The 72,089-nt window shown below is 39.7% G+C and overlaps 1 protein-coding gene across 1 annotated transcript; it reads right to left on the bottom strand.

Moving 5' to 3' along the window:
• Positions 1–15,028: 15,028 nt before the first annotated feature.
• Positions 15,029–70,071, bottom strand: SLC6A2 (solute carrier family 6 member 2). The gene is given in 16 exon segments (XM_066194247.1): positions 15,029–17,051; positions 18,649–18,720; positions 20,438–20,605; positions 22,637–22,737; positions 25,976–26,075; positions 27,164–27,292; positions 29,831–29,943; positions 30,689–30,813; positions 31,525–31,628; positions 35,611–35,745; positions 36,474–36,612; positions 44,206–44,443; positions 48,246–48,377; positions 69,629–69,967; positions 69,970–70,020; positions 70,023–70,071. Coding segments are annotated over 16 exon segments (2,019 nt in total). The 3' UTR covers positions 15,029–17,027.
• Between the last annotated feature and the right edge of the window lie 2,018 nt (positions 70,072–72,089).

Genomic DNA, 72,089 nt, shown 5'->3' with positions numbered 1-72,089 from the left:
ATAATCTTGTGTAAACTGATGTATAGGTGACCATCAGAGCTGGCAGAAAAGGCATAGTGAAGAACTGGAAGGTAGGAGTTAAAGCTTGTAAAAAAACTTCGTATATTTGAACACAAAATTATCTGCTGAATTGCAAGGGGCATTTAAATTGTGAGAACTGATGGGAGCTCTGACACCTACTTATTTTTTAGCAGCTCTGACAGTGAGGTTTGTGGGGATATATTCTGAGGCCCTGCTAAGGCCAGGAGAGCTGTTACCACAGTTTAAGTTAGGACATATCTTCTTCTTGACCCAGTCCTCCTGTTCAGCTCCACACTGGCAGATAAGCTTCAGTATAAGAGGGGTTGAGAACCTCGTTAAACAGAGGCAAATTCATCCATGAGGTGACTTCATTGAAGTCACTGAGTTGCAACAGCCCACAGGAACATTCAGCACGAAATTAATTTCTGTGTAACTAATGAGTTTTATTAAAGAGGTAGATTGATGTGACTCTACTTTTTAAATCCAGTGGTCTATTATCTTCTTGTCTTCTCAGCTCTGTTTACTTCAACAGGAGCTGTCATTCTGGTCAACAGTAAGCAGTGTGTCTCTATGGCAACTTTCAATAAAAGAATTTTTTATTTGTGCACACACACCCTTTTTGTAACTCATTTATACTTTAAGTGAGATGTCTGAATCACTGGAAAAAACGACTTAAAGTTCTATCTTTTTATATAAATTCAACTTTGCCGTTTCAGGCTCTCCAGGGGTCCATACTAAGAAATTGAGGCTTGTCCACACAGGAGGAAGCTGTGCTGCAGGAATGTTAGATCTGGGTGGGGTGATATAAACTGATTCTTTATTAAACACCTCTAAGTTCAGAGACGTCTAGTGTGAACATCCTTTTCCTTTTTAATCTTTGGAATTTGAATGAGCTTAATAAACTTATTATAGGTTAATATATTTGTAAATATATGGAAAATATTAAATTTTTCATCTCCAATTGCATGTGAGAGAAGAGCAGAGATACCCAAGTAGAAGGCTGCAGCTGAAATGAATCAAGAATAGCAGTTATTTACCACATATCAATCAGAAAAGCTAAGAAGTTGTACTAAATTCACTGTTTTTCTTTCTTTGGAGATTTCAAAGAACTTCTATGAATATGCTGTTTTCTGTTAGGGAATTAAATGCCAGAGCATTTTCTTTATAGGTGAGGAACAAGACGTGGCAGGATTACCCAAAGCTATACACCATGAGCCTGAATATTCCTTCTAGTAACATTTTGGACTGTGCTGATGTGGACTAAAAATTGCATAATTTTTACACCATGTTAAAAAAAAATTAAAAAAAAAATCTTTGTACTGTTAAGTGTTTCAGAGTTTTATTTACCACCAAATTTTGGTATGGCTGGGATATGTTAGAAAGGAGTGCTTCCTGAGGAGAAAAGTACTTATTTTTTTATTGCTCAAAAACTCTTTGCCTCTAGATATTGTTGTCTAAATAGTTTTCGTAATAAAAAGCCCCAGTAGGTCATGTCAGGCTTGTTTATTATCATTACTCCTAAAGTGTTATTTTCATGAAAGCCAGCCAGTGTCACAAAAAGCTGTGGAGCCCTATGGTGCTTAGAAACCTTGAAAATGAGTCAGCCTTAAATAATTTGTAACAGACAACCAATGCTCTATTTTCCAAATATGTGAAAACTATTAGCAGTTGCTGCACGAGTTAATTTGACATTTAATTGCATGGTATTTGTCTGTGAGCCAGAAAATATATAGAGCAGGCTTTGTTTATTGTCATATCATGCACCAAAAGCATGTCCCTAACAGCTTACCCCTAGCACAAACACCAACTTTCCAGCAATGATTTTTCTTTTGGGAATCCTACTCTGTGGTGCAGCTGTAACTTTCTAAAATATTTTGCTGCCTAAGGAATAACACGTGGCCCGGCTTACGTATAGTTGGCAGAACTGGGAGAAAAAGATGTATGAGCTCCAGTAAATTTGTCTCTGGTGTTATTTTTGCCATGTGCATGTTTCTTACACAGCTGGGATGCTGTGTCTGAGGAGGCAGAAGTCACAATGGCTGTGTGCCTTGCACATGAAGATAAAGTGATGAAGAGGTGTTGTGAGGCTGGTTTTAGTAGCAGCCCTAAGTCACTGCTTTTCTTCCTTCTTGACGCGCCAGCTGTGCCCCACAAGAGCTTGTGACAGCATCTGATATCAAAGACAGGATTACTGCCAGTGCTCCTTTTTGGGGCAGTAAAACCATTCTGCAGCTCAGTGCAGCCCTCAGTAGTCCAGTTGTCTTCATGTCTGTGTACAAGTTTTATTTATCCCGAAGAGATTGGTAACTTTTACAGGTTTTACCTGTTCTTGTGCTTCAGATTTGCTTGCCAGGTCAGAGGCTTGAAATTCTTTGCCCATGTATAGCAGGAGTACATTTTATTTCTGTTTCTAAACCCTTTAAACATTTTAATCTGCTGACTTGGGAACAATTAATAATGTTTTGGTAATAAATTTTGATACATATTTGATAAGAAAAGCACTATTTATAGAAAATATATTGCATTGTCCATCATAAACCTTATTTATAAGTGGTTGAGGCTTTTTTCTTAGAGAATGCAGTCTAATATTACTAAGATGGGGAGTTCCCTTTTAGAATTCTAATAGTTCTGTTCCAGATTAAATAAAAAGGGAAAAAAACCCCACAAAAAACCCCCACTCTAGCAAAAGCAAATAAAAACCTTTCATCTGCTTGTTACCATGATTACATATCAATAACCTGGTACTTGGATAGACCAGGAGACATTTTTTGGGAGTTGATACGGGCTTTTTCTTTGGTGGTCCTAAATTATTCTGTAGGACTGTAACATATGCCATTGGTAGAAAGGGAATTCTACCAATTCTACCTCATTTGGACCTTAAGTGAGATGTCTGAATCACTGGGAAAAATGATTTACAGTTCTATCTTTTTAAATAAATTAAACTTTCCTGTGTTTCAGGCCTACCAAGGGACCGTACTAAGCAATTGAAGCCTGTGCAAAGGCCTCAGGGCCTTTTTGCAGTCTTTGAACCAAAACCTCCCAGATTTCATGTTTGCAGAAGTTTGTAAGTCCAAAATTTCTTGTTGAATTCCAATGGATATTCATGCCAGATGTTTCCCTGCGTTTCCTATGCCCCCCTATTCATGCCCTCGTTCCCCTGTGTGATCACTTCAGGGGAGAGTGACTATCTGGGGAATGGCTAAACCGAGAACTTTCTCCAGATCCTCTGAATGCCTTCATTAGATAAATCCAGGTATGCTCACACAGTTGAATCTGGGCATATTCCTGTGCTGATAGTAAATGAAATTATCGCTGCTGTGGAAACTGTTGGAAATGATGGAAGTGCCCTCTCCAGGGATTATACAAACTATGATCAATGGATTTGGGTTTATAGTTTATTAGAGCCAGGTTTAATACAAGAGTCTTCCCTTGGCAGAAACATGCATCAATCTAGTTGGCACTGGTTGGGCACAGAAAGTAAATAAACAAGAAATAAGGGGCATGTATTACTCTACACACTTGAATCACAGTAGAGATAGAATTGGAATAAAGCGTCTTTCGAGAGCTGGAGAAAGCTGGGGCAGCAGCTGAGATTGTTTCCAAAGTTATTTTTTATGCAAGTCCTCTCATAAAGAAATTTCCTATAAATCAGCACATTGCATTGCTTGACATCAGGCTAATGTTGTTTTTTGGTATGTTCTATGCATAGCTATAAGCTCTATTAATAATAATATATAGGACAAACACAGTAGGAACTTTAGCATCAGGAGTCACTTTTCCTGCTTGAATATTTCTTAACTGCCTTAAATTTGGTGTGGTATTTAATGTTTAATATTCATAAATCATGGAAGGGACTTGTACAAGGATCAAAATAGTGTGATTGATTATACTTTTTCCTGCTGGAAAATGTTTGACATGTTTTTATACATCTTGAAAACATTCAACCGAGAGCAGATGGAAGTTTTTGAGAATGGTAGCTTTTAGATCAGGAACCAGACAGATTAATGTTTTGTGAATTAGATTAGAGTCCAAATTGTCTGAATGAGTTTGTTACCAGACATCTAACCAAAGTGTGTTTTTTGCCTCTTGAATTGGATTAAACTGTCATAGTCACAGCAATTATGCTGTGGTTTATGGGAAGTTTACTGACTTTCATTTTTGAAATAAATTTTAAGGAATTTTGTAAGTTTGACCCTTTGTCACACCAGATAGCAGCAGGTGTTTGGAAGGAAATCAGCTGGCTAAAGAACTGTTGAAAAGCCAGATGTGCTCAAGTATATGATCATTTTTGAGAATGGATTATACTAAAACTCCAGAGGACCTCTTGAATAATTCTAAGGGATATTTTTCTAATTTTTTGTGTTTAGTTCACTTCAGTTTTTTTTTTAAGTGTCTGTGTTGGAAATGAAGTCTTGGAAATTAAGAAATACTGGGTGGTATTTGTTACCACCCTGCTGCATTTTTTCTAGCCAGGTTATATTAGCTTTTTCTGCTTGCATTAAAAAAAGTATTAAGTATCAGAAATACAGGAAAGAATATACCAGAAATAAAGGAAGAAAATCCCTGGGAATGTCTGACAATCTCTTTGGTATTCTTATCTCAAAATGTAAGTATAGCAGATAGAGATTTAAATGAGGATTATGCACACCTACATCATGAGTACAGAATTGTTTCAAGCCCAATACAAGTAGCAGAAAAATCAACAGCAATAACTTTCTACTGATATTGTGCATGGAACAGTGTTTTGTATGTGCAATTTTATAAACATCCTCATGGGTTATAATTTTGTATTTGGGTCACAAAGGGGAATATAGCATGAACTAAAGGAACTCAGGATCCAGTCAAAATTGTCTAACTTTCTCTATCATCTGTATTTATTCTTTAAAACTTATTTTGGTCTTAGCAAATAGCTGAGTAAAAGTTGGCTATTCAATAGACATAAAAGGTTTATATTTTTCTGAAACTGTAGCAAAGTGTTATGAAGAGCAAAGCAGTAAATAATATCTGTCCTGCTTTGTAAAAATAAATTTTCTGAAACAAAATATTTGAAGAGTTAGCTTAGGTTTTTTGACAGAAGTTCTAACTTCTTGCCTAAAAATACAGCCTGTTTTAAAAAATATCTCATAAGCTTTCTGTTAGATTGAGATCTTCATTTGGTCAATTCTAATATTCATCTTATGAAGACTGAAGTTGCTAAAAAATAGTCAAAAAAGTCTATTCTGGTGTAGGCATAGCATCTGTAGGGGGTTGAAGATATTCCTGGAAATCAGGCTGGTGTTGCTGATAGGTGCTTATGATGACAAATGAAAAATCACAGTGAACACTTGTCTGTCATGGACCAGAACATAATTCAGAGGAAAATGAATAATGTCTCTTGAGTACAGGAAACTGAAATGTTTCCAGAATTCTTTAGGTCAGGTCCTGCACAGTGCCTAAAAAGGTCTTTCAGGGGCAATTACTTGGATCAAAACATCTGCAAGAGGTGGTGAGGTGTCTTGTCTTTGAAGTTTTGTCATACATGGGACTCCTGTGTCTGAATCAACCCCCCTAAAAATGCCAAATAGAAGAAAAACCCACACAGCATGAAGCCTGAACTGAACCCTTCCTGACCTGAATTTATCTGTCACCTTCATTTGTACTGTGAGGAATGTCAGAGCTGATGTATCTCCAAGTGGCCTCTGCATGGAAAGGGTGAATGTGAACAAAAATGGTTGATCATTATTTTTCTTTTTAGTTGCTTAATTGTATCTTTGCTTTGTATACAGGGACTTTTCTGTGCTACCTCTTTCTTGATGACAACAACCTCATGTACTTAAAGGGCAATGTCATTTTGGCTTCAGAAAGCATTGAAAAGTCAATGGAAAATGTGAACTAATGAACTGGCATATTACAAGAACAAAAACATCAAATCAGATAAGTAGAAAACAGGTAATTTTGTTCTTGAATAACAAAGAGTATTCTATATGCCTAGGAGGGAGATATATATTTCAAATTTAATTTTTAAATAAAACAGATTTAAAAACAAAGAACAAAATAGTTCAGGGGTTTCAGGGTCAGTTCAGTAGGTAAATGCAACATGTTTAAGAAATGGCAAAAGAGCAAAATAGTAATTTATAAAGATATTTTGAAATTCCTAGGCTGCCTAAGTATTTCAAACCAGAGCAAGGCTAATGTGGGCTTCTGTTCTTTCTAGGTGATTTCACTGGCACTCAATCAGCACCCAAGCTTTTCTTGCCATTGTTTTGGATAGGGCAGCTATAAATTTAAAACCAGTTTGTTCTTTCCCGAAAATCAAAGCTCTTAGACAGTTAATTCTCAGCCTTATTTGCTATCCCAAAGTGGGGTCATTGAAGCCTAGTGAAACCGGAAGCAAAATGTTGCATCTGCAAAATAAATAATATAAAATCAGCTCTGTCTAACATTAAAATTTCACAGTCTTCAGCTACAGACACTTAGCTATGTATTCTTAGATTATAGAATGTTTTATGGAAAACTTCATGCTTCATTCTGTTCTTTTAGAAGGATTGTGCATTTCCTATTTCTTGTATAGCTCCTGGATTTCAATTACTTGGCCTATACCAAATAAGCAGCAGATGGCTTCAGTGCCATAGCTGACTGGAATTGTTTTGAGTAAAGAGGACCAGGAAACCCATGCACCGGCTGCACAGGTGGCAAACCTGTGGCAAGGCAGAAAGTGGAGCAGTGCAGCTTGGGGGCAGCATTAGTGTCACCTGGCAGAGCTGGTGCCAATCCATGTGTGCCGTGGCCTTAGTGCATTAATGCTGAATGTTCCTTTAGAGGGCTCTCCTTTTACTTTGTGAAACTCCTGGTGATCTCTGCTTTTCACCACGCAGCCCAACAATGCCTTCGTCCCCTTCAGATTTGTCATTACTGATGGTGAAAGCTACGTGTTAGAAGAATTCAAAATTGGCTTTAAAGTTCAATCTATATACTCATTACAATCAGGCTTCATTTACTTTTGAGTTTGAAAGCAGAAGCTTAAGGGAAGCTGTCAGTGACCTCAGCAGAACATGGAAGACTGAATGTTGCTCAACTCAGGACCAGAGCTGTAATGGAGACAGTAGGTGGCAGAAAAATAAATCAGTTCTAGGAACTAAAACCAGGACAAGATCCATTATCAGGCAGTCAGTGTCTGTTTCACCTCAGGCTCAAAATTCTGGTCTGTGGTTCCTTTAATGTGTGTTCTGGAAAGGAGTCAGGAAATAGTTTAGATAAATGTGCATTTGGTTGCAAGCAAATCACCCATATTTACCCTAAAGTGTGATTTAGGATAAACTTCCCTTCTTGGGGAGGGAGGAATAGCCTTAGTTGTCTTGGGAGGTGACTGAGGGGAACCTCCTGAATGTCTGTCAGGGCATGGAGCAGACTCTGCTTGGTGGGGTCAAGCAAGAGGACAAGAAGAAATGAGGAGAAAGTGAGGAACAGGAAGTTCCACCTGAACACTGCTGGATGACCCCCGGTGGTCCCTTTCCACCATTCTTCTGAGTCAGCAGAATGTTTCCTGTCTATGAATTTTTTTCACTTTTTAAAATTAAAGAAATGGGTAAAAATACAGAATATTGATTATGATACTTTCAATTTTGCAACTGAATAGCTGTAACTGGTAATTTCTGATCATATTCAATGTAAAATGATCAAATTTCTTGAAAGATTTGCTTTCATGTGCACCACAGAGTAAAGCATTAAAAATCTATTCTTTGAAAGATGGTAGAACTTTTTCTCTGCTAGAAGTGACAACTTCTTTTTTTTTTTTTTTTTTTTTTTCTTTTTTGCTGCCGACATGCGCTTTATTTTTGCTGCAGTGGTTTGTGTAGGTTTTGTTAAAAGGTAATGAGTGAAACCACTTGACAATTTTGTTCTCTGTTTGTGAACTGTCATGCTCACATTGGGTAATATTGTTGCAAAGTGCTGCTTGCAGAAATTTATCTAGGAACAATAATGTTCATGTTGATATTTGTGGGAAGAAAGTGATTTTCTTTTTTTGATAAAACTGAACACCCAATTCTAAACATTAATCTCATGAATTTATCAGAGATCACACTGTGTGCCAATTAGTTAAGACAACTTGAACTTCAAGTGTTTCCCAAGCCTGTCTTTGGAAAATTTGTGATCCGGGATTAAGAAGAACAGTATTGACCAGCAGTATTCCCTGCTTGATTGTTTTCTGGCTTTGGCAGAGAGAAAGGAAATTAAAAAATGGATTTTCATTTTAAAATGTTTCAGTGGTATGTAAGTATCTTAAATTATGTTGTTTTTTCTGAGTCTTAGTGCCTAGGTGTAATAAACCCCCAACGCCAACACCGGTGCCTTCTGAAAATGTATGCACTGTCATATATTTTGGTTAAAGTCGATTTCTGTCTGTGTGAGTTGAGAACTAAATCTTTGCTGAAAGAGAAATCAATGGTTTGATCATACATTTTTGCTTGAAATGACAGTAAATTTCACAATTTGATTTTAACATGACCCTGCAGAAAAAGAATTAATGGGTGGCTGAACTTTGGGTCTGCTTGTGTGCATAAGGAGAAACTAAGACCAGTAGACGTTGAACTTTCCAGTTTGGTTCAATGTGGATTTATGTAATGTGGAACAGCTTTCATTAAAATGTGTAAATGTTTCCACACACACTTCGTAGAAGAAAATTATTGTCTTATTTTAGTCTTTTTTGCAAACTACAGGAAAGGGGAGAAGCTGTTTTAGTGTGTCCTTTAAAGATGGTTTTAAAAATTGTAGGAGTGAAGGGTTCTAATATCTGGCTTGTGTGATGCCATTGCTCTGGTCTGTCCCAGATAATTCAAAACTTTGTGAAGACTAGCAGCATTATCACTGTTTTTACAGCTGAGGAAGGAGAGGGCCTTTCTGTTCTCTAGGAATTGCTTTTGATTTATTGCTGGAATTACACATTGGTGGATTATGCAAGGAGGCATTTCTGGATCTCTTTCAATTCCAGCAGTTCGCTCTTAGTTTTTAAAACAAGTTTCTTGTGGAACTCTTAAAAATAGGTCCTTGTTACTTTAGTTACTACTTTTAAACATGCCATATCAATTTTCTCTTCGTTCTCTTTGCTTGTACAAGAATGTAATATTTCAGCTTTTTGGCAACATTGTTGATTTGTCTTATAGTGAAAAAGAATCAGATGTTTTCTGGCTTTTCCAAGCCTTCAATTTTCTTTTCAAAGATAATTTTTGATGTGCTTCTTCATTTTAAATTATCTTAGGTCATAAATATTAGCTTAGGTAAGAAAGTAAATTGAAATTTCATATTTACTTGTATGAATCTGAGATGCTGAAGAATCAGGGATGCTGACACAGTGGTTGAATCTACTGGCAGCATCCAGTACCTCATCTGCCTCTTCTGCTTTGGCTGTTGATATATGGTGCTACTTAAATTCCTGCCTTTAGAGTAAATTAGGGAGATATCAGAAGAGGTAACATATCGAAAAACAGATAGAAAAATTGGTTTCAATGATACTTCCAGGAGGACTGAATAATTCTGTTATTTTAAATAATCCCTATCTAGTTTTATTTCCATAATAATCTGTTAGTACTGAGTCTTAAAAGTTTGCCAATTGACTGAAGCTTGGTTAAAGCAGTTGATGGGAGAATGAAGAATAGTGATAAAATGAAAATTCTGTAAACAGGCTGTTGTTGAACAGTAGAATAGATTCGGTATTTCACAAAAATTTGTTTTGAAGTATCTTGAAATTATTCAACTTTTAATTGTTTTAATACTAATTAGTGGATTTGAGTGTTTGACATGATTAAAAAATGGCATACAAATATTTTGTTATTCAGTCTTTCAGATGTATTAAAATCATTTAAGCCATGCATTTCTTACTTGAAGGCAGTAGAGAAGTATAAACAATTGAAGGCTGTACCTTGATAATATTGAGATCTGCTTAAAGATAAAAGCACCAAGGAAGGTCATTAGGTTCTGTATGCTCCAAGTACAAAATTTGTATGGAGACAAGTGAGATGGTCTAACAAAATGTTACTTTGGAAATAATGCTTTTCATGACTGATGTGGAAATGTAAGAAAAATATTTTAGTTATAGTAAAAAAGTTAAATCAAATCATTGTTGCCTGTTCTATATCTATGCTGAGTTAAGAATCACCTTTTCCTGCCTGATCTGTAAACAAAGAATAATGTGCTTATGGCTATCCCTACTTATGGCGAAATTAACAAGGCAAAAGGAATTTCTTGTAAAAAGGAGAACAATGTAGCCTTGGAGAATTAAGGTGTCTGTGCTTATGCATCTTGATTCACATTCCTAGAAGGTCTTGATTATTTCCTTTCAAAGTGTGGTTGTGAAAGCTTCGTTGCATTACTGTAATTATTTTGCTGAAAGGAGTTCAAATATAGAAATTATTCTGCCCATTGCATCCACTGGACACTGAAAGGATGTGAACAATCTCCTGAAGGTTGAGAGCTATGTAGGTTTCCAGCTTTTGGGATTCTGTTTTCAGCTGCCCCTGCAAAGCTTTAGCTCAAATAGTATTGACAAAACCCCAAAATTTCATTTCAGCTTTTAATTGACAGAAGTAAATTCTTGGTACATAATCCTTTTCTTTATATTCTTTTTATGTGCATATTTGTCAGATTTTATTTAAATAATTTTATACACAATATTGGGATAATCTGTTACATTAATGCACAGCTTAAAACAGTTCTTATTTACACTGATCACAGAAAGACAGAGGTATGAGGACAGATACTTTACATTCACCATCTTTATCAGCATTTTAAGTATAGTTAACCAGCACACATCACACACATCCATATCCATATTTATAAGAAATGTAGTTGTTTCTAATTACACACATGGGCATGTAGGTGTCTCCCTTTGAAAACACCAAAAATTTAGTGAAAAAAATTTGAAATGCCATTTCCCCCAGATAACCAAAGACTTTAAAAAGAAAAAAAAAGAAAAGGCAAAATTGACCTGCAGATCGCACAATTAATGGAATCAGGCATGGAAACGTGGTGGCTGTGTTTTGGACACTCTTGGTCACTGGGGCACTTTGGAGAGTATTTTTCCTAGTGGCAAGTTTTGAGCTCCTATGAAGACTTATTCCTGAAAACTACAATGTATTCTCTTGCTTTGGAAGTAGATCTACTGGACACTAACACATTTGGTTTAATGTTGAGTCATCTAACAACACAAAATTGCAGCCAAAGGATACTCTGGATTTTTTGGTGTTTTTTTTTTTTTTTTTTCAGAATATAAATTAAAAACACATGACTTCATTCTATGAGATTAAGGCAGCAATGGAGAATATTGTGCTACAATGTGCATTAGCTGTAGGTAATGTTCTATTCTCCTGTATCACATTTTTACATTTATAATCAAAGGCCAACATATTACTGAACTAGACTGGCTGACTACAAAATCTTATAATGGAGAGATAGGTCTTGTGTGATAACCTTGTTACATCAAAATTGAATTTCTCGCCTTACAATATACATATATTCTATGAAAATTAAAAAAAAAACTGGTAAAAATATTAAAATATTTCCTATACAGAGGTACCCTTATCTAAGTTAAATTCTAGTCACTGCTATAAAAAGGCATTACAAATTAAGTAAAACAGTGGTGTAAACCAAGTAAATGCTCACTGTAAAGCTTTTATTTGTAAGGCAAATCTTCATCAGACCTATTAGGATTTATTTTCAAAATGTACTGTTTGGAGGTTCTCCCCTTGTAACTGATATTGCCCATAGCAAAGGAGAGCTAAGTCTTGCAGAAAGGTTCACAGAGAGTGCAAGGTAAATTACAAATGCGGGTCACCTGCAAGCTTGATGCCTCTTGGCAGTGACCAAGGAACAACATGACACTTCCAAAAGAAAGCCAGCTTAAGGCTTAGTAATTCTCTTAATTCACTGAATTTATTCTGTTTACTTATAATGAAATTAGGCAACTCATGTTTAGTACAGCAGCAAAAGGAACACCTTAAGAAAGGAGGAAAGCAAAGCACACAGGTGACTCAATCTTGCTGTCAGTGCTGGGGCAGGAAAGGCCCAGGAAATCGATTCTTATGGAAATTAATGCAGTCATGGGTAATGTACACGAGGGCTGCACAGCTGGACTGAGACTTAAACCTCTCCATTCATCCCCTGCTCTTCCCAGCCACTCAGATCTAGAGACCTCCATGTCCTTCTATAAGCCCAGTTTCACTGAGCACAATCATATCTGTGTCTTTAATAGTCTTCTGGTGTCTTCAGTTTCTTGGTCTGCTTCTGCTTATCAGTCACACAGTGACTGCAATCTGTCTAAGCACATTCTGGTTTTTAATGGTGAAGGAAAACCAGTCAAATGCTGCACTTGTAAGTGACCTGTTATGTTCTTTCACTGATTGAATGTTTTTATTGCCCATGTAGCTCTCTGTACTAGTCTCTGATGAATTTAGAGGCACCTAAATTTGGTCTAAATTTGACCAGTACCACTCTACAAATGAATCACTTTCCACTGATTAGCTAGGTAAGCCCACAGTCACCAACAGGAACATGGATATGAGTGAGAGGAAGGTAGCTGAGAAAGTCTCCCAAGTTGTTCAGGGGTCTAATCTGAAACATCATGTTAGCCTTTGCATTAAGAAAATCTGATTCTTACATGAGGTGCTCTGTGGACCACAAATATTCCTAGTACTGAGAAAATAAAGTGTGTAAGAACAAAAAAGTCCTAGTTTACTGCTCCAAGAGGCTCAGAGTTCACACAGTTTCTTCAGGTAGGGTTGTATATTGTCATTTGTTGAACTGTGGTTGCTTTCTAATATGAGTCCTTCAGGCTCGTTTTAACATGGCACTGCAGATAAAATATTTTTAAGTCTCACCTCTTTTGAAATTGTTGAACTACAGTTTTAATTCGGTTCTTAGGAAAGAAATTCTTAAACATTTGCCAATTCCTCATGAAACTTAGCAAAGCAGTCCGGGATATGAATGAAAGCTATCTACTCCCATAAAAGCAAATTAATTAACGCTGTATGAATTGGAAGAACTGCAAAAGAGACATTAACAGCAAAAGAACTTTTGATGTGGCCTCCTACAACCTAGTAGTACAAAATAAACTTAATTCGTATCAAGACAATAGCATAAGAAGTGACTGTATATACAGAATGTTCGGGCTCGACCCTTTTAAATAATAACACTTAAATGGTATTTTGCTGAGAAGAAATAACCAAGTACAGGAAATTTCCTCTGGGAAAAGTACATACAACACACATTGCACGTGCAGTTAGGGACATGCACAGTAGTTACAGCCAAGTAATTCTCCTACATTCTATATTTAAAATACCATGTTTGATCCTGGATATCCTGCAGAATCCCTCACTATGTTTCAAGTGTTGCCAGGGTGTATGTCTCAGGACATGGTAGAACACAAGAAGGACTGACAAAAAAGGTATAGGTCAAACAGGGGCCCAATAATAAGTAGCACTAGTGCTTTTTGGACTATTGCTTTGAAAGGCCCACTGTTTCTTCCAGAAATCCCTATCTGTGGACTTTTAGTAATGTAGCTTTAGAATAGTCCCAAGGATGTGAAGAATTATCTGGCTGAATGATGGCAGGGAGGGGTACAAAGAGAGAATGGAGGCTCTCTTTCCTTGGTGCTAACTAATTTTCTGTGGATTGATGAAACATTATGGATCACAGACAGGTCTTTTTCACTGGTCAAAAGAAAGGTCAGAAGAGAGATACTGATATATGACAGCTGCTTCCTTTATCAGATTAAGAAAAGGCTTTCGAGGAAATATTTTCTAGAACTGTCAAATGAGCTCTTTAATTGCTTCACTGAATTCTTCCCACGGGCTTGTTACCCAAACAGCCAACATAATTAGCAAGCAGATGATTCTGCAGCTTGTACAAAAATTTTCTTCTTTGAAAAGTGGGTTGCCTACTCAGTCAGCATATATATGAAATTCCACAGGGATTCCTGGGATAGTGGCATTCCCCAGATAGGGTCTGTTCTTGAAATAGGTGCAGCTCAGGGAAAGGGTGAGCCGCTGGGCTGATAAGTCAAGATAGAGTTAGGGAAACACTTGCACTTAAGTGATGACATGGATGATATCGTCTGAGACATGGATGATGAAGACCTGACTGGTGTCTTTGGTCTTTTGTTTCTTAACTACAAGTGTTTTAACTGAAGGGAGATGAGTATCTTTGTGGCATTTGATGTTTTCCATATTGAAAATGTATTTGGGAGCCCAAAGCAGGTGACTAAGAGGAAGTGGGTGCCCGTGCTATGGCTTCTTATTGGACTGTCTGTACCACTATCACTGAGTGGAAGAAATGAACATAACCTGGTCTTCACAGAAGTACTTGTCATTTGTATAGATGAGAGTTTGTGTCCAATGGCATCATTCATCATCCAAGAGGCATGAGGTAGTTCATCATCTTATTCTGTGGAGAATTGAAGACATTTGTCTCCAGGACAGAAGTCATTTTATTTGGGGGGAGACTTTCTTTGGGCAACATCTTGAATTTAAAGTCTTCCTATGCAGTCATGCACTGTGTATTGTCTTTTTCATTCAGGCTAATTCTGGTAATAAGATTCCTACTTCCTTTGATAAGACTTTTGTCTTCTGTATAGATTGCAAGTTCTTTACCTAGAAAACCTCAGAACAAGGTGGCAGTAGTGCAATGTAGTCCTGAGCTATAAATACTACACTTAACCCACAAAGTTATACAGTATCAGAAATAAAAATAATGCAGTAGGTAATTGCCTTGGAAGTTGGTATTAAAAATACAATCCAACCCAAACACACTAGCTAAAGCTGATTTCACTCCCAGGTATGGTAGATTTGCTCCTGTGTCAGAGCAGAGTGGTGAGGAAATGCCAATTTTCCCGTGTGGGTTGTGCTGTAGGGGTGGTGCTGATGGACTGTGTCATAAGTGAACATTGGTGCATTGGTTTTTAGCATTTCCAATCATGAGCCAACCAAACAATGTGTAAAGTGACAACCTATTAAAGCTCCACGTTAAACAGCCCCTAGAATTTTCAAAACTTGGTAATTACATCTGTGCTAAGAAGCTTTTGAGGCATGCCAAGACAGTGACTGAAGCAGCTGTATTGTTGAAAATAGGCTTTAAAACAATGGAAAGATTCTCATGTAGTTTGGCAAACAATAAAAATGAGATTAACTGGGAAGTTGGCGGGATGACTTTTTTGAAACCTTCAACGTATTTTCACTATTTAGCCTCCTGTGTAATTACAGCCTTAGAACTGCAACATTTCAAATTCCTTTATTATTGAAATATATTTAATAACAGGGTTTAAGCAGCTGTTGGCCATCAGCTGGGCCAGAAAATAAGACTTCCTTTCTAATTAGAAGAAAGTATTCTTTGGGTTTAAATCCCTGTTTAAATAAAACTACTGTTTGTCACAGAGACTCTTCAAGAGGACAACACTTGATTCGTTCTGAAGTATTGAATATGTTGGAGGAAAAGAATGAATACGGAGAGAAATTTCCCTTTCATTATATTGAACAGAAATCAATGTTAAATAGAAAAAGCCCAAAAGCACTTGGCACTTTAAAACTTGGCTATTTTATAAAAGAAACCAACTCAACAAAAATAGTTTTATAAATAAAAAGGCCTGTCCACTGAAAAGGTCTTTTTAAAAAAAAGAGGAAGCACTACATACATTTAAAAGACAAGCTCAATTGAATGTATAGAGACAAAAAAAAATCAGAGGTAATGTCCAGAGGTAAACTCTGGGTTGGATCCAGCTGAGAAGCTACTGCCTCTGAGAATTACTGTAGACCTAGTGATAAATAATTACAAGAACTAACTCAAAGCTACTGAATGTAGTGATCACTTGAAAGGTACTACAGTGACAAGTGACCACAGAATAAGAACAGCACCCAAATGCAGAGTTTGTTCTGTATCTTCTACTTTGCATAATACTACTAGAGAACAGAGCTGGAATAGATTTAGAGAGGTGACTGTGCCTAAAATATACTTTTAAATTATTCAACAAAATTTTACTACGTTTTGGTAGGTGAATCCTAGTTAAATTATAATAACATGTTCACAGCAGGGGAATAGTCAGTTTGGTTTTTTGTGCCACTTCGTAATTATATCATTCTAACAATTATCTCTTCTTCTGTATTTTACATTCTTTATTTGGAACAAAATAAAACAAAAAAAGATGAGAATCTATCTATTTGGATGTAACTCTCATGTTTAGCTGGAAAATATGCAGAGTGTGAATCATATGATAAAGCCATTTCAATTGTTGATTTAAGGGAATATCTCTTTCATGAAGTACACTGTGATATTAATCTGTGTTCTGCACTAGTAACTGTAACAGGAATTCTCTTCCTGCTGCTCTTCAGCTTCAGTGGGATGAAACAGGTCAGAAAATGGCATGGACATGTACAGCAAAGAAAATGTTCTTCACCAAGAGAAGGAAGAAATAACACATCACTGAAAATGAAGCACTGAATCTTCACTTCAGAAGGATGCAAACTCACATCCCAAAGGACAGTATGGCAAGAAAGCTAATGACATGAACACAGAGTTAAAATTGCTCTTTTGTCATAACTGAGGTGTACTCTTTCCTTAGATCTAAGAGCGCTCAGGCGTTGGTTTAAAATAGGTTGTGGCATGAATATCTGAAGAAGTTTTTACTGTCAGAAAAGTTTAATTCACTTCTTCACAATTAAAAAAGCACTTAACTTATGCTGATTGCTCTTTTCCTCTTCTCCCCCCTCCTCTACTTCAGCCCATAGCAAAACTCACAAGTTTTGGTCATGTAGGGATCTCATGGCACCAAAGGATGCAAGAAAAATTAAATGGAGTCTTTAAAGATCATTTGAAGCCAAGTAATAGAAGGGAGGCATTGACAACAGAGAGCAGATGTCTTCCCTCAAAGAGTCAGTAGATAAGCTCTGGGCCAGCCTGGTCCAAGCACAAGTGAGGGAGCTTTGAACTTGACTATTCTGTATTCTCAGTTTAGCTGAACGTGGGCTTTTTCCTTGATCTGTTGGTTGTCATATTGTTAGCCAGTGTTGGAGCTGCAAGGAAACAGAAGTGATTATTAAATTGCATCATTGATTCAAATGATGATGCTGACAGATAAGTTATTTGACAAATCTTGAGTTACAAAGAAGTTTCAAAATACTGGATAGATTATCCACTCTGTAACTGAATTTCTGTGCAGTCCAGTTTGCAGTGAGAAATGTGCTGAATGTAAAGGCTACTTAGTCAGTTCTCAATTCAGTTCTAAAATTCAGAACTGCCAGACATATAAGGGAATAAAATATTTGTATTTGTTTGATTGCAGTAAGGCAGTGTTGTGTTTACAATCTTAAACATTGTGAACAAAACACTAAATATGCTTTAGCACTAGCAAAGCCATTCCTAGCTGTTCACTGAAGATGCCAGCAAATTAGAATGCTCTCATATTTGGCATGGTTTGAGGTAACTTTAGTAGTTTGCTTCTGAGGACAGCCTTTTCTAATTTATATGAAATTAATTTGCCACCTTTTTGTCATAGATTTGTGTTCAGAAGACCAGCACTGTGCAATGGCTGTTTATAGCCCTTTCACACAGGAACATCTGCCCCTGGAAACACTGAGTTACCACAGGAACAGTAAATCATCTGACAACTGAGGGCAAAAACAGAAGAAAGAGAAGGCAGGAAGAGGTGCTGTGATATTTCATATTCTTGGCCACATCAAATAAATTGTGGTCATGAAACAGGAAGCCTATTTGTGCTTTCATTCTGCATCCCATAAATCTACAGAGATTATTTCCTTTTAAAGCCAAAACTTACTTCAAACAAAATCTTTCAGAATAAGGAAAAGCCAGATTTATTTTTCAGTATCAACATACAAACCAGCACTATAAAATCTGGGTCATGTTTTGTGGAGGTGTGCATAATTCTAGTTGCTTTCAACTTTGAAGACAGAAAGTGGTCCAGAATGAATGCTGATAAGTGTAACAAGCTTCACATTTGCATCCTTTTTATCTTCTACATAAAGGAGGTTTTTTTTTTTTTCAATAAGGTCATTTTATTTGCTAAAAGCAAAGCAGTATTTGGAAATCCATAGCATATTTTTCAAGGCTTATGAAGTCTCCAGCAGTGTTTTCAATCAAATCTAGTCCTGTGGGGAAAGCCAATTCCATGTAACCTGGTTCATCATTTCATGACATTATAGGTAAGCTCTAGGTAAGCGCTAACAGTTGGGTTTTTTGGTTTGTTTTTTTTTTTTTCCCTCTCTTTACCATGTGTTGTGGAACCGAATCGCAGTTTTGGAAACATGACTTAAGGTTGATGTGCAGTAACTGAGTGAGAGGCCATGACCTCTTCAAATGCACGTGATAGTTTGGAAATACCCTCGTTTCTTGGTGAGATCTCACTGTATTCAAACACAACCTAAAATACCAGATTCAGGTGATCTGTTAAAATTGAGGGCTCTCATTAATCAAAGAAGGAAGGTCCCAAAAATCTTCCAAAAGGGTTGATGCATGTTGTCAGGCTGGCAGAAATAAAGAACTACAGACCTGCAAGGGCATTCACCATGAGGAGATTGATGCAAACCTGTAGCTTTTGCTAAAGACAGGAAAGGGTTGATATCAGGAGAAGAAGCATGTGAAAGGTGTACAAACCTTAAACTGCCTGACATTTCCTTGGGCCACGAGTTGGTGCTCATTTTCGGGTGTGATGCAGTAAGCTAGTCTCTAAACCAGACAGGAAAAAGAGGAAAAAGTCAGCCATATGAAGTGGGATTATGTATATAATCCCCAATCTATAGTGGAGAAAATAGCATGAACTTTATTTAAAATGGTGAATTAAATCTTTAATATCACTGCATCATGTGCATTTACTCAGTCACTGAGAGAATAAGCCTATTATAAGCCCATGGGTGTTAGCCTTTAATATAAGAAGCAACAGTAGAAAGTGTATGCAAATACTAAGTCCAAATATTTAGCAAGTGCATATAGGAAAGAACATCAGGAACAAGTTGGTATTACAGGCCTTAGATCCCCTAAATTCATGCTTTTCTGTTAGTGCTGTTGGCCAGTCCCAGAGTGGGAGAGGAAGGAGGTACTGGTATCTCCAAGCTCATCTCCCTTGTCTACCCTGTGCTGTGCCCTTTGAGACCACATGTAGATTTTGGTTTATTAGGAACTTTCAACCAACTTAAGGAGTTCCCATTAGATTAGGTTCATACCTTTCCCCACCCTTTTAAGAGCCTCAGTTTGGGGCATCATATCTTGAGCTGGTTACTTGGATGCCATATACTAGCCTTTTGCCATAATGCTCCTGGGGAAACTGGGGAGTTGCTCTTTGCAGGAGCAGTAACAGATAACCCAGAACTTGCTAACAGGACAGATGGATGAGGGAATGTGGTTTTGGCCAAAGGCTTCTACATCACCATATCAGTAAACTTGAGCAAGACGGTAAAAGCCTGATGGGCCAGTGCAAATTATTTTTTGAGACGTAAATGCTTGAAGGAAATAGGTTTTTAACCCACCTAGGATGGAACAAAAGGCTTACAGAATTGCTGGAAATGAGATCTAAATTTGTGCACAACACTGAGATGTGGGATCTGATGAAAACAGGGCAGCTGAAGATTCCCACTTTGGCGTGCCTTTCTGAGATGAACATTACATGAGATCACTGTAATGTTTCAGAAACAAGACCTTTGTTCCTGTGGGTTTGCTGGATCAGTGTGAGGGGGATGTGACCTATCTATGTAAAGGTTGAGATCCTATTTTCTGCTTAATTCTGGTGTGGTGTTGGTTCAGTGATTTGCCTAAGAGCATCAAAAATCTTGCTGCACCATTGTGTAAGTGTATCTGTAGGAAAGGAGAGCAGTAGAACTAGGTGTAAGTCAGTGGGTCTAGATAAGGTTATAAAATTATGATGTGATGGGAAAAAAATTGGTGCTGTATAATGGTGAGGAGGCTTCTGAGCACCATTAGAGATTTTAAGACTATGGATAATAGTGATGGTATATAGACAGTGAAGGTTAAGTTAATATGATGGTTAAAATTATATGGTTAGGGAGCGTAATCCTGTGCCATTTTGAACTGACAAATAAAGAAAAGTACAGAACAGTTTCAAGACCATATCTCATAGCTGAATAAGAAGATACCACAATTTGTAACACTCTTTGTTAATAACAAAAATCTAATCTAATCAACTGGATCAATTACATGCACAAAAAATAAATTTTCACAATTATTTTGTGCTGTCTGGAAAGCTAATTTCTGTCTAGAAACTCAAACAGAATGCAGTAATCCTACCTCAAACCACCGATCCACCTGACAGATGGATTCAAAAGGTCACTCATAAGTAATAAGTTTTGGGAGAGAAATAAACTGCCAACTTAGACCCAGCCATTTCATTTCACAGCAACATTTCATGACATTTGACTCGTGTTCCACTTACCTCTTTAAAGGTCCCACGCACATTCATAAATTTATAGATGATATAGGCAGGCACCAGGATCATGGAGGACAAAGCTATTCCCCAGCCAATGCGGTTTGCCCACAGAGGGAAGGTGTAGTCGTCATAGGTCAGAGGCTTGAAATTTATTATGCTGACTATCACGACAAACTAGAGAAGAAAATATAAAATGAACTACAGTTTTAAGATGAAGAACCTTACTGGAAAACTGATTCCTGGTGTTCTATTAGGCAGCCACCCTAAAGCATATTTCAAACCAGCTTTACGATTTACCTTCGGCCTATTTACTTTGTGCCTCTTACTGCTTAAGCTGTTGAAGTTCTTGATGTGTTTGCTGGTATTAACAGTCCATTTTAGCTGCTGTGGACACAGATTATTTTAAATTTTGATGGGAAGATCAGGTGATTGTCCACTATGCCTCATTTAAACTAGTGTTTTAGAAAAGAGATTTGGTAATCAAGAAAAACTATGCAGGATCTATTGTTTTACTTTGTTTTCCAGGAATATTTGACTTCCTTTAGAAGCTTTGTACCCATTTCTCAGTGAGAGGCATAATACAAACTCCAGCATGATACATGTATTGAGGAAAGGTAGAGCAGCCTTATGGCCTTGAAAACAAAGTTGTTTATTTCTTCCTGTGCTTCTCTGTCGAATGCTAGATACAAGAAGAAAAAAGTGGGGTACCACCCTATTTCTGTCCTGTTAAATCCATAAGGGTTGTATAACATGAAGATATCCTTGATTTGGTTCTTTGGGACTTACATGTTCTGCTTTGAATTTAGTTGAAAATTGAATTTCCAACTAAAATATTTTGGCCTAGGGTTTCAAAGACTACATCAGGATAGTGTGGGTTAATGGAAGATGATAGTGTGGAATCTGGTCAGAAAAATATTAAATCTATTTTGTGATTTTTCTTGAGATTATGTACCTAGCTGCAGACAATATGGAGGAAGAGCTGCAAGAACTTCCAGATGGAAAAAAAGAAGTGTGCATTGTGATGGCTGAGAGATGGATTATCTACAGATTTATTCTGACCCTTACGTTTTTAGGCTTTTCTAGGAAGGTGTTGAGGCTGTTTCACCAAGACATCTTAAAATTACCCAAAGGCTAAACTGATGGGCACTCCACCTTTAGCTAGATTATTACAATGCTCATGATAAAATGTAAATTTTCAACTGTCTCCTTGTGTGCAAAACCTAAGGATGCTTCTCCAGCAATTTCCCAATCTGCTTGAGTCAGCCTTCTTGAAGTGCTACAGTTCCATACAGTGCTATAGTTCCATACAAGTTCCTTTACAGAACTGTGTTTAAAAGGATAATTAACACAGGCTTGGTAGTGCCTATGGATGAATTGGGATCATAGCTTCTATATTTCAAAAAATGTGGACCTGTCCTAAAAGCCTATCCATTGCATATTTGCAATACCAGTACTGCTTTAAGACTGCACAAATTTAATGCAAGTAATTGTCTCCTCAAATCATAGTGAGGTCAAATTTCTGTATTATTATCCTGACCTTTTGATTTACAAATATGCATACGAAGAGATTCCAATATAAAACTTTGGGTTAGTACTGAATTTAACCTTTACACAAAGCAACCAAATTAACACTTTGGGTTTTTTTTCTTCCCTAAGGCAATGGAACACCTGTTTTTTTCCAACAGGCAGTTTACAAGGTATGTTTTGTACAATTCTTCAGTGTTTCAAACAGCTAATTATAGGTGTAGTTGTATATTAATTTTTCTAGAATGTCATTCCACAATTTGGGGATCTTAGTATCTTCCAAACAAAAATACATCCTTGCTAACACAACTTCTTATCCCTGGCTAGATTATTTTCCCAAGGGATGGTTTGTGCTTAATATGCAGAGGTGCTGCAGGGACAGGGAGAGCACTGCCTCAGTGTTCCCTAAGAAAAGCTGCCTTCTTAAAATCATCCTAAAATGAAGGAACAGAAGACGACCACAACCACCACTAGCTTCTCTTTCACAACTGAAATGTATTATACAAAATGTAACCAGCATTAAATTTCAAGGAGGAAAAAAAAAATTGAATTGGAGTGTCTTCTATTCATCCCAACAATACCTGGCACAGCAACAGGCATCTTGCTTTTGGTATCTGTTGTATATTCTGGGAAGCAATGCACTAGTATTCATTCCATGATGGAATAATTATCAACACTTACCAATAAAAAAGCAGGACTAACAAATTTCCAGCACAGTCTCCAGTAAAGGCCTGGTTTGAAGCCCATCATTTGTTGGATGTCTTCACTGAATCTGTCCACACCTGGAATGGATGTGAACGGATACGAGCATGAGACTTCAGTCTAAACTGATGATATACTGGCATACCCAAATTATCTTTTTCAGAAACCAGATATGAATGACTTCCAAATCAGAAGACATAAGAAATAACAACATTAATCTCCTTTCAATGTCTAGATGTGTCTTTGACATCGCTGTATCTCACTTGTGCCTGTGAGCACTTAAGGCCTGTTGCAGACAGCAGCATTACCACTGAAAAGAGGCATTTCACAAATATCTAGAATTTAAGTTGTAAATAGGATGCAATTTTAAAAATCGTTATGGATTATTGTAATCTAGTTCCTCTGTGTGATTATGAGTACACTGCAGGTGTTCTTGATATCTATTACAAATAATAGTTTCATATTTGTGACTTTTCCAGAAAACTTGGGCAATTCCTCTGTTTATTGTAAATATGTACAAAATGATGTCACTTTAGAATGGGATGTTTAACACTGATATAAAATGGGGAAAAAAGTATCCTCTGTTTTCTGTAAAAAGAAAACAAACTCTGACTTTACACCTTAGAGACATTGGCTCTGTGCATTCTGACATGTCAGACTATTTGTTTATAGTTTATTTTGCTCAATGTGTTCAGGAAATTTATTTTAATCATGAACCCATTAGGTAAACAGCAGAAATGCAGTTTTTTACCATTAATATTTGTTTATTAGAGATAACGTATAGTTTTCCATAAAGATTTTTCTCTGTATGTGGATCAGCTCAGTACAATTTGTTTTATTTATTTAATGTAAATAATTGGGACAGCTTGAGTTAGTTCACTGTACGTAATAGGATGCAAAATATTTTCGGGGTGTGGACATTTGAGTGTAAATGTCTCAAAAAAAAAAAAAAATCCAGCCCCCAATATTATGTCCAAGTGAAGAGACATAGCCAAGAAGGATCTGCAAATGCTCTTTAAACTTAATCTGATTCTATTTGCAGTGCTTTCTGTGAACTTTGAAGTGACTGAATTTTAACTGCTATGAACACTGACTGAAATTTATCGTTGTGTAGAAGGTCAAAGACAAGGTCTACATATATCAGAATTTTATTCATATGTTTCCAGACAGATGCACTTGGAGCTCAGACAGTGCTTGGTGCTCAGTTTCTGCTGAACATGGGGGATGAGTAGGCTATGCTCTCAGACTGCACTTTTCCACAATGTGCTTTTTCAGTACTGCATGTCTTCAAATAATTGATCTAAGAATCAACCTTTAACCAGAACACAGCTATTGCTACAGGGGGCTGTAGGGCTTGGTTTCAGAGATACTTAAAATTGATTATCAGGAGCTGGTTGAATACCCAAAAATAGAATGTTCATCAGAAAGATGATATTGGGGTTGCACATGAGGAAAATTGGTAACAACTTAGCAGTCGTAACTAAGGTACATCTGCACAGTAGAGCAGACTAGCTCTCCCTTCTCTTACCTATACAGTTGGCCTTTGCGAGAAGAAACTTCACAGTATATGGTCATAAGTATAATTTGAACTAAATTTCCATGTTTTCAGTCTGTGCCAAAATGTCAATGCTTGCCTTTAGGCTGGCTTAATATTCAGCTAGGTCATTAAGGCAAGAGGGGTCTATCAGAAAAAAGAGGCAGACAGGATCATGCCAGATTTAATAAGTTTAAATAGCACCCGGGGCTGTAATAAGTTCTTTATAAAGCAACAGGTCATGCTGTGTCAGTAGAAACATCTGTCAGCTGCTCAAGAAAAATGGATAGATATTTTCCCGATTATGAGGAGGCTGCAGGAAGAAAGTAAAAAATGATAAGAGACAGAGGGCGTAAAATAAAATTTGACTAATTTTGGCCTGGTTTGTGAACAACATACAAAGCTTAGCTACTGTAAAGTGCAGTAAATCCTGTTTTAAAAATAGCAGAAGGTAACTTGCCCTTAGAAAATGAAGAAGCCTCTGTTTCCAAGCTAAACTGTGATCACTCATCCACATTCAGTTCTTTTACAGGGATTAAAAACAATTGTCTGTGAAATAAAGTGCCTCCATTATTTTGAGAGACAGCAGCCTATGTGCTGCTTGCTCCATGCTGATGTTGGGGGACAGAATTAGTGCATTAAAGCTAGAAACTATGCCTTTAGTGGACTGAACAGATTTATGCATGAATGCCATTCTTTCACTTCACTCACTCTTCAATGGTTTTCTAACTGCAAGATAAAGTTGGTTTGATTAGAAGAAATGGGTAAGGCAGAATGGATGGACAGATAAGTGACTGAGTGAGGTAAATAGCAATAAGAATCATACATTAGCTATAAACACTGTCTGAATAAAAATCAAAATAGTTTTCAGGGGAAGAGAAATCTTATTTGGAATCAGGGCAACTAATTCAATACAGGCTTAAAAGGAAGAAGATTTGCAGGCTGCTATGGCATCGAAATCTGGTAATAGTGAAAAGAGTTGTGATCAGCCAGGAATTAAAGTATGAGAAAAAAGAGGAGATCAGGAAGGAAAAGCAGAGGTCGTATTTTTTTAGGTGGCTATAGCACATCACTACATTCTGATTGGCATAGAGTGATTCCAGTCTAGTGCCAGAGGTCAACTAAATACTCCTAAAGATTGCCATATCTGGGATAAAGTAAATTACTACTCCCTTTTTTATGCCATAAATTAATATCAAATACTAGAAATAGAATTTCTGGTATCTAGTATCTTGGGTATTTTATACCATTCTATGAAATAAAATAAACTGCTAGTGTTTTACAATGAAGTAGAACATGGTCTCAAACAATAGGGATTAACGTAGGAATTATTGTAACTCTCTAAACATTACCTTTTCTTTCTATTGTGTGGAGAGTGATTGAGATTGGCCCCGGGGGAATAATGAAAAGAGAAAACAGGGAGGTCTGTACTTAAGCTGATCTACTTGCTTTGAAAGTACCAAGTCTAAATCTGCTACTGCAAGTCATCAGCAATACTGAGAGTTGTAAAATACTGGCAAAAGTAGTAACTTTTCCATCCCATCACAGTCCCTTTCACAAGGCTGTTTGCTTTGGCTTTGTGCAGGGTCTCAAAGCTTGGCCCACTGAATGTCTGCATTCCTGTCACTGCTCATAAATCAGGTGAAAATCCCTCTACGAAACCTCACTTGTCATGGTTTTGTGTTTACAAGGCCATGCTGTTTTCCCTTTCAACAATGTGTAAGCCTATCATGAGCACTTGGAATTTCAGAAAAGCTTTTGCACATGCAAAAGGAAGAGCTCACCATAGAACCAGGAAACTCCAATTGCCTCCATCAGAACAGCAAACAATATTGAAGTCCCAGCTGCAAATGTGTCCAGAAGGGTGAGTACATAAATTCCACCCTGCAACGGGGAGTTAAAGATGCAAGAAAGTGAAGTTAGAAATAGAATCACCTCAGGAGTTTAGTATCCACTTAACAGAAATCTGCTTTACTTGAAGCACTGTCTCAACCCAAGTATTTTAATATGGATCTGATACTGCAGACACAGCTTTATATTTGCATGCAATATAGTAGAATCAGACTTGCAGCTCTTCTAAAGAGGCTTCTTTTCACCCATGTCCTCACTTCACTGAGGGAAACAGAAATCTCAGCCACACCTAAACAGCTGAAATATTTGCAGTTGCAGTAGATTTGTGTTAAAATATCTTCTTACAACCAGACCGAATCTGATTATACCTGTTCAGATGGAGAGGAACAAAGGAATTATTTTCTGTGTTTTTACCACCAATGGTAAAAATTGCACTTGTATGGTTTAAATCTGTAGGTGCCTTTAGTCTCTGTAATCAGTGGCCTTTTTTTTTAAGATTTTTTTTCTGAAACAGCTGTGCATATTTACAAAAACAGGGAGACAAGTACTTAGGACTCCTGTAGGTTTTTAATTCTGTGGGGACTTGTCCGGAAATGGAATGAACTTTGGTTGTTGTGTTAGAGAATGTTGCTTATTGAATGACATTTGAGTTTGACCTCTTGTTTTTGCTCTACACCTGCTCCAAATAAATGCCTTTGCAAACAAAGTTAGCAAAGTGAATTACTAATGTGATTTTCTAAGAAATATGTTTGTTTCAGAAACAGCTATGTTTGAAAATGTAGCCTTAAAAATTCAGGGGGCAAAATCAAACAACTTCATGTGATGTTCTCACAAGGGTTTTCCTTTTTATTTTTTATACATCAGAAACGTTGTTTAGTTATGTGAACCAATACATTTGGACTATACTGGACAGTTCTGTGAATTCCAGCTGGAGGGGTGAACTTAAGTCTAAACCAGAGAAACTTCATATATGTAAGATTAAAAGTGATGTTCTGAACAGAAGTTTTTTAAGAACTAAAATTTATAATACAAATAGTCATCTGAATCTATCCATATTTCACCTGACAAGGTTAACGGCATTTTTAAGGTAACATTTTGATGGAAACTTCTGTTGTACTTACATTGGTAATGCAAAAAAGGGCGAGTAGGAAAGTGCCAAAAGAAACACCAAAGGTGAAGAGCTTTCTGTGCTGTTTCAGAAGGTGGAAATCATCTGCCAAGCCAGTGATGACAGCCTCCATCCCACCCATCTGAGGAAGGCAAAAACTCTGGTTAAACGCTACTGACTGTTGGAAATACAGGCTGAAGAATGCAAAACAGTTGGTGTAAATAATTCCCAACCACTCTGTGATTTCTGACATGTCAGCTGTAAGTCACTGGTGGTATGAGGCTTTGTTTTCTTCTGGTAAAGGGCTGGGTCAGGAAACTGGACATCAGGAGGGGTGGTTGTTGTCTCCATAGCTGTATCCTCTGAGGACTCTTTGCTGACTCAACAGAGCAATACGTAGACAGTACTTTGGGGAAAATAATATACATTTTATATACTCTGGAGAAAAAGCTGCTAGCTTAAGTAACTAAGCTCCTCAAGATATTTCTTAAATAAAGACAGGCACGACAAGCACCTAAAGGAAATATACTGAACAAAGGTTTGCATTAGCCATTGATTAATGAAATCCAGTTTAACAAAAATCTTTACAGACTTGGAAGAATTACTACAAAGGAAGCTTGATGTAATTTTTTTTTTGTTGACAACAAGAAAGAATTTTACTTTGCCTTCTAGAAGTTAATGAGGAACATTAGCCATTGTTCTGCAATACAGGAAAGATACTTTCCAAGTTTTCATTTAAATTGCTGGATTATGTAGGTGGTTATGAATTTTAATTTCTTTTCATTAATGAAAAGGTTCTGCCCCCAGTCCAACAAAAAGCTATGAAAAGTAATTTCAATCTTCTATCATAGTAAACAAATTAATTAAATATTTTGGAGAGGCTTAATTTTATGCTTTTTGTGATGCTAAGAGACCATGAGAAGATCTGGTGTGCTTGGTGCAATACAATAGATGGTTAGCAGGTGCTGACATAACCTGTCCCTTTCCTATAAGCCTTTGATTAAAATGTTCCTGGTTGAAATCGGTAATAGAGAATTATCACCGTGAAAAGTACTGCAGGACCTGAGTTTTCTTAAAGAAATTATGACAAATCTTAAGCCAGTAAATCCTTCCTCTTTTAGAAGGAAAGAACTAAACTTGGCCACAGTTCACTAGTTCACTGTATTTTAATTAGCTCCAGAAGAAACACTTCTCCACATTTGTAGGAAAATAGTGTTCTGCAATCCAAAGACTCGTGTCTTTGTCACTTCTATGTTTCTTTACATTGCCTTACTTTTACTGCTGTTGCAAACTGTTTTGGATCTAGACACTTCTGACCATGAATTTTCTTCTTCATTCTGCCCTTTTCCTGCTGATCATTCATGTCCTTTCACTGTGATAAACCCTTCATTTCAATCCTTCATATTTGCTTACAGTTGAAAAATGGCCAAGCTACAGTCCCAGATATAATCTCCCCTCAAACTTTTGTCTAAGGATCCAGATCTTAGTCTATATAGGCAAACTTCATTGGACCTCAGCTGGAATCTAAAAATCCAAACACTTTGGAAATATTTAGACCTGAATCTGACCTTTACAGCTCAGCCCTCACTCCACAAGATCCCATCCAGCTATTTGCCAATGATTACCAAAGCTTCCTGCTGCAACCCCTTTTTTTTCTAATTTAGTTTTGCTCTTTTCCATGTCAGTCATTCTTTCCCTTTCTTGTCCTTGAAAAGGAATGAATTTTCCTGAAGCTGTAAGCAGTGGAAACACTGTGTTTTACCATTTCCAGCAAGAAATTCCTAGATCAACTTTGTACATTATGAACTTCAAAAGAGGCTTCTATGCTTAGCAAAAATAGTAAGAAACCCCTACTCTACTAAATGGAAGTTTGCCCATGGTTTCCTTAAAGACCCTATTTGATTTTCCAGAACCTTTATCAACATTTAAGCTAAATATAACAGGATGTCTTGAGGCCTCTTTGGTAGAACAAAGCAGAACAAACGTTGTTTCGGGACTTGGAATATTTTCTGGAATGAAGTTTCTGTTATCCTGAATATCATGGTGTTGTAAAACCTATCACATTAAAGAGCAAATACACTTGTTAGACTAGACATTTTACAGTAAGATTACAGGAAAATGAAACCACTATGGAAATACTCTGGCATGATTTTAAAATTGTGATTAAACTTGCAGGAAATTCTGTATCATGGCTTGTAGAAAACAATGTGAGTATCTTCAGACATTGTCTTGAGCAGATTAGTGGATTTTAGCACATATAATAATCCTTTCTAGAAAGCACTCTACTCAATCTCTTACTTGTGTTTTGCAAGCAGGGCTCCAAATCCTTTTTGCAGGTTCATAGTAGGAATAGTTTCTAGTAGTATTGTTGGGTCATACCTTTAAAAAGCAATAACTGATGATGAACAGCCCCTCTGTAAAGTCATGAAAAGGTAGCAGGGAGTAAATATTTACTGGCTTGTCAAAGATTTAATCTTTTCCTAAACCTCTTATTGATGGAGAGCCTTTAGAATACAGCAAGTAAGAGTGTTTCTATGTTGTCTGTGACTGTGAAAACAGATTTAGGAAATGTACAGAATGTTTACTTGAAATGTAAGCCCTGCTTAAGGCTGATGCCTGTCCAGTTACAGAATAGGACAGGAAAAGAACAATGTCAAAGCTAGAAGGAAAAAATACTCACAGAACTGTCGATGCCAAGTGTAAGGAGCATGATGAAGAACACCACAGCCCAAAATGTAGATCCTGAAAGAGTTGAAATTGCCTCAGGGTACAGGATAAAAACTAAACCAGCTCCTGGAATAGAAAAGGGGAAAACAAGATGTCACTACATGATGTTCCTTGTCTTCACAAAAATGTTCATTTTAATAAGATAAATCATGAATAAGGTGACTTTCATTTCAGTCCTTGTCATGCTATGAGTACTGGTAAAACAACATTTGCATTATACCAAAATATATATCTAAAATGCTTTATTTATTTACTTATGATGGTTTGGTATTAAAAAACCCTATCCCATTGTTTTCCACTTTGGATAATATTTTATGGGATTTGCAACCTTACTAGTCATTTTTCAGCTATGTAGTGGAGAAGGAATTATGTGGATGTGGACTCTTCCATTTGGTAAAAGAACTCTTGGATGTGATGAGAGGTGCAGGAGCTGAGACCATGGGTGACCTCTTCCCAGTGAAAGGACTACAGACCTGAGCTTAGCAGAACCTCCAAAACCAGTCACCTGTGGCACTGAACAGCAACACTTTTGTAAGATACAGTCCACTGGTTAATTCCTGTTTCTTGAATGGGCAAAACCTGTGGGGGCAAGATGCTGGGGAACCTCAATTCAGTAGAGGTGAGGTGAATCAATACCATTGAGAGTTCACATTTCAGCAAGGGATTTAAACACAGAGTTCTAGTTCCAAGTAAGCTAATTCAGTTCACCTCCATGAGATTTTTCACACACTTGCTGGAAACAAATATAAACACATTTGCAAAGAAATAGTGGGGGGAAAGGGTTAAAATTAATGTAGAATTAACTTCCTACCTTCAGTAGCTACATCCTCAATTTTAACTTTGTGCTCATGAGCCATGTAGCCCAATATGGAGAAAATGGCAAATCCTGAGATGAAGCTTGTGACACAGTTAATGGTGCTAGTCAGCAAAGCATCCCTAAACATGGAGAGAAGAACAGCCCAGTGAGAAAAAACTTTAGGAACTAGATGGGGATTTTCTTTGACATCCCCCCCCCCCCCATCCTTCAGTTCACAATGCAATTATAATACATGTACTTTATGAATTTATATTTCATTGGAAAAGTGATGCTTGGATTCATTCCAAAATGGAATGTTAACAAAATATCTAAATGTTGGACTTCCTCAGAAGGTGCAGGGTGATTCTAGTTGAATTTCCATGGTGGTGATTCAGCAAAACACTTACAAATTGACTTGATTTAAAGTGCATTCCTAAACTGGAGTGCAATGTAAAATATCAGAAATATAATGCCAAAGCACAGAAACCCTTTTGGAAGCTGGAATATTTCTGCTTTTAGTTCCTGCACTAATAAGATTTCATCCTGTGTTCACTGTTGCGCTTAATGGTGATTTTGAAAGGCAAACACCAGCACAGTTTACACAGCTGTCTAAAGTCCAAACCTAATCCCATTCTGCTTTGGAAAGCAGCAGATATCTTGGCAGGTTCCTGTTACTAAAATTTCAGTAAGGAAGACAGTGTTTCAAGATTTGGGTTGGTTACTATGTCTACACAAAACTCACCATCGTTAAAATATCACTGAAGATAAAAAGAGAGCTTCAAACTTATTTCAGCTGCAGTCAGAGTAAAATAGTACAGTTTTGCAGCAGTAATGGAAAAATAGGCTCTTACCTGTAGCAGTTGTTGTCAAACTTATTGTAACTGGCAAATGCAATTAACACGCCAAAACCAGCTCCTAAGGAGTAAAATATCTGAGTAGCTGCATCAATCCATACCTGCATAATGACACCAATATTGCCAGTGTCAGTTCAGTCCACAAGGATACAGCAGGAGAAAAGCAAGACAAGGGTGTTGGGAAACAATTGGCATTCATGCTGACAGGAGTGTGTCACATGGAGCATGGCCATGTCTGGAATGGCCCGACCTGAGGAGGGGAGGCTGGAGCAGGGACAAGTCTTCAGAGCACACACACTCACACTCACACTCACACTCACACACACACACACACACACACACACACACACACACACACACACTGCTGCCCTGGTGGGCTGTGCAGTGGGACAGCTACTGCTGAGATTTTACCCAGCACTGAAATGTTTGCAGAGTTTTTTCTCCCGGGTGACAGAAATACACTTCCAACAGTCCTTGTTCCAAGTTAGTTTGGAATGTTCAACCAGAGAACTAAAAATAGTTAATGGGTCAAGAGTTATAGGATATTTTCTTTCCCATACTAGAGCTTCCCTTGTGTTACTCTTAGTGCACTCTGCACGATACTTTCTTGACTCAGGAGCTGAAGCATGACTGATGTGCTGGGAACAGAACCATGCAGATTTATCTCTCCGCTTTCTCGCTTAGTTGGAGAAAGAATTACTTCTGTGATAGTCATTAAATTTCAGTTCAGATGCAGCTTGATCATTTTAAGGATTGTCCGCCAGGGAAAACATTTTAAAAGCTATAATATTTTCTAAAGTGTCCTTCCTACCAATATCCATTTATCCAGTCCGGAACAACGCCACACTTCAGGTTCCCTGAACCAGAAACCTGAAAATAGCCTTGGTTACTGAGGGTTTCCCCTTTTCTGTTGTTACACAGAGATTTTTAAACAAGCATCTTCAAAAGAAGTAGTGAAGTCAGTGGTGTGAATAATACTCAACATTTCTCAAAATGAGATCTGCAATGTTTGATCAAATCTGCCAAGAACTCGGAAAGAACTATGAAAAGCACTGGATTTCATCATTCATCCATCTGTACAAAATCAGATCTAATATATCTGTTCAGCAGTGACTTTCTAACAGATCTAAGCAGCTTATGAGCTCCATCTGCATTGGGATTTTAGTGCTACACTTTTATATTTGGCCTAGTGGAAAGGAAGACAGTCCCTTATCCCATGCTGACATGATATATGAAAGCACTTAGGCTGGTGATCTCTTTTTTTCTCAACATAGATGATAAGTGCTTTCAACTGCTGCCTGCTGGACACCGTGAAGCACTTATGGTACTCTGGGTTTGTAGAAAAACTTAATTTAATGAACTGTGGAGAGTTGATTACTTCAAAGACAATATGAAGTCCACAGACTTAGGGAGTGTTTATTGCTAGTCAGTGGATGGGAGGATATGATTTTCTCCAACTGTAGTTCATACAGGATTTTTAGGCATAATGGATTTCTTTCAATGAATAACAAAATAATCCTGCAACCTTACTCATTCTTAGTCCTTACTCATTCTTTCTATATACCAGTTATATCTTAATATTTTATTTTCACACAAAGATTGAGATCATATAGGGTTGTACTCTGAAAAGCATTTATGTGGATAAGAAGGAGGGTGCAAAGTCTCCTATGCTTGTTCTTGTTTTTTGAAAAATTCAGATAACTTTTGTTGTTCAAAAAGTTCCTCGAAATTTTTAACATAAATTTTGTTAAACTCTAACTGTATCTGCACACTGCCACCATAAGACACTTGTTTTCAGTGGTTCTGTGTCTCTTTTACATCTTGCCAGTGCAGCTGTACTCACCCTTTCTCACTATTCAAGCACCCTTAAGCACATGCTTAAGTCCTGTTGACTCAAGTAAGAGATTAGCACCTGCTGCCTCCCAAAGGATTTAGGCACATGCTGAAGGATCTGTTGAGTAAGAGTCCTGGCTGATAGTAGCTGATTAGGAAACAAATTGAGAAATTCAAGGTGAAGGGAAAGGAGCAGAAACCAGAAATTCCTTCACAATTAAGATTAAATGCAATACATTCTCTTTGTTCTAACCAAGCAGGATGTAGGACAGCAGGGCTGTTCTGCAGTTCATGCTCACGTTTCTCATTTTCACGGCTTCTGATCGAGGCGTAATCTAATCTAATTTATGATAGAATATTGTTTTTATATGGATTGAAAATAAACAGATAGGAGCCTTTTACAGTAGGCAGTCATCAGTCTTTCCAGCCTTCTTCAGTGTTTATGCTGTTGTAACTTCTGCGCATATTCAGTGCAGTGCAGTTTGTGGCTCCACAAAATGGGGCACACCTTGACAATGGTCAGGGTGCTCTCAGGGCTTTTAGAAGAGCATTGGCAGAGCCCTCTGGGGGTCATTACTGTTTGTGACTTAGGATGTTTCTTTCTTAGAGTCTTCATTTGGAAGAAATAAAAAAAATCATGTATCACATCCAGGGATGCATTGGCATAGAAATGAAGTGGGATTCTATTCTTTGGAGCCTGAGGACAAAGATTAAACACACAAGGCTATTATAGCAGCAGGGATCCCAGTCTCCAAGAGGGAAAGGGCTGACATGACTAAGCAGTTAGTGGCACTTCTCAGCAGAAGTGATCTTTAGTCTTTTATTAGTCTAGTGTAACTTTTTGTTGTTGTCCAAAAATTTAGTCTTAGAGACAAATAACTTTAGGGTCATCTAAATAGCAGCTGCAGAAATATTAGGCCAAGAAAGAGCAGCACACAGAATGTCCTTGCAGAAGCAGAAGGCAGATATGATGATGGAGGCCTGGTACAGCTAGAACAGCTCCATAGACATCTAGCTGAAATTGTGGTGTTTATTTCCAAACAGCACTTAAAATATATAAGAAAAGTAAGCACCTGCTTTGTTCATCTTTGCATCTTTGTATTTATGTGTATGCATTAATGTGAATTACTAGGGTGGCTACTTCCTTGTGACAAAGGTGGAAAAAAAATCCCATATTTAAAGTTTGCATCATTCCAGTATAGACATGGGGTCTGGGTCTGTTTTTGAAGAAATGCCTGCTTTCATATTTAGCATTAAAAAGCCAGGAATACATTTTTTGGCAAAGAATATAAAAAATATGTCTGTACTGTAACACTTGAGGTCTTTTTTAATAATTCAGGAAAAATCAAGATAGGATTCAGAGGAAAGGTACAGTGCAACAATGGACAGACTGCGGACATTTCTGAAAGCTGCCATTTTTCAAGATGATGCATTTCCTTCTAGTAAAATGATGTCTCTTTTCAGATTTATAACTGTTTGAATGGCCTGGTGACCCATCCACAGAGATACTACTGTCTTAGAAATGATTTATGCCATTTTTAGGATAGTAGAGGGGTAAAACATCTCTGAAGTCTTTGTTCTCTGTAGGTTTGAAATGCTGCCAATTTCATGTATTAGCGACTATATGTGTAGATTTTCCTTTACAGTGTGTGAAATAAGTCTTAGTTCAAAGTTACTCCACAGATTGGGTTAGTTTGGAAATGTTCAACAATACAGTGAAATGTACAATACTTTCAATAGTAAGATAAGAACACCATACTTTTGAAAATCTTATTTGTATGAAGGACCTTGATTTGATTAGGTGAGTTAGTCCTGACTTTATATGTTTAGCAAGGTTTGCATAGGCCAGTATTTTTGTTTCCTAGGTTAATGTTTAAGCTAGTGATTCAGAAAGCAAGATTTTCTTCTTGAGGAAATTCTTAGCCTTTTGAGAACTAAATTTTTGCATGATCCCAATTTCCTTTGTAAAGGATATTGCAGTTTACTGTGTGCACCGTCAAAGCATGGACTTCTTTAGGGGTCTGCCACACCTGTAAGTGCCTTCACACAGGTGTTTTGTGATCTGAATTGTCAGGGTTCAGTGTGAGACAGTCCTGTTTTGCAGAGTTTTGGAAAGTTAAACTGTCAGAGAAAGGGAACCAGTGCTTAAGCAGTAGCATGGCTATTTAATTTCAGAAGTTAGCTGTAATATTTTCTGTTTCAATAACAAGGTTTAATAATTAGGGAATGAGAACAGAAGAGTACACTTACCGTGGCTTCTTTTAATCTTCTGAAATCTATATGCAGGTATGCATTTATTCCATTGTATGCACCAGGCAGGGTTATTCCATGTATTAATAAGACAAATAACACAACATAAGGCAAAGTGGCTGTTATCCAAACAACCTGCAGACAACAGAGATCCCAAAGGTTAATCAGTTGTTACAGGAGATTTAAGAATATGTAATAAGTTCAGCTGACATTTTCTTGGTTTAGTCCATTCAGTTTGATGGAGAAGCTCTTTTGAGGACATGAGGGAAAATGCTGTTACATGTCATGAATCTTTCCATATATAAGTTTACAGATACCGGTAGGAGACAGTTTTTGACAAACAGAAGACAGTGTCAGTGTGTTAGACTGCTGATTACTCCTCATCTTCATGTTCACTAAAAAATGCAGTCATTGCCTGATGTTAAATGATACTTTCATGAAAATGTACAAGAAGCTCTCAGATGTATCCAGCTCTAGAATTTCTGTTCAGGTATTTTCTGAGGGATGTCAAAGAGTGATTTCCAATGACTTTCATTAGATATTTCTCTTGACATGGCATTTTATATAATAAAATCAAAGCCTCTTATACCATTGAAATATTAGTACATTTGACTAAGAAGAAGATGCATGTTTAAGACAATTTTGAGTATTTAAAAATATTTTCTGGATGAAACCACCAATGTCGGATCAAAAATACTACATTAATAAAATTTTTCAGTTGGAATATCACACAAGAAACGTGATAGTCTGGTCCCTGAGGATGCCTCAAAATCAGTGATTTATTTTCTTGCTTTCTAAAATTGGGAGACTTCTTAAAGTATACAAAGGACATAGTCAAGATAGAAGGAAAATATTAGCTCTACCTTTCCTGAAGTCTTCACGCCTTTCCACAGACTAAAGAAAAGAATGATTACCACCACCAAGAGGCAGAGGGAGAGTTGCCAGCGAGGCAAGCCAAGGTCATGGATTCCACGGCTTTCGTGCAGGTGCAGAACTCCTCGCCTGCATACCAGATATACAGAAACAAAGCAAAGTCACTGGGGGAAAAAGGCTTTTGCACTTCTCATGCTGTGGGCAGCAGGAATGGGTGCTTCACTGCAGCAGCAGAAGCCCTGCTGGCATCACTGGCAGCCAGTGAAGGTGCTTTGTGAAGCCTCTGTTCTCTGTCAACTCCTTCAAATTATGTCCAAAGCATGTCTTAAGTAAAAGTTTCTGAAAGCAATTCTTGCTTCATAAGTAGAGAAATGTTTGTCCAATTCCGCCAAAAAAAGAAACTCTCAGAACTCAAATGAGTCAAAAAGAAAGGAAAAACCATTGGTAGACAACTAAAATTAGTGTTTTGCTTGCAGATTGTTGTTATTGAGAAAATAATGAAAGTAGATGAGAAATACATGCAAAAATGAGAAGAGAATGTCATGGGGGAAAGACTGAGAATAAACATTAACAGACGGAACTGAGAGTAGAACAGGGATCTATTTTATTATGCTGGAAATAACGCAAGAGAAACAGATAAATTGTTTAAGCTTTCTGATATTCTAGTCAGAACTCTAGAAGTCTTTAATTAAGACAGCAGCAAGAATCAAACTACATACACTAGAAATCAGGGTTTGGTGCAAAGGAGCTTGGTTTATGCTAAGACTATCCCATGTAAGGGAGCATAAATGATATTTGCAATGACTCTGAGATTGTACATCTGGGTTCCAAGAGTCTGTTCACCTATCTGCAGGAGAGGCAGGAATGGGAAGGGCTCTCAGTTTGAAGCTGCATTCAGACATTCTGGTTCCTCTCAAGGGAAATCTCTTCTCTTCCTCTCCTTCCTTGTGCTCTGCGCTGGGAAGATTCTCCCAGTCACCCAAGAACTCTGGCTCCAGTTCCTGCCTTACTTCCACACTGCATTCAGCTAAAGGGAAATAGTTCACCTCCACTGAAATCTGCAAACAGTGATTTGTTTGTTAGTACCACTGACTCTGTTTAGTCTTTGTGCAGCACTTGGGTCCCCTTTAATTTGGCATCAGACCCTGAACAGCCAACAGGCAGCTCAGCTGCTTGGTGCTCACACATAAACCCTACTAAAAACAAATTATTGAGGAGCTAGTGGGGCAGCTGCTCAGTAAGACTCAGTAAATGAAGGATCCAGTGATAGTTTTAATAACAGGAAATGTTGGAACCAATAAATTCTTCTCTGTGTCTTGGTTTTCCCATCTGTAAAATAAGGATTGTTCTAAATGTCTGTTTTGTCTCTACTGTGAGCAATTCGGAACATATTTGTTACGGAAGTGGTGAATATTTGCACATAAACAGAGAACCAAACCAGGAAAAAAGAAATGCCAAGGATTGTGATCTGAAAATTACTCTGTATCATTGGCACTCCAACACATTTAATATATAGCCAGAAAACAGGATTTAAGAGTTTAGGTGTAGAATTCTCTGGGATGTTTTTGTCAGACTGCTACTTTGTAGGGAGCTTCAGGTATTATTCATCCCTGTACAGATTTATGTGATTGTCTTCTGGAAATTTAGGAAATTTTGCATAAATAGATCAAGTTTAAGGTCTTGAAGTAGGTCGCATTTTTTCAATTCAAAATCAATCATAATTTTCATTTTCGGTCCAAATATGTTTACACAGCTCTAAAAACTCATTCTTTCTCTTTTTATTAGAGGCAAAAATTACTTGCCTAAATTTGATGTGCTCAATAGAAGGGTGTCATTTATCCAAATTTTAGATGCATTGCATCAGATTGATTCAGAATTCAAGAATGTCATTACTTGTGAGTAAATTAGTATATTAACTAACAAACGTGTTTGTCAGTTAACATCTTAAGTACTTTTAAAAGTTAGTAGTCATATTCATGAGATCAAACCCAAATGGCTTCATAAACTAAGAATCAGCAAAATGGATAAGGTATAAATAGACAGTCCTGGTGTCCCAAGCTATATTTCCTATTCTGCTAGTTAGACTATGTTTTTGTGATTTAAAACTTTATGCAAATTGTAGATTGAAGATGCTAAAAGAACTGTCAGTGTATACAATGTGCAATCTATAGAAATTAATTTGCGTACTCAATTTAGAAGGCAGTTTGAAGCATGATAATTGTGCTCAATTAGAAAGCTCTTCTACATGCATCTTCTGTGTTATGCATTTGGGCAACCATAGTTCAGTCATCATTGCTGCCAGTTTCCTTCAGAGCATGAAATGTGGTTTTCCTTCACCTGTGGAAGGTTAGGCTTTCTGCATCAAGCTGATGTGGATAGAGCCCTTTTTTCAGAGTTTGCCAGGCTCCAGGTATTTTTATTTCTCAAGTAGCTCTACTTATATTCAGCTTACATTCTGCTGTGGTTCTCATGGCAGTTTGTGTCCACACAGCAGTGTGAGGCAGAGCTTGTGGTACAAAACCTGTAGAGCTGAGCTGGCTCCGTGCAGGCTGGACACCAGGGTCTCCTCCCTGGGTTGGGGGTGCAGTGCTGGGAGGGCAGAGTGGCTGCACACGAGGTGCCACAGGGGCAGCCTGGCTCAGGCCCAGCTCTGCCATAGCCAGGGCGGCTGTCTGGGCTGCCTGGGTGTCTCTGGACACTTTGTAGAGAGCTCTGGGTAGGCACAGCTGCAGTGCTGAAGGATACCTTGGCCCTGGGACAGTGGTGTCCTACAGCCCAGAGCACATGAGAGCAGCTGAGCCATCTGAGGTGCAGTGCGTGTGCCCTGTGTGCCTCACCCCCACCCTGGAGGGCTGGGCACAATCCAGGGGGATGCCGGGGGGATGCAGCAGCATCTGGGGTTTTCTCTAGATATTTCAGCTCCCTCTTGTGTTGGAGAATGGAGCTGTGTAATGGACTGCAAACTCGATTTTGGGAATCACATAATTTACCAGTGGCACTCTGGCTGGCACATAAGTAATTATTTGTACTTATTCGTAGAATGTACTGAGTTAGCAGGGACCTTCAAGGATCTTTGAGTACAACTGTTACATCTGCATAGGACAGCTCTAAGAAATGTCCACATCTCCCATGCCTGAGAGCACTATCCAAACACTCCTTGAACTCTGTCAGGCTTGGGGCTGTGACCAGTTCCTTGGGGAGCCTGTTCCAGTGGCCAGCTACCCTCTGAGTGAAGAACCTTTTCCTCATACCTGACATAAAGGTCCCCTGACAACTTCAGGCCACTCCCTCAGCTCCTGGCACTGTCACCGCTAAGAAGAGATCAGTGCCTGTCCCTCCTCTTCCCTCATGAAGAAGTTGTAACTGCAATGAGGTCTCCCCTCAATCTCCTCTGCTCCAGGCTGAACAGACCAAGTGTCCTCAGCTGTTCCTCCTACAGCTTCCCCTCAAGGCCCTTCACCATCCTCACAGCCTTCTTTACATGTTGTATAAGATCTTAATATGTTTTTTATACTGTGGTGCCCAAAACTACTCCCAGCACTTGAGGTGAGGCCACCCCAGTGCAGAGCAGAGCAGGACAGTCCCCTCCTGTGCCCAGCTGGCCCCCGATGGCCTGATGTCCCCAGGACATGGATGTCCCACCTGGATGCCAGGGCCCTGCTGACTCATGCCCACTTGCCACTGACCAGGACCCCCAAGGTCCTTTTCCACGGCACTGCTTTCCAGCATCTCATTCCCTCGTCTGTCTGGACATCCAGCGTTGCTCCATTGCAGGTGAAATTTCTTTTTGAATCATGATAATACAGAGAATGTTTATCTCAATGCACTGAAAACTTTAGTCTCCCACTAAGTCAGCAATTCTGACCTCCTCTGCTACTGTGCCCCACTTCAGCACATTCACGGCTCTCCAAAATTTACTGTTTCAGAAGAGCTGAATGGAAAGAGTGGATGTGATTAGCAGAATATAGGGCTATCCACTCTCATTAGTTCTTGTTGCCTGATGCGGTTTTAATAAGCGTTTATAGTCAGAGTTGCTTATGCTGACTTTTGAAGTGTTATTTTCTCTTTTGGGAGAAGTTGCTTCACAATTGTTTAATGGGTTCCTGCATCTTTGGGGGGCCACAGCACTGATCACTCCATTTGCTGTGATACTTGATACTGAATTATGTGGACCCTTTGCCTGGGGTGGCATTTCCAGTGAAGACTTGTACCCTAAAGCACAAACCTCTTGGTCTATAAAAGTAACCTTTGCTATATAGGGTGAAGGGTTTTTTCAGGACGTTCTTGATTCACACACTTCTCCATAAATTTCATAAACATGATGTTCATAAATATGACAAATGTAAACTGCCATGACTGAATCTTAGTTTTATTCCTGGTTCTTAGGTGGATTTTTGGAATTGCTCACAGCTGGGCAGACTTGTGAATTCTGTGAATTTCCTCTACTGAATCTGGCATGAAAATTGCCCTGTAAAATTTCTCATGCAGAAGGAATGGATTACAGCCCTGAGAAAAAGTACTGTCAGAGGGAAATGCTGTAGCCCAATGTTTGTTGACACTTTCACTGCTTTTTCTAAAAAATTGCCAACATTTGTTTCTACAACAGATTGTGAATTTTTGCAGGCACAGTACCTTGTGAGAAGAATAGTGCTTTTGTTCCTCCAAACTGGTATTTTTTAATTGTCAGCATAAATGAACGCAAGACGGTAATAGACTTTTCCCAGACACAAGAATGGAGAGAACAAATATAAAGTATGCCTGTGTTCAGACAAGGTATTTAAACAGGAGCAATATGCAGTAGTGAGGGAAATTTTATTTGTGACGTACTTCTGTTCTTCCACAGATAAAAGGTTTATATTGAATTATTTTAGCATGTGTGGAAAGGATAGAAGATTCTTTTCATTTTCTGTGTTTAATTCCAAACCACTGAAGAGGGAAGGAATTAAAGTAATGTGTGTCCCTAAAGAAATGTGGAGTTGACATTTTATTCCTAACTGGATTTCTTTTATGTCTGGCTATTACTTAGCAGAAAGGCACCAGTTGTTATTAGATTTTAGCTTGGTTTGCCAAGTTTACAGTGTACAAATACTTTGTAGTTGATTTTAAGCATCTCTAATGAAGTATTGTAGAGGTCCCATTCCTTCCTGTTGTAAGAAGCTGTCCCCATGACATCAGTGGCACCTTGGCCTGAATTGGGCCTCTACAACTGAAACCAGACTTCGTAAAATGAAACTCTCTAGAAGGCCTCAGTGGAGAAGCGCCTCAACCTTAAGTTCTGTCCAGCTCTTGAGGCTTGAAAACAAAAGCCAAATGTGTTCTTCAAGGTTCTCCTGTCATTGCCTTGGCATGGAATTTGCAGCTTGGAATTATTTCTTCCAAGTCTGAGGCTTAGAGGTTTCTCTCTGCTTTTCCTCCTGGCCAGATACTGGACAGCCGATAGATTTGGCCTAGATTGCAAGTTTTCCCTTTTCTCACTCAGTATAAGTAGTGACAACCAGCATATTTCTGCTGAATTTGAAGTACCTTTCTTGTAGTATTTGATGAACTGCCACATCACAGTACTCCCCCTTCCTCCTACAGTTTATTCCTGTGCTGGTGGAGATAGAAGCAGTCAGGTCTGGCAGCTACAGGGCTTTAGGAAATAATCAACTCTAAATTCATGGTCAGGCCAGCTCAGCGTGAAGGAATTATGTTCCGGAAAGAAGCGTCTGTGTCTTTTCAGAATAATCATACCAGCTCTCTCCTAGAGACCTGGCTTGGAAGTACTTCTTTACAGTCACTCTCCAACTGCAAAATAAATGTTTGGTGTTTCTGGTCTCCCTGCTTCCCCCTCAGCCTTCCCACCAGAGGCCAGAAGTTTGTGTGTGAGTGTTCTGATGTAACTACACAACCTAGAGAACCAAGTTAAAGCTGTATCACTTCCCATTTCCTTTTGTGACTTGGCACAAAATATGAAACTTTATAACCAAAAGATCCAACTCTCCTTGTTGTAAGAAGACCATGAGCATGAATTAGGTTATTTGATATAAAAAAGAAACTGTTTTCGGATTTCATTTATTGGGTTGGATCTGAATACACTAAGACTTTGTACAAGCTTGGGTTGACACCTGAGCTGTACAGCTGGACCTGATGAGCTCATCCAAATACTGGATAAGTGAATATAATGACCTTTGTGATTCCCTGTTTTTACAGCTGGAAAAACAGATGTTATAGGGTGTTTTAGTTAAGTGGTTACCCTTCTCATTTTTGCAGGGTAATCTAGTTGCTAATAAGTACAGGGCCTAGTGATCTAATTACAGCCCCAAAATTCAGGGATCAAAGCATAAGGGAATGTCAAATTCCCTTTTGATTCTTACCTTCTGAAGACTGCACCTTGAATCTACTTCATGATGAGGAAAGAACCATAATATTTCAAGTTTCAGTGTACAGACAATCATTATTTGACCTGTTCCCCAGATCAGTGGAACTGAATCAAAACATCATTAATTGATTCTACCACAACCTCACCCACTACAAAGTCAAAATCATTACCCAAGCATGATGTGATAGCAGAAGTTGCACAGAACCATTTTAAATAATAAAAAGGCAAAGCAAGAATGTAGGGATTGCATTTTACTTTACTAAGACTTAAGCCATTTATTGTAAGGGCAGTAGATTTCACAGCTGTCATTATTTGCCATTTTAGTGAGCTCCTTTGAACTCCAGCCCCAATCTTGTTTTCAAAGCACTGAGTTTCATTTACCCAAACCCCTGCCAGCAGTTTGTGTATCTTTCAGTGTGCTGTCTTCAGAGAAGAAACAGCAGCCACAAAGGTTAAAGAGCTATTTACAGAGACCCCAAGATCCCTACTGGTTATTTATGGTAACAGTGTTTGCCTTTTGTTTCTACAGGGTTACTACAGTCTACGAACTGCTTAGCAGATGTGTGCCCTGGTATCTTTCTATTCCCAACACAGAAATATCAATTAATTCATTATTCAGTATAAGTCAACAGCTGATTCAATAGCTTGATGCTCATCCCCTTTCTTTCTCCTAATCAAATCCTAGAAGTCGATAATGAAAATATTTATACAGAGATTGGTATCTTTGTTTTTAGTGCAGATGTTAATTTATCTCCCTTCGGGGGTTTGATTCCAGCTGTTTGGTTTGAGTGTGCCTTTGCCTGTCTCAGCCCAGGTTGTAGAACATTCTTTTGCTTAGGCATTGGTAAAGGCCTGTCTTTCTACAGCCTGGCTCCTTCCTCCTGCTCAGTGTTTCACCTCACCTCATTGAACTACTGAAGCAGTGGAACACACAGAGGTCTGCTGTTGCTCTGAAATATTTTGCGAGTAGATAAACAGTCCAAATCTGTGAATAAATGGTTATTTTAAAGCCTTAAACTCAACTCAGTTTGGCATGCAGTCACCTCTGTCAGAATATTGCTGTGTTTCCTCGCCCTAGCAAAGCTGGTGCAAGCAAAAGTGGCACATAGAGAAGAAGATTTATATCTTGTCCAATTCCATTTTGCTCAGTAGCAAGCACTTCATTAGTACAGCAGAAACCAAAGACCACAGACGCAAAAGTCTTAGTCACCCAGGAATACAGACCAACATTATAGCTCCATTTTAATCTTGGGTCTTCTGCTGCTCATTCCAGAGACTGGATACAAACTATTTTACCTTCAATAGGAAACTCCCTTAGACATAGAATTTTGAATAAACAGCAAAGTCAGGTCAACACTTACTCATAAAATTCAGCTGCAGGAGTGAGTTTGTACTTCGAGTATTTAGTACCATTGCCAAGCACTGATGCATTGAAGAGTTTGGGATCTGTACAGTTTGGGCTGTTCCAGCTGTTGTGGCAGTTTGTCCAGGGGAGCTCAAATGTGAATGATGAAAATAGATAATACAGAGACCAAGCTATGATAACGTTGTAGTAGAAACCCACGTAAAGAGCTATGAGTATCACTGCATAGCCTACACCTAAAGACAAAGAAAAACTAGATTATACATTGCATTTGACATGCAACAGTATACTCAAACACAGGAGTTAAACTCCACCATACATGATTGCAAATTCATTTTAGGTCTTCACACCAATAAAACTGAATTTTTGACATTTGCATACACATATGCGGACACAATGTACCTGACCTCTAAACAAAAAATTACAGAAATGGTTCTGGAAAATGACTGGCTTTTATCAAATCCAGTTGTTTGTCAGAAAAAGAAATTAAGCAGCGCAATGTCAAAATTTGTCCTTGTACAACTCCATTGCTGATTTGCTTCCAATGCAGAAGATTGCACGCCCATGTTAGGAGCAAAACTCACTTCATCTTCATGACGTCAGGGACCTTGGCAACTTCTCTTGGAAAAGTAAAGCTCCACACTTAAATGAAGTTTCCCTACGCCTCACGTTCCCACCCTGAACAAGTTTGGAACAGACACTGATCCCTCTCTTGTTTCTTTCCCACTACTATTCTCTAGATTGGCTTCCACCAGCATGTAACTGGTTCCAAATCTTGCATGAAACAGTCTGTGCTGTTCCACTGAGGTCTCCAGGTGTTTTTTGGGCATGCCAGTAAAACTTGGTGAATATCAGATTGGGGCTAAACATTCAACCCTTTTTACTGTCTCTCCAGGATTACAGAATTCAGAGTGTGAGCATTCTCTTTTGACTTTGAACATTTGCTTTGTATTATTGCATATCATGAAGTGTGGCTGGAGGGTCCCTTTAGCAAGAGCGCCCCAGAAAGTGCACGTTCTCCTCATGAAAATGGACATTTTCCAACACTTTGGGAGGAAGTTTTGACACTAATGTTGGAGCCCAATAAAAGTTGGTTGGCAGATTTGGTCAGAAATCTTGCTTTGCCTTGGCTTCAATCATTCTTTCTTTACTGTGTGTGCAGCTTTGTTCTCTGAATCCTCCCTCAAAGTTGTATGTATATATATGAATACAAAAGGTAGGGACTACAGTTATTTTATCAAAGTCATCACTGTCACAGCGGGTACTGTCACAGCAACTAAGTGCAAACCTTTACTTCTAGTTGTCTTCAGTTTATTTGGAAGCCTAGCAGTTGGAGATTATTAGGCTTTCTTATTTCTTTATCAAGAAAGGAAATAGCAAACACTGTAAGCATTAATCCTGGTTTAAAATTTGCATAAGGAACAGATGCTGACCCTGAAGGAGTTGGCAGTTCAAAGACTGCTGTGTGTACAAAAGTTACTCTTTGCTCTGCAGGAGGCTTTTAATCCATAAACCAGTTTGCTCATCCCTAACAATGGGGAAATCATTGTGAAAGTAAAGATGAAACAGTATTTTCAAATCCTTGGTGAATCTAGTACTTGAACACTCAGACTCGAGTGATAAACCATGATCAATAGAATGGAGAGGAGGGAGGAATCCCCCAAAAGAATACTTCTTAAGTATTAAGGCGAATGATAAAACATTAAGAAGGGATAATATACGAAATACTAAAATTAGATGATTGTTGTTTAAAAAAGTGTTCCTGAAATTCCTCCAATCCAGGAGGACAATGAGAGATGTTTAATAGCAAGATTAAAAAATCCTGGATCAAATGTATTTTAAATAGCTCTTCTCTGTGATCTTAAGAGTGTTCAGGAATTAATTTGCTCTTATATTTCTAGGTTTTCTTAAAAGTAATGCTGCACCACCCACCGTCTAAAATAGACCCTGGAAAAAAATGCGGAGATGAAAACAGACTGTGTTACAAAGGTTACAGGGTATATTTGTAATTGCATATGTTATGATAGCATCTCATTAAAAGTAGAGTGCTTAGAACTCATAGCAATAATATTCATAGCTAAAATTAGAACTACAGTGCTGTTCATTTAGAGAAGCTGTTATAAATTTGTGTAGACTGTGTACTTTTCCTTTGAGTGAGAGATTTGAGTTGTCCCAGAAACAACTCCAAAGCATTAGCAGTAAAATGTGTTTGCATGTTATCAGAGGTTTCAGTCAAAACTTTAAAAATATTGGATTTATACCAAGGTGCAATTATGTCTCAATGCTTATTACTTTTTGAGAATCAAATAACTTATGCTATTCTATATTCTTGTAAAAAAAACCCTTAAAAATCAACAGTAAAGTATGTTTAGTTCACCTGGAAAATGTCAGCTTAAAAACACAGCTAGAATGTCAGCAAGAATATACATGAAATAAGTTCTATTTTCCTTTCTCATAATCTTTTCAATCCTGAAGTCAACACAGAATACCTCTGAGCACAGTGGCATTTGGCTCAAATGCTTTGAGATCCTGAAGGTCTAATTTTTGCATTTCAAAATCCTCATTGGCATCCAAAGGTATATAAATAATACCAACATGAATTTTATTGAGCAGGAGTATTCAGCTTCCTGGGTGCTGGGATAAATTTTTTCTCCCATGATGAGGTTATAGAAGGGCTAGGTAAATCTATCTGAAATAATTTTAAAATTTTGAGGCACATTATTTTGTTAGCTTGCTTACTTATTTTTTGTTACATCGCTGGTTTTGCTGTGAGTTTTGGGTTTGACTGGTAAGAAAAATCCCTTCCCTTTTCTTCTTGTGTGGCACTAGACTGCTTGAAGAGGAAAGCTGTATTTTGAGAAAGAAGACTAACATTTACTCAGTGTAACCTATATCCAAGCAGCGGATCCATCAAGTTTGGATTGCTATTGTTAAGCTCCTCAGCTTTTGTCAGTCCCAGGATGAACATGATCTGAATTTTAAGGTTCTAAGGTCAGATGAGCTTGCCTGGTTTAATTTCAGATGTCTCTGTGTTGAAAAGGCTTGTGCATAAGATTTTAGATACAGTCTGGTACACATACAAAGGAACTTACATTTTTTGCTGGCAAGCAATGCTTAAAAAAATTCTTGAGGTTCCTTAGCAAATACTTGTTTCATGTGCACAACACATACGACTTCTTTCACACATTGATTATTTCCTGATCAAAGCCAAACACCTGAAGCACCTAACCTATTTTTTCCTTGCAGAATGATGCAGTGCACAAACAACACTCCACAGCCTTTTATTCAGTGATGCTGGAGAGTTAATCCTACTGGAAAACATTCAATAATAATAACATTTAGATTTTAATAAGTGTTTTTCATTGCTAAATCTGAAAGACACTTTACAAAGACTATCAGAATCATTGCTCCCACTTCACAGGCAGAAAAACTGAGGTACAGAGATACCACAGAAAACTCCTGTGATGTTGCTCCTAGTGGCTGAACCTAAAGTCTTCACAACTCCATTTTAGTGTTACAGAGATACCACAGAAAACTCCTGTGATGTTGCTCCTAGTGGCTGAACCTAAAGTCTTCACAACTCCATTTTAGTGTTGTAGCCACTGTGGTATGTTGGCTTCTGCAGGGAAAAGCTCCATGCCCTGAATGGAGTAGTGGTTCCCTTAGTCAATGGGGAAGACAGGGCTGAACTAACCTGGATGGGATTTAGTATTTCCAATGTTTGGACTGGCAAACCAAACATTTTATCTCCCTCCACCTAGAGATCCTCAGTTCCTCCCAGGACACAGGGGAAAGGGAGGGCAGGGCTGAAATGCTCCTGCTCGTTGCCCTGTGTTACACTCAGCAACCACCCTGAAGATGACTTCTGTGGCTTTTCCCATTTTGTGTTTCACCTTCGGTAACATAAAGACTTTGAGGGTTGGGGAAAGGTCACCAAATACCACGTTGTCTGTGAAAGATGAGTGATCCTCACGTTGTTTGTGATCACACGTGTGTGGCACCCCCAGGTGCGATTCAAGGGCACAGAGGAACACTTACCTTTGAAAACTGGACAGATTTTCCACACAGTGGCAGCCCCTTCTCGGTTATATTGTCCCAGTGCTAATTCCATATAGAACAGGGGCATTCCAGCAATGATTAAGAAGAGGATGTAGGGAATAAGAAAAGCACCTGAAAAGACAGTAAAGAGGCATTGTAGTCTTTGTATTGCTTGCATTTTTCTTTCTCTGTTTCTTACTTTTACTGGCTAAAGACAAAATCACTGCTTTTGAGAAATAGAAAGGAAATGTCAGGAAGGAAGAGCCCATGCATCCTCATCCCTTCTCTGTACTTTTTAAAGGTCTCAGGGACAGAATCCCTGAAAAAAGCTATAGGCCAGGACTCCTATTGCCCCTAAATGCTTCCCCCTCTACTTTTTGGCTTTAAAGAGAAAGAAGTGTCTGTGAAAATTAATCCCTAGCCGAAGAAGAAAAAAAAGCTGAACACACTTGCATAGCTGAAAGGGAAAGGGACTATGAAAACTTTTGTAAAGTTTTTTTTTTAATGTAGTATTTTCAGAAGGGAACACAGACCCAGCGACAGAAGAGAAAAATGTGAAATCCTATAAGTGCAGCTTAAATCACCGTGTGAAGTGTCTGCAGGAACCTCTGGCTTGAAAATTATTTACTACTGATAAACTATATAGAATTTGAACTTCCATGACATATTTTGCTCTAATAAATTCCCTTTTTCTCATGAAGTGGGTAAGACAACACACCCCTTTCCAACCTAGTGATGCTCATGGCCATTACTGTGGAGAATGTGGAGGTTCCTGCTAGACCCCAGAACTGCATCTTGTTTGCAACAGGACAGTGCTGGGGCTGCTGGCACCTTCCTGGAACACTTCACAAGGCTGAGTATTCTCCTGTGAGTTTGGACTGTCACTGAGAAACTGTCACCTTCAGAAAAATTCTGGTGTGTCTGCTACTATAGCACAAAAAGTATTGCCAGCTGAAATACAAAAGGATCGCCTCATGTAGAAACTACCTGAAAATTTCTTAGCTATTTTATATGATCCAGGTCACAGAGAGAAGATCACCCCTGCGCATGTGATACTACAAAGCAATTATGGCTGGTGTCATGTTTAATAACCTTGGGCTCTGACAGTTCTCTGCTTTTTGGTACATGCAAAGGGTAGCTTTTATTATATTGTGCAACTTGGTTGGTCAAGACGAGTTCAATTAATATTAAACTTGCCTGTATTAAAAACATTATTGGATTGCTTTAATAACTAGAGAGCTGACAGAGTAATTACATACACTGGATAAATGACTAATGTCCTTAGGAGTTATCTATGAAAAGGAAACTAGATTGTAAATATCATTGTTCAATTTTTCAGCAAAAGGAAAAACAACAGCAGCTTGACTATTTCTCCTAATAGCAAGTAGTGCAAACTTTTGGAAACCTTTAAAATCTGTTGTGCTTGTTTAGTAATTTGAAAACTTCCTTTGTAAAAGGAAGTAAGTTTGCATTGCTCCTAAATTTACACACTTACAGGAGGTAAAAAGCTGAAAGCTTGACTGTAGCTTTTTAAAACATGCCAGTAAGCAGAATGAATCACATGTTTAAAAAATATGTTTGAACATACTTTGAAACATAAGTCTGAAAAGCACATTGTTATTGAATAGTTGTTTCTTTACCTTTTGAGCTTGCTTTTCACTGATATTACTGGTGTAAGTTGCCTCTCATGACTGCTTAGAAAGGGAATTTTGACTATATACTGGAGAATAGAATAGAAAAACAAACTCTGCTCTCTTAGTCATACCGCCAATCTACATCTAAAAGTAACGTGCTGTAACATAATGGTAAGGACAATGTATTCAGCATTCAGTCATAAGTTTAGTCATTTGAAAGTTGAAACCTTGCAATGAAACAGAGACAAGGTATATCAACAGAAAGAAAAAATAGCTTAAACCTTTGAGAACGCATATTAAAAACTGAAATATATTGGTTATATCACTTTGGGGGCAAGAATCTTCTTCATGATGGAATGTAATATAAATGCAACTTGCATTTACATAAGCAACTACAGTATCAATGATATATGTTTTGGTAATATTTTAGTGTTGTGTATAATCTGTTTTCTGTGATAGTCATGTTCAACTGTTGTATGAATACTGTACAGAAAAAAAAAATTGTATTCAACAAATACTTAATACCCTGCAGTTGTGAGCTCTGTTCAGTGTTGAAACATACTCAGCAAAATCAGTCTGGGATACTACATTTTGCTTTCACTATATCTAATATCTGGAAAAATTATTTTAGGTGGTTTTACTGTCAGATTTCCTGCAAGTGAGCTTTTGAAGTGCCATACTTGTCTTGCTTTGATCATATTACAGTGTGTGGAGCTGACTCACAAACCTGGCTTGTATTTGGGAGGTACGGAATTTGCAGGGAGTGATGTTTGATTAATGCCATAAGACTGTGGAAAGCATGATGCCTATTCAGGGAAATTTGTATTTGAGATTAATCCTGGAGATGTGTAGTGGACATACGTATTAAATGTGAGTTTAAAATACGCAGTTTTTAAGTATGACTAATAGCAAGATGAACTGTGAAGTGTACTGTACTTAGGCCTACTTGTTTAAGTGTCATCTGTTTGGCTGCGAGTCATTCCAGGCTTTAGTTAAAGGAGGTTTCTTTCTTTTTTTTCTTCCCCCGCCCTGCCCCCGCAAGGGATTAATAAGGTGTGGTGTAATTTTCATCAAAGAGCAGTTACACAGTATGGCAGGGTTTCGTAGCTGGGTTACTTTTCAGGTGCTAAGTGATTGAAGTATTTTGAAATTGAGATAAATACCAAAGTAAGGGTGCTTAGTCATATTAAGTTTGACTTAATGTTTTGGAGTCTTCTGGAAACTTCTTGTTTAGCAGCTTCTGGTTAGGTTAAAAAATAACAAAAAGTCAGGCACTTTTGTAAGTATCTTTATATTTGCTCTTATTTTCGTCGCCAGTATCCAGAATCAATTTTCATGGTGTTTGCTCAACCCTTTCTGGGATCAAGGCCCCTTTGAAGAAAAATAAATGACGGTCAAAATATCATTCAAATTTCCACATGAAATAGATGTAGAATAGAATGGTCTGCAAATGGTTGTAAACAGCCTGTGTGTTTGAGCTGACCAGTGTCACTCTGGGCATGCACAGGGGCTGCATCTTAGGACTGTTTAGGAGTAGTGTCCTATGAACAGGAGACGTTGTTTGGAAGTTCTTAAAGTCCTGTTTGTGTGATGTTCTGTGGGCCAGGGAAGAGGCAAAGCAGTCCTGGTGGGCCTCTGGCTTTAGATCCCCTGGTGTGAACTGAAGCATCTGCCTAGACTTCTCTGCAGGAGCATTGCTGTTAATGCCTACCCTGTCTAGGAAGTCAGAGTGTGTTAGGAAGGGTGGCACGATGTGTCACTCCTGCCCGCGCCACTGGCCACGGAAACTGCAGTGCTTTAATTGCATGAACCCAGTGTCATGCTTGGACAGGCCAGACAGCTGAACTCTTAGGAAGCAGAGCTTGGCTAACGCTTCCGACAGGCTTGCCAAGATCTACCTACCTCAGCGGGCTGCGGGAACGCAATCTGTGCGATCACGGCTTTGGCAGAAACACGCAGATAGCACTCGAGGGGATTCCACTCCCCCACGGTGTGAGCACGCAGCTGCAGCCCACAAGGCAACACTAAATTCAGCAATCCCTGATGGTTCCTAATTTCCCTCTACAGCTAAAAAGCTGAAGTCATTAACATCTGTAATAGAGCTCTGGCTCAAGAGCCACACTTGACTCTCGACTGAGTCACATGCAGCTCGAGAGCCACAGGTTGGCCTGAGACTGCTGTGAACTGCTACAGGTCTCTCCTGACAGATTTCACAAGATCCACACATGTCGCTTTAAGGTACCAGTGCAAATAGGAGGTTAAGACAGCCTTATGTCTTCTGCCAAACTAGGTTAGGTCAAACCCTCAGCTTCTGAATGAACCATCTATATGAAGCTTCAAGTGGAAACTTACCAGATATTTAAAAAAAACCACTAATACATTTAATTAATGAAGGAAAAAATACAATTGTATTCCTGTGTCCAGTGCCAAAATAACTTCTTAATTTTGCTATACCAGAACCCACGTGGAGTGTTTCCTCTCTTTGTCAGTATTCCCAGCATCCTAAGGGGTGGGAAGCAAAAGCTCTATGTATTCTTCTCAGTCCTACCAGGAGGTCTCATCTCACTTTTAAATCCCAGAAACAAATAAGCATTAATTAACTAATGGCTGAAAAAAGATAATTTCAATAGCTGTGGTTATCCTAAAAGGATTTTTGATGCACATACAAGAAGTAGGCCAGGACAGGGGTAGCTGGAACAATTTTGAACTCCTTGTGTTTGTTAGCATTCTGCATTTGTTACCATGGTTATTTCTGGTCAAAATGTTATCCTGGCAGGGGTGTCTGCTAAAACAACAAACTTTGAGCAAATATTGCAGTGTATTTTCCAATAGGAGCATTTCCAGCATTTGTGCAGGAAAAGTCTATAAAAGCAGAGATCTCCCAGTTGGCGAACTGAAATACAAGCTAATATCTCTGTTAACATTGATCAACACTGGTTTTTTTGTTTGTTTGGTTTTTTCATTCAGAATAAACAGTACTCCAAACAACATAAACAAACATTTGATAGAATGTCCTACATTTGCTTGGACAACAAAGAAAACCGTGAAAACTCTGATCTGTGCAGACCCTTGTGAATGAAAAACGAAGTCACTGATGCAGAGTTCTTGAAGTCTAGATTGTACAAGATCACCATGGGTAGAACTAGGTAATTGGAAAGGCAGGTGTTTCTAGTACGTGGATGTTATCTGGATCTTCGGCAGACGGGCCACCAAGCTTGCACAGCCTCCAAGGGCACCTCTGAAGGAGGGGAGCTGGAGCCTGCTGCTGACAGCTGGGAAGAAGGGGTGAAGCACTAAGACCGTGCTGACCTGAGATTAAAAGCAATGAGGGTCTGTATGGCACAGCAAAGAGAAGTCAGAGCTACAAAGGAGCATGATGGAACCTCGGGTCAAAGACAAGAGGATGATGATAAGAGCAGCTGTATGATGATGTTGACAGCAGCTAGCAAGAGATTTTAGTTGTAAAAAATAACATTTTTCTGAAAAACAGATCGCATGACATGCTATAAAAACTTCAGCAGCACTTTACACATGTAAAATTCTGCAAGTATACAATAAGATCTTCCAAGTATGCAATCTTTTAAAATAAAAAGTATTTCTGAATCATAAAACCAGTAGGTCTATACCATGGTGAGTGGCATGTTTCTCTTGAAGCCTTTACATTTAGCTACTCCCTCTAACAAACCGTTGCTGGATTTGAACATCTTTATATTACTACTCTCAGTTTGGGCTCAGAGCCTTCAGTTTTTTTAGAATTGCAATTTTAACAGCATTCCTTTCACTCAAAAGAAAGTGAAAACAAATAGTTTCCAGAAATGGTTCAGTGCTGTTGGCTGAGGCCAGCTGAAGCCTGCATTTTTTGTCTTGAGCTGTTAACCTGCTACTGTCTTAAAATCACTTGAAGTAACTTGAAGTACAGTGTATTTATAAACTGGTCACTGATCAGTAACAGAAAGGGTTACCTAGGCCCTCCCCACGCAAATCCAATCATCCTTTTGCCTTTTGTTACGGGAGTCATGAGCTAAAGAAACCCATTAGTAGCTATTTTGAACAAATTAATGAGAGTTAAATATATCCAGCCACTCAGAGCAGCATGATTCATTCATAAATAACAGCCAAGTCATTGGCCAAGGTCCTATTTACATAAATTAATGAAACTATCACATTTACAACAATGTGTAGTTTAAAGATAATTGCAGGCACATACAAGAACAAGACTCTGGCCTGTATTGTTTGGTAGGAAATTAAAGAATAAATGAAGAGACGTGGTGGGTATGAGAGAATATAAATCAGGTTGATCCAAGATGGACAGTGTGGCAGTGGGAGCTCTGGAGATTTGTGGGGGCTCCCTGCTGCTGACCTTGACAACACTCACTGTGGCTGGCTTAGGGAAGGAACAGTTCCCATCATTTGCCATGAGTGTGACCACAGAAAGTCCAAAGATCTGCTTTATGGGTCGCAGTGATAGCTTTTAACATTGTGCCTCTATAGCAGAGGTACTACTGGAGTTGGGTCATTTGTTTCTAGATCAATGCAATAAGGTGAGTTTTATCTGTCGTTTGACAAGTAAATACTTGGAGTTTATAACAATATGAAAGCCTAGCTACTAACATTCCTGCCCAAAAACACCATCTTGATTTTGTGCCTTTTTCTTTTTTTCACTACCTGGTTGGTTTAAACAAGAAATGAGAGAGTAAGTGAGCTGGACTGTGGAGCCAGCTTGTAGACTGTTCTGTTATTTATGCCATCCCTATTGCTAATGCTCAATAGGACAGGGGTTGTAGGAGTGGTAGTATCCTTTTATCTGTCCAGGGACAGATAACACTGCTGGGAACAAGCCAGCAAACTTTATAGTTCACCAACTCTTCAGACGGTCCTAATCAGGGGAGATGTGTAGTACTGGACTACTGGGTCAGCAGGCAGATCCCTCCCTGGAGAACACTGCTGCTTCACAGAAGACATGAGTGGAAACTTAAGAGATATTAAATTAAGAGGGAAAAAATACTATTCTAGCATTTAATTAACAAAAATGTTCTATTCGTTTTTTTTCTCCAACCTTGCAATTATTAGGGGTGACACGAGGATATATTCACCTGCAATTGCACATCAACAAAACCACCCAGGTAAGGTGTAGGCTGTACTTCATATGTACAAGAGCAAGGTGCCTGTCAGAATGTACCCTGATTTATTGGTGGCAGAACATCCCTGGCTAAAAATATTTTTGAATGAAGACATCAGAAGGTATTTTCTGTGAGCTTGTGGATCAAGATTAGCAGGTTTTCCTAGATTCCAGCACTAGATCCATAACAGCATGGCATCATGTGATAAGTTTTCCTTGAACTTAAGTACTGAAAAGATATTTTATATCTTCCGTGATATAGGGTACATCATCATGTACACAAAAGGAAATACTACTTCATCAGCTTAGTTGTCTCTTCAATGTAGAGAGAGTTGGTGCCAGGGAGAGTTTGGCAACTACAGTTCTACTCTGGTTCAGATATAGACTGTTAGTCACAGTTTTCTCATCTTCTCAGAGAACTTATATGTTCATTTGTGTTGAGTTTTTTTTCCTCAGTCAGCTGTAAACTAAAGTGAATGTTTTCAAAATTCATGGATTAATCTGACTTTGGTGCCAGAATGGCTTGTGAGATACTTTCATCTAACTTGCTGTCTTTCAGACAGAAAAACCTACAACCTGATTGGAAGATATTAGACAGATCCTCTGCTATTTGGTTGTTTTGTTTTGGAGGGTTTTTTGGTGTTGTTTTGGATTTTTGTTTGTTTGTTTGTTTTGTTTGTGTTTTGTTTTTGAATCAAGTGTTTCAGCCTTCTTTTATAATCTATAGAGACTGAGTGAACTAAGCTAATTAATTACAGTGCACTAGTGATACCTGCTTTTCTGTCTGAAATTGCCACCCTACAGGTATTTCTTGGTGTAGCATGTTCATGCACTGGCAGGTTGAAGAGCTGTGTAGACACTTTTGGTACACCTGTGTAGACACTTTTGGTACCTACATTAAGTTATGATACCTGCTTTCTGAGCTGTGCTTTTAATACATCAGGAATGCCAAGTTTATATCCCTGAAATGTTTTTCCACCTTAATAAAAAAGAGCCTGGGATGAATCCTCTGGAGTTGAGCCCCTCATTTAGGCAGCATTGGTCCTCGCCTTCTACTTTCTCCAACATTCTCAGGATTGCCCCTGTGGGAGCTGTTCACTGTCCCCCTGTACACGAGGAGATTCCCCTGCCAGCCATGCCCCCTGCGCTGGGGCAGAGCTGATCAGAGCCACAGCAGTCCTACACAGCAAGGCAAGGGGTGCGAAATGTGCCTTGTGCTGTGCATGTAGCAGGGCAATTCCTGGTTCTCAGCGATCTGGGATGGAGGGTGTTGCTCTTAAAGACTGCTTTTCTTTTGCACGTTGTCAAAATAAAAACCAGCCTGCAGCCTCGAAGTTAAGCACCCTCTGGGGAGGATGCAGTACCCATTTTAGGCAGCATGAGATTCATAACTGTGCCAGGATAAAACAAAGTGCCCAAGACATCTTAAATCAGCTCCAGACAAGTGCCAAGCGGCTTTCAAGAGGATTAATGTACAAACCAATAGGAGGTAAATGCCTTGAAATTCTGCTAAAGAAGAATCAAGCACAATAATCTGTGGTACTCTTAAAAACTTGCCTTGCACCATTTAATGATTAATCCAATTCTAAACTGTAACTTCAACTTTTGGACTCAAAGACTAAAGCAAAACATTCCTTTTCCTTCCAGTCTTTATTAGAAATTTATTTTTTAAAATGTAATACTGTTTGTACTCTCTTAATCCTTACAAATTCTTGCCTAACATAATCCCCTAAATTCTTCCTCTCAGTAAAGGGTTATTTCTCTTACAGAAGTGTGAGACAGTCAATGTTCTTATCTATAAGAATTCTAGTAAATCTAACCTTTACTCTCAGTCATTAGAAATGAAGCCTTCAGGATCAATGTTCTTTCTGACACTACTAAAGGAAGCAGAGTTACTGTACTGTAAACTGCATACAGTGCAGGCTTAAACAGGGTTTTAAAGCAGAAGGCAGAAAGTTACACACCCTATAAAGCCATTCTCCATGTTTTCTTAAACCCCACTATATGCATTATTCTGATATTTCTTAGACATGCTTTCTAAATTACAAAGTACAGATATCAGACATATTTGAAATTAATAGTATGTTATCTAGCCATAAAGAATATTTTCTTATAGAAGACAAATGCTGCATCATATTAATTTATTTGTAAACTTTAATGGCTGTGTGGGGGGCTATTAACAGTGATATTGGCAAATTTACCATTACAGTCATGGCTACTATTTGCATAATTGCCTAGAAAAATTGAAAATCCTGTACTCTTATCAAAGATTATAGTTACTATTAGATTGTACTAATATTTTGGAAGGCCTGGGCAATAGTGATTTCCAAGTGGGTGTGGCTCCTTTACTTTGTACCTTTCTGTTAGCATCAAACACAGGAATTTCACAAAAACTGTCACAGCCTTCTTCACAGAAAACTTTTCCTTTTGGGAGAAATCTGTATTTGGCACAGGGTAGTGATGGTAATGTTCTGTGTGCCAGCCATTAGGTGGGGTCTCTGAGAATCTGGGCATTGTGAGCACAAAATGAAACTTCTCACTATCATCCCTTCTGCAGCAGGAGGACTGTAAGAACTACTTCTCTTGACATCAGTTTGCTTTAGAGGGTAAATTGAGTCTTATTAAGATCAGTATGAAATCACAACAATGCCGCACAAGTCTACCTGTGCTGGCTAGCAACAGCCTTCTTTCATTTTCCATCCTCCAACTACTCAGCTTCTTCTGTGGAATGAATAAGACAAAAGTTTTTCTTTAAGTTTGCAACTTGATCCTTTTTGTTCTTAGTGGGCTGTTTTCCTAATAGGCTTCAAGCAATGTGATTTTCCCCTCAGTCCAAGCTGTCCAGTACATGCTTTGTCACTGCCACTCTGCACAGGGCCTCCTAGCTTGAAATGCCATGGAAGAATGTTAAAATTACTCCAGGGCCCATCATAGCTCCGTGCCAAGATGAAGCCGAGGCCGATTAACAGTTTGAAGCAGAATCATTCTTATTTCATCACAGTGCAAACTTTTGCTTAGGCAGATTGTGGGGCAGTTTTGTTCCCTGATTACTCAGACCTTATGATAAATCAGTGTGGCTGACTCTGGTGTTTTCAACTTATCACACAGTGGGATTATTTATTTATTTTAATTTATTTCTAAACAGCTTTAAACACACAATACAACATGACTGTAAAACAGTGTTTAGAAAGAAAAATCTAGGTGATCTTGAAGATCTCAAAATCTCTTGATTTAGGGTCAAACAGTGATTTTGTCACCAGCTTCTGGATGAGTCAATGGAGGATTAACTGACTGTTTAGGAAGAGCCTGGTAACTGGTTTCTGCCTCTTTCTTTTAGGGTAGAGACAAGAGAGTAACTCATGCCAGAGTGACTGTATTCTTACAGCCACCAATTTCAAAAGTTCAAAAACCATGAAGTAGGCCCCAGAATACTTTAAAGTGTATGATCTTCTACTACAGTCTTTTTATTTGCCTGCTTGCTTTTAGTTTTGAATTTACTTTGTACTTTCCCAGCTTTTCTTTTCAGCCTTGAAAGCTAGAAAGAGATTCCTAATCATTTCTCCCTATGAAACTGTGAGAGTAAAAGGCACTTCTTAAAATAGTACTTTTTTATTGCTTGAGCCCAACATAGGAGAATGCTGAGGTCATAGTCTAACTCTCACAGAGTGAATCTATTTTGTGTAATAATCACCATCATCTGTGTAATCCTGACAGTTTTCTTTTTAGGTAAAGTACCAAGCTATTATACTGAGTGAAGATCAGTTACCACTCTGTGGAAGCCTGCTGTATCAGTTTATATTGAATAGTTTTTTATTACTTTACTCTGTTTTTCCTCTCACATAATTCTTAGTCTGGAAATTCTGTCTACTTAGGAGTCCTTAAGAGAGAGACGTCTGTTATTTGGGTTTAAATCCTGGCTCTGGTGACGTCAATGGAAAAAAATCACCCATTGACTTCAGCTGGGTCAGGATTTCTCCCATGTGGTTTACGAATCTATTGATTTTAACTAGGGCTGCAGAGCCATATATACATGAGAAACAAACTGCAGAAAAGAAGCAAATGATCAAACTCTTCCCCAAAACAAAGTCCTGGACTGTCTTTGATCTCACCAACACCTGTCTCATAATCTCATTTACACATCTGAATTTTCTCTTCTGAAAGGAGACAAAGAACAGCACAAACTCTTGCATAGTTTTGTGACAAACTGCAGAACTAAGGTGCTTCTGTACAGCTCTAATCTCCCCTCAGTTTGAGGACATGAGCTTGGGAGCTTTCTTCAAGCATCAGCCTTACTTTCTTCAAGCATCAGAACAGACACAGCCCTGCATGCTGATGAACAGTCATGTACCAAACATACTTCTGAGAGTGGCTTCTAAGCTGTGAATTTGATGTTTTGGTAACATTTGGCCTTTAACTTTGAAATATCATAGGAAGTCCAATATACTTAATTGTGAAATTATTGTGTTGTGAAATAATGATTCCTCTGCCAAGAAGGAAAGATGCTGAGACCTCCTGAAATGTGGGTTACGTTAACATTGAAGAGGAAAAAAGAAATCTTTAAATTGTAGCATGTACTCATGAAAGTCTGTGTGGAGCTGGTTTTTTTGTTTTCCAAAGGGAAATCTTTTGAGGGTATTTGGAGCACCTTCTAAATTTAGGATTTGAAAAATTGTTTCCTTCTGTTTCAGTCCTTGGGGGGAAGAGAGTGTATTTCCATTTTGTTGTTGCACTCTCTTTAAAAAAGTTGTGTTCAGGGCTAGCCTCTTGTTATCAGTGGATTGTGTCTTTGCTGTCATTGTGGCCATGCTGACAAGAGAGGTCCTACACGTGAATTAGGCACCGCCAAAAGCCGCCACTCCTATAATATCCTAATAAATAAAATAAAGTGGGAAATACAAGAATGGTCTGCTTGGGAACAATCTTTGTTATTACTGGGCAGCTCTGTATTCAAAAGTAGAGAGACACCATGAAATTCTTTTTCCCTATCAATGTAGTGACATTAATTATCAGGTTGGGATCGCCCAAGACCTGTGAGGATCTACTGCTCCACCTTGTGGTCTGAAAAACACTTCCCGTTATTCCACTCGGTACAGGGTGCTGTGCCAGAAAAAGTCCAGCCTCTTCCTCCTTTTTTATTTAACTGGAATTTGACTGGAATCATTATCATACTTTTCCTCGAGATACGCATCTTAAGGGCAAGTAATGTGCTGTCATCTTTGACATGCGTCAGGATAGACATTGCAAGAGGTCTTTCTTTACAGATGAGAAAAACAGAGATGAAGAGTGTCTTACCCACATACCCACATAGTTCAGGAGGTGCAGACTAAATTAAAAATAGCTGACAAAAATCAAGATGCGCAATACTCAGCTGCTTTATTCAGTACCTACACTGGGCTCAAGGAAACAGTGATTTGGATGGTCAATGAGGCAACTGCAGAGGGTTCATCCTTCCTTGCTGCTGCTGGGACAGAAAACCAGCTCATTCCCACAGTCCTGCAGTCTTCAGCAGAGATGAATGCTGTGTAATTGCCCAGCCACAATCATTCCCCTACATCAAAGCCACAAAAGCTGTTTCTCAGGCTAGCAAGAATGCTGTAGCAAGACAGGACACCCAGTGCTTGGAAATCATGCAATAACTTTCTCCAGCTCTGAAATAAAGACTGCAAAGGAGTAATATTCTTCTGCTGTTGAAATCACAATTCCTGTGTACTTCAGTGGGGCAGGATCAAACCAGTGCTGCTCTTCTCATGCTGGGTTTGTTCTAGGGAAGCTTTTATGACAAAGCATTACAAGAAAGACTTTATGCCTGTGTGGTCTAACACCACCAATCTGGGAGGGTTGGATCCTCTTTTGGACACCTAGCATACATTCTTCGACAATTATAATAGCCAAACTGTAGCAATCAGTTATACCTACATTAAGAGCACAGCTTCTGCAATCACTTATGCTTTTGGGAGTGAGTGGTTGTTCATGAAGCCTTAAGGAGTAGGAGCACTGGAAAAATTACCATCTTCTATAAAAAGACTGACTGTATAATAAGGGCACCTTGTCTTACTACATACCAGCAGTCAGAATGCTCGTCATAAAAAAACATTTATGGACTGGCAACAGACAGCTGCCTGCCCAATCCTGCCTGAATTTTGCTTAGTAATATGTTACCACAGAACTCTGTTCACTGGAAAGTTGGTGGTGTACTTTAGATGAATGTGAGTGTAGAGAAGGACATGGCTTTTTTTTTGCAGCCAGACCTCCCTAGTGACAGTTTCTGCTTCTGAATGGTAGACCCTTGTTCCCAAAGTGCTGTTCTGTGCTGTCACCTCTGTCATGCTTCAGGAAAGATTGCAAAACTTGTTTGAATAGAGAATAGGGGAAAGGAGAAGGAATAGTGAAAATAAAACAAAGGATAGTTTTGATAAGTAGTTTAGAGGTTCTTTCCTATGCTTTTCTAGAAGAATATGTCACAAGGCAAGGAAATTAACTGTTTTCCTTCCATGCCTCTCACGTCCTTTTCCCTTCTTTATGGATTAAAGGTTTCAAAAGCTCTGTGGCTAAAATTAAGTATGTTGAATTTATACAGAAATTAACATCCTGAATTATACTACAGTTACTACAGTTACGCAGAATTTCTGTGAGAACAGAAATTATTTAACTGTATTGGAGATTCAGAAACCTTTGATGCTGATTTGATGCTGAAGGACTCAGATATTCACCTTTGGAAATCAAGTTCTGAATGTCAATAAAGCCTTGCATTTGAAACTTTTCTGACTCGGCACCAGTGTATGAGATCTTCACAATTAGGATGAAACCTTTCCATCAAAGGTTCAGGACTTAATATGAGGGTAGGGAGAAGGAAAGCAGATGATTAAGGAGTTTTAGTTGCAGGAGGCAATTACAGGTTGTCAAGACATGGGTAATGGGCTGCTAACATGAATCCTTTGTCTCCAAAAACCTTGAGGAAGGAAAACTCAGGGTTTATAACCAGTGTGATATTTCTGGATTCCTTACATACTCTTCATTGAAAATGGATTGGGACAGCAGATTTGTCCTTAATACAATTTATTTCAACTTTAAGAATGATGATGATAATAATAGGAAGAACAATAATAATGATTTTTTTCTTGTTTTCAAATTTTAGTTCAAGAAGTTGAGAATCAGCTGCAAGATTCCAAGGGGGTTGAACAATTCTTAAGGTCCCTTCCAATCCAAATAATTCCATGATTCTATATGTACAGAAAAAAATGGAAAGTACAGAGAGTGAGGTAGTAGTGAAAGACCTAGAACTGTTTTACAAAGACACATCATTTAAATTTGAGTCTTGACTTCTAAACTACAATGCTTTAGTATAACTGTATCTCCAAGTGTAGAATTATTTGGTTATGGTTTACTATTTTGTAATAATGTTGAGAGCAGTTAGGTACAATGGTGTCTAATAACTACATGTAATAACTGCAATGTGAGTAAATGCTATGGAGTTTACAGTGCAGACTCATATCAGAGAACCATACTACAGTTCTTAAATATTTAATCAATTGGTTAAACTGGGACAAAGGCTTTACAACTGGGAGTTGCTGATGTGCTTACCATCAGACACAGCAAAAATGAAGACATGGGCTATTTGATGTTGCTTCTCAGAAGTGCTCAAAATTCATTAAAACATTCACTTCCATTTTAATACACAGCAAGAGGTTCAGAAATTTATAGACTGATTTTAATCCATCATTCCCTCACAGTATATCTAAACTCTCACTAAAGCTGTATGTTCCTCCTGATCTTATGTGTAAGTTGTATTAATATTCTGTTTCATACTGATCTAAGCATGGGGAAGAAATATCTGTTTGGAAATAGTATCTTTAGACTGCTGGAGCTGTATTCACATAGTCACTGAACTGACAGACAGGTTTGTGGTATTTTGCCTAAAAATGAAAGTGAAATTCTGCCCCCAAACCATGTAGACGACATCTCAGTCTCTTTAGGGACATTTTGGTTTCTTCAGTAAAAAACGGCTCTTGGCTGCTACACTCCTAACCCGGCCTTTCTATTTTCCATTGCTCCCAGGGCTTAAGAAGATGTGAGTGAGAAAGCAGACACACGAAGCTCACGTGCCTTGAATGAGCATCCAAACCCAGGACCCCACGTCAAACCATAAGAAAGTTCTGTATTTGTTTCAGGAGTTGTTATGAGCTTTGACGGCTCCCTAATGCGACTTCCAGAATTTACTTGTGCAGGAATGGTTTACTAGGGATATTTCAGTACTTCCGCTCCTTGGCAGAATTTAGAAGGGTGTACAGGAATGAAGAGGGCTTGCGGGGGGAGGCAGGGGATGGGACGACCTTAGGCTGAGATTTTAAATTTTCAAAAACAGAACTAAGTTTAGTTCTTAAAGTCTTTTCTGCCTCTTAGTTTAGAATAAAGTACTCCAAGTGGTAATTAAAATGTGCATCCACTGTACTTGGAAAGACGTATCTTTGCTTTTCTCAGCTGGTCCACACCAGCTCTTTTATTGTTAGTAAAACTGGAAAATCAGTTTTGGTAATTGATTTGAGCTCCCTTTAGATCAGTTCTCAATACTTGCCTAGTCACAGGATGGTCCTGTTAAGGTGTAACATCAAGCAAAATATCATGGATCTCATCTGGAACCTTTCTATACTGGTGCATCTCCAGACATTTGTAAATTTGTCAAGCCAAGAGTCGCTAGAATTGTTCAGGGACAAATAACATCTCTGCACAGGCAGATATTTAGCTGAGAGTCTATATAGTGTGCCACTTATACACTATTTCATGGTATCATACCTCAGAGTCAGAAACAAGTTTACAATTGATGAAAGATTTGGGTGAGAGATCCAGTTCTTCCCTCTCAGCTATTCTTAATACTGCATATGTAGTGACTGATGTAGGTATATGATGCAGTAGCTTATAACCCTGCAGAAATTCCTGTTCTGAAGATTTATTTTGTGGAGCCAACAAGATGTAGAGCAGAACAGGGAATTTCAGAGAAGCAGCTGGTGACTGGCATGTGAGCTCCAGTGCTGAAGAGCCTGGGTGAATCCATGCCCTGCACGCACCAGGCGATTGGTGGCTGATCAAGGCGATTGGTGGCTGATCAAGGAAGGGAAAGAGAACAGATAGAGTGGGAAAGGGAAGAGAGCCTCTGTGAGCTGGACACTGACTCTGGATCTGGGAAAGGAGGTACTGCCACAGCACACAACTGAGCATTGTTCCTAATGTCACACTATGGCTGAGAACCCAGAGCTCATGGCCAGAGTGTTATCAGCATAACAGTTTAACCTATCTGAGGTCAGCGGTTTGATGTGCTAATGGGAATTGAAAACCCCTTTTTAGGAAACCAAAATCACTAGATTTGCATCTGTGCTTTGATTGACTGATGAGTCAAACTCTTGGCGTAGGCTTTGCAGTGAGATTACTTCAAAGTTGATTTATTATTATCATCATCAACGCTATTTTGAAATATAAACTCTGATATTGTAAGGCAAAGGTCATCCACCTTTGAACTGTAAAGTGCCAGGGTATATTCTTCCCCAAAATAGTGATTAAATTTGGTGGCAGACACTTTGCAAAACTGAGGAGGCAGGGTGTAGTAGAAAGGCAAGGTGTGCAGTCAGCACCACAGTTTTCTCCCAGGGAAGTGGTGCAGTGGCCAGGCTCCCAGCCCCGTGGGAGGCGACAGCTCCACCGTGTCGTTCTCCATGTGTGACAGCTCTGGGCTCCTGACTTTGTGCTGGGCCTGTTCAGGGATATTTGGGTCTGGTTTATGCTGTCTTTGGTTCCTGTGCTGTAGATTGCTCAGTCCTGCATTAGAGCTCATGGAACTATGACTAGGACAGAGAGCACTAGGATAAATTATAAGATACTTCTGAAGCATATTGATTGCTTGCAAACTGTTGAAGCAAACAATTTCTTCTGGAAATACTGTGGTCTAAAAACACTCTAAAATAATGCTGCAGGGGAGATTTAAAGTGTTCATTACGATAGCTAGAGTAATGTTAAAACATTTATCTGCTGCTATTCTTAAATTCATTAAAAACTTAATCTGATTCTTATGATACAGTAAGTCTCCAGTGACTAATCCGACAATTACATGCTTCCTAATGAGTAGTCTGAACATGACTGACCTGGCAAACACTTTGGCTCACAAAAGAAGTACTTTATGTTGGTAAATTCCTTTTCCCCAAATTTCGGTGGGAAATATTAATTCTGCCTATGACTATGCAGGAACAGGAAACAAAAATGAACATTAGTACTGAAAGTGTCTTGTACAAAAAACTACAATAGCTTGTTAACTAAGACTGAGCATCATCCTCCCCCACTGTGAGCACTTCAGTTAATCATAGTAGGCATTACTCAACTTCATTTGGCATCAGTAAAATTTCAGATGTAATCCAAATATCAGGATAAATCTTTCCCTAATTTGATGAGAGTATAATTTTAATAGTAGTCTTCTTCTTTAATTCACCATTGCCTCTTGTAGAGCTGGAAAGTAATTAAAACGTTGGTTGAGCTATAAAGAACTCTTTGGAGTACATTGATGTTGACCACTTACAGAGAGTTATGCAGCTAGGGCATCTTTTTTCATAAAAATAATTTAAAAAAAACCCCAAAGTGGCCTTGCCAGAAAGGTTACAGTGAGGATACAGCTCTTGTAAGATTAGCCAAGTAGAAATGACCATAGCTGATGATTTCTCCAGTGACAAGCCCTGCTCCTTTGCAGCTCTCACAAATGCGCTGCACAAAAAGCATTCCATCTGCTGCAAACAGTGTTTTTCCTCTGTGCTGTGAGCAGCAGTCACATACATGTAACTTGTGGTCTTTTTTGATCAGCTGGACTGACAAGGTGATGTTTGAGAATTCCCCCTTTTGGAGTGTTGCCATATCTACTTAGTGGGAGCTTGCAGATTTTTCCCATCTGTACAGAGCCCACCCAATCACCTGATAAATACTTTACAGCACACAGGGGACATATCCTGCTTCCAAGAAGTCAGTGAGGGCAAGAACTCCTCCAGTCTGTTCATACTAAACTGTCTGTAAGCTTTCTGTGGCACATTTCATATTACAATACAGGCACTGGACCTGTCTCTGCCCTTGTAAGGCAGGCAAGTCCTAAGAAAGTAGGTAACTGATATAGAAAAAGAAATACTCTAGATTTTTAGATCTTACTAAAGACTGGCGACTGTTTTAATAGCAGAAGAATGATTCCGAAAATTACGGTTGTTTACAGAAGGGTTACATTCTGCCATCTATCTTTGTGCAGAAGTCCCATTGGGGTCTCTCAGCAGGCTACTCCCAAAACACAGATGTTTCTGGCAATTCATTCAGTATTTTAGTTCTGCTGGACGTTTCTTACTCTCTAGCTTTTTGTTACTGGAAGCTTGTTAAAAATAGAAATGTTTCTTTTTGTTGCCACCACCAGTGCTGTCTCCGAAGTCACCTAACAAAAAAAAGTCTGTACAGCTGCCACTGGGTGGTGTATGCCTTGTGTAAGTAAAACTCACTAAAGTAAACTATCAGAGTTTTGTATAAGTGGAACTTCCAGATCTAACTCAAAAGTCTCCATGTCTGTTTTTTTTTCTAGAAAATTTCCCTGGAGTTTATCAAAGAAAGAAACTCCAGGACTTGGCCAGTAAAAAGAAGGGGGTGTATATACATCCATGTGCTTGTAAACTTCAGCTTTGAATGGGGGAACACAGTGTGTGTTTATATTTTCCTTCTCAGTTCTTGTAAGTTTCCATCCTTTCTTGAGAGCCACCTACTTTTACAAGCATGGAAAGGCCCTTAGTGTGTCTGCAGGCATCATGAATTAATCGTAGTTAGCTTTAGGACATAGTCTATATGTCAACCACCTAACTTTTTTTTTTTTTTTTTTTTTTTTTTTTTTTTTTTTTAATGTAAAATAAGATGCCATTTTCTACCACTTCCATGTCCTCGTTCTTCAACTTCTAAGAACATTCGTAGAACCTTTGTGGGTGTAGCTTTTGGTAGGATAGCAGAATTTCTTTTTGTTAGGTAGCACAAGCTCTGCTGGTCCAGGACATAGGGCATTGTAATGAGTATCAATCGGTCAATAACGTGTTCATAACCCACACCTTTGACAGTCCAAAGTCAGCTCCAGTTAAGTCACTGAGGCTGAGTAATTGCTGAGGCTTTCAGAATAAAGAGAAACTGCAGGAGGAAGAGGAAAGGAAACCTTTTACCTTCACCTGCTTTACTTAATGCATACCATCCAATTCAAGTTTAATCTGTTCTGTTGGTTTCTTCTTTACCTAGCAATTCCTTTTAAATATAAAAAGGCAAACTGTAATCCTAGTATGAGCATCCCGTAAATTTTTTTTATAGGTTAAGTCTGAACAAGCTAGACAAGTATAAAAACAACTTCTGATTTCATCCCTTTAATTTGCTCAGCAGTCCAGAAAAATTAAGTTTTCCCCATGTCTATATCCACACACCAACTTCTGCATGGGAATACTTAGCAATTATATGAAACCCACTGTGTTATCCTTTTGAGGCAGCAAAAGTTAAATTAGTGCTAGAAAGGTTCCCTCATGCAATAGCAGTGCCAGAGGGACGAAGATATTTAAGAATATCTGCGATTTCTGACTGGAAAGATCTCAGCAAAACTAAACATATCCCACAGCTCTGCCTGTTGCCTTATGTTTTTTGGTCTCGTAGGAAAATTCATGCATAAAGAAAACAAGCTCCCAAACACAGTTTGAAAGAAAGAAGGGACTGAGTTGGCTTGACACTCAGTAAAGTACTTTTAGAGCCTGAAAGTCTTACAAGAGTTTCTACTGGCTAAAACTGGTATGTATGTCCAACATAAGAGGCAATGGATGGAAAAAATTTAAGATACCGGAGTGTTTGTTTTCTGTATCAGTAAACAGTTTTCGGCCATTCTATAGACTTTGGTAGCAAAGGGCCTCTCTACCTTTGCTCGTAAAAATCTGTTTTTACTTTGATGATATGGAAAAATTACTGCAAACTTTTCACTGAAATGTGCCTCTTGTAGCTGCTGGCTTTCTCTTCACTGCCATTTGGAAGTATTTGAATCAGAAGATGCTAATGAAGACCCATTTTTTTCTAGCTGAACTGACAGAAGATAATAATAAAGGGTGGCTAAACAAAACGCAAGACTTGCAGACTGTTACCTTCTGTGCCTGAGCTGGCCGTAAATTATGAAGGAAGCAGGTTAGGAAATTAAGTGACCCAAATTAGAATAGAAAAGAGTTCAAGCACTCTGGGTGTCACCTTGTGCAAAGTGAGATAGGGGAATATATCTCTTTTCCTGGAAATTGCCAGGTGACGTGGCGATGTGGCCATGGTGCATCTGTCCTGAGTGGTATGAATGATGCTGCTGCCACACCTGCACCTGACACAGCGGGAGCCTGCTGGCTTCTTGGTGCACTGTGCTGCTGTAGTGTGGATGGCTAGGACTATTTTTGGACACAACGAAATAAGGACGGAGGTTATTTTTCAGTACTAACTGCTTTCTTCAGTCTGTCTGGGTGGTGAGCAGAGGGGTTTTCTGACTGGTCTCAGAAGTTTTGGAGGTACCAAGCTCAACCGAGTGCTTCATTAGCACCAGTATCCTATTAAGTTCCAAGGATAGGTATAATTCCATGTTATCTGACAGGGATTTTCCCATTCATCCTGCATTCCTATTTTCACGGGAAGCAATTATTTTATGTTACAAGTGTGAACTATTAACCTGTATCACCAGGCAACCACACTATCACTATATACATACGTAACTATCTTTCAGAACGTCCTTTTTCTGTCGGTTCTCTCTGTCTGGCTCACCGTTCACACACAGTTCTCCATCTGCCAAGCAGGGTCTGTTCTTTCTGTGTGTGATTTGAAAGCACCCCAGGCACCTGCCCGGCTTGCAGATGGTGTTACTCCATCACAGTCTGGAGTCACCACTGACAGCACAGCGTACTTCAGGGAGATGAAAGAGGATGATGGAGTTAAGGTCTTACTGAAGGCATGCCAGACAATCTGAGCCAACGATAGTTACTTTATGTAATTTTTTGGTTGCTGGCATTGCCAAACTGTGCAGGAGGTGAGGTTTTGTTTGTAACAAGTCTCCTACCTACTTTGGAGGAGGGGAGAACCCCCACACTGCAGAATCGAGGGCAGAAATCACGATCCTATATTAAAACTGCCCCCACGAAACCTTTCAGTGGTCCGGCGCTAGCTCTTGAGATGCTGTTTTTCTGCTTGAGTGTTTTTGGTTTGGCCTTTCTTTACCCCCCCTCTCTTGGTGCTATTTTTTTGCGAACGAAAAAAATGTGTTAAGCAGCCTGGAGAGGCAGCAGAAGGCAAATACGCCTGTACTCAAAAACTAAGTTAAAACTTCGAGGAGCGTGCGAGCAATCGTTCCCGGGAAGGGGCTGAGCGGTGCTCCGGGGGCCGCGGCGGGTCCCCGCTGCCCGGGAGGAGCGGGCGGCGCTGGGTCCCTACGCCACCCGGCACCGCGCCCGGGCAGCGCGGGGCGAGCCCCGGCTCCCGGCGGTCCCCCAGAAACTCCGCCAGGAGGAGCGGGATGCCGCCCTCGCGGCGGGGCGGCTTGGGGCTGTGGGGCCGGGGAAAAACACCTCGCAAGCGGTCGGTTCTCTTACCCCCTCCATTTTTGTAGCAGAGGTATGGAAATCGCCAGACGTTGGCCAGGTCCACGGCGAAGCCGATGACGGAGAGGAGGAAGTCGATCTTCTTGCCCCAGGTCTCCCTGTCCTGGGTGCCGTAGCGCGGCGCGGGGGCGGCGGGCAGGAGGCTGCTGCTGGTGTACTGCACCCCGTTGTGCTCCTTCACCAGGATCAGCTCCACGTCCTTCTTCGGCGGCGGCGGCGGCCCCGCGCGGTCCGGCAAGGGGGCCACCACCGACACTTTGCGCTCGGGCTGGACCTGTTTGTTCATCCTCGCCTTAAACATCCAGAGAGAGCGAGCTGAGGAGGGGGCGCGGGCGCGCAGATAACGGAAGTGCGCTTCCCGCTGGAGGCGACTCCGCGCTCAGCCCGGCGGTGTCAGCGCGGCGGGAGCGAGGCACGGCCGTAATAAGAGCCATGCAAATGAGGCGGGAGAGGGGGGACCGCGGCGCCCGCGCCCGCCGGGGCGCCCCCGGGGAGCGGGGCTGCCTGCGCCTTCTTCCGCGGGGAGCGGCCGCACCTGGGGCCGCCGTCCGGCCCCGCCACCTCCGACCTCCTCACCGCCGGGAGCTCCGCACCGCCGGGAGCTCTGCACCGCCGGGAGCCCGCACTGCCGGGAGCCCGCACTGCCGGGAGCCCCGCACTGCCCAGGGCCCGCACTGCCCGGAGCCCGCACTGCCCAGAGCCCGCACTGCCGGGCGCCCCGCACTGCCCGGAGCCCGCACTGCCGGGAGCCCCGCACTGCCCAGGGCCCGCACTGCCGGGCGCCCCGCACTGCCCGGAGCCCGCACTGCCCGGAGCCCCGCACTGCCGGGAGCCCCGCACCGCCGGGAGCCCCGCACTGCCCGGAGCCCCGCACTGCCGGGAGCCCCGCACCGCCGGGAGCCCCGCACTGCCCGGAGCCCGCACTGCCGGGAGCCCGCACTGCCCGGAGCCCCGCACTGCCGGGAGCCCCGCACTGCCCAGGGCCCGCACTGCCCGGAGCCCGCACCGCCCGGAGCCCCGCACTGCCGGGAGCCCCGCACTGCCCGGAGCCCGCACTGCCCGGAGCCCGCACTGCCGGGAGCCCCGCACTGCCGGGAGCCCCGCACTGCCCGGAGCCCCGCACTGCCTGGAGCCCCGCACTGCCCGGAGCCCGCACCGCCCGGAGCCCCGCACTGCCGGGAGCCCGCACTGCCCGGAGCCCGCACTGCCCGGAGCCCGCACTGCCGGGAGCCCGCACTGCCCGGAGCCCGCACTGCCGGGAGCCCCGCACTGCCCGGAGCCCGCACTGCCCGGAGCCCGCACTGCCGGGAGCCCGCACTGCCCGGAGCCCGCACTGCCCGGAGCCCCGCACTGCCCGGAGCCCGCACTGCCCAGAGCCCCGCACTGCCCGGAGCCCGCACTGCCCGGAGCCCGCACTGCCGGGAGCCCCGCACTGCCCGGAGCCCGCACTGCCGGGAGCCCGCACTGCCCGGAGCCCGCACTGCCCGGAGCCCGCACTGCCCGGAGCCCCGCACTGCCCGGAGCCCGCACTTCCGGGAGCCCCGCACTGCCCGGAGCCCGCACTGCCGGGAGCCCGCACTGCCGGGAGCCCCGCACTGCCGGGAGCCCCGCACCGGCCCTGGTTCCCCGCCGAGTTAGTCAGGTCGGCTCCGTCCTGCCGCAGACTACGGCGCGCTCGGAGCGGCTGCTTCCCGCCAGGCAAAACACGCATCCCTAGTCCAGCCAGCTGAAATTGCCGTTAGCGGGCAACAGGTACAGCCTGCTTGGATTGCCCACTTCCCATCTTTCTCGGCCGATCTCCCCTGTCCGCTAGTGTGGCTTTAGTTAAACAGCAGAATTTTTGGCTTTTGACATCAGAACCCGGTGGGATGCAGGCTGCATGGCAGAGCTGGACACTGCTAATGCTCCTGTGCCAGGGTTGATGGATGCCCAGCTTCTTTCATGGCAAGCATGAGGCTGGTAGAATTCAATTGTCAGGCTGAGGCATTTGTGGGACATTAGCTATTTGCTGCTATTCCAAATGGAACCCGAGTTTTTACATGTAAAACGGGCAAAAAATTATCTGGCAGAACAGTGATTGGTGCCAGAAGTTGACTAAATACAGCTGCAGAAAGGGGTTTTCAGGGACTCTTCTTGTTACAGCTGTGAATAGTAACTCTACATTCCGTGTCAGTTAAGGGATTAAAATTTGTCCACAAAAGACAGAAAACAGCTCTCCCTCCCCAGTACTAAATAGCTTCCTTTCTGCCTGGCATCAGTGAGAGCAGGTCAAGTCACAGAGGATTCTCAAAGGTGTTACAGCCCACCATACTTATTTACTCTGCTAGGGCTGATAAAACAGTATTGCATGTATTGTAATACATAAAGAGGCGCTAGTCGGAGTTCATAAAGAATACCAGATTTCTCTGCAAACTTGGAATGTGAAAAAAAGTATCACCTCAGAGTTAAAGTT

Source organism: Chamaea fasciata, unplaced genomic scaffold (assembly GCF_029207755.1).
Source record: "Chamaea fasciata isolate MVZ Bird 193981 ecotype frontalis unplaced genomic scaffold, bChaFas1.0.hap1 SCAF_12, whole genome shotgun sequence".
In the NCBI taxonomy this organism is placed as follows: Eukaryota; Metazoa; Chordata; class Aves; order Passeriformes; family Sylviidae; genus Chamaea; species Chamaea fasciata.
The sequence above is the reverse complement of the archived record's forward strand: the minus strand, read 5'-3'. Positions and strand labels throughout refer to the sequence as shown.